The sequence below is a fragment of the Microtus oregoni genome, unplaced genomic scaffold (assembly GCF_018167655.1).
Source record: "Microtus oregoni isolate MIOR12 unplaced genomic scaffold, Mior012 000018F_ref0000195, whole genome shotgun sequence".
NCBI lineage: Eukaryota > Metazoa > Chordata > Mammalia > Rodentia > Cricetidae > Microtus > Microtus oregoni.
The window spans coordinates 2,929,990-3,000,716 of NW_024543077.1; the positions used below are offsets into that span (position 1 = coordinate 2,929,990).

General features: G+C 49.2%; 2 protein-coding genes across 5 annotated transcripts; one reads left to right on the forward strand and one right to left on the reverse strand.

The window, feature by feature from the left end:
• Window positions 1-4,857: 4,857 nt before the first annotated feature.
• Window positions 4,858-46,385, reverse strand: LOC121459098 (solute carrier organic anion transporter family member 2B1). 4 transcript variants are annotated; one of them, XM_041668616.1, is made up of 14 exons: window positions 46,294-46,385; window positions 33,665-33,801; window positions 32,390-32,527; window positions 30,840-30,996; window positions 27,342-27,575; window positions 26,906-27,004; window positions 24,125-24,315; window positions 17,065-17,158; window positions 12,646-13,003; window positions 10,607-10,772; window positions 9,529-9,692; window positions 7,857-7,921; window positions 7,444-7,564; window positions 4,858-6,598 (listed from the first exon to the last, which is right to left on the reverse strand). In XM_041668616.1, the coding sequence occupies exons 1-14, from the start codon at window positions 46,307-46,309 to the stop codon at window positions 6,463-6,465; spliced, it is 2,076 nt and encodes a 691-aa protein (XP_041524550.1). In that variant the 5' UTR covers window positions 46,310-46,385; the 3' UTR covers window positions 4,858-6,462. The 4 variants fall into 4 exon arrangements, with proteins under 4 accessions (XP_041524550.1, XP_041524552.1, XP_041524551.1 ...); XM_041668618.1 differs by lacking the exon at window positions 46,294-46,385 and adding an exon at window positions 45,228-45,246; XM_041668617.1 differs by lacking the exon at window positions 46,294-46,385 and adding an exon at window positions 44,306-44,325.
• A 22,211-nt stretch (window positions 46,386-68,596) lies between these two features.
• On the forward strand, window positions 68,597-69,547 carry LOC121458645 (olfactory receptor 2AT4). Its single transcript, XM_041667949.1, has one exon. It carries the CDS (start codon window positions 68,597-68,599, stop codon window positions 69,545-69,547), a length of 951 nt encoding a protein of 316 aa, XP_041523883.1.
• Window positions 69,548-70,727: the final 1,180 nt, after the last annotated feature.

The window sequence follows — 70,727 nt, forward strand, 5'->3', positions numbered from 1 at the left end:
TAAATGACCCGGGACAAACCTCTGCACTTCTTTTCTTTAAAATCTTTTTCTTTTATTTTTATTGATGTATATGTGTATTGTGTGTACAAGTGTGTGCAAGTGCCTGAGGAGACCACAAGAGGGTGTCAGATTCCCTGAAGCTGGACTTACAGGCAGTCCTGAGCCACCAAATGTGGGTGCTGGGCACAGAACTTGTGTCCTCTGGGAGAGCAGCAAGCATTCTTAACAACTGCTGATCCATCTTTTCAGCTCTCTCTCTCTGTCTCCCTCTCTGTCTCTCTGTCTCTCTCTCTCTCTCTGTGTGTGTGTGTGTGTATGTGTGTCTGTCTCTGTCTCTTTCTCCGTCCCTTCTCCCCCTACCTCAGTTTTTCTTTGCTGCATACTTGGAGAGAGGGTCTCCATTCAGCTCAGGCTGGCTTCATACTTGAACTTCTGACCCTCCTGCCTTCACCTTCCAAATGCGGGGATAAACAGGTGTGTGTCCTGATGTTCCACTTAACAAATCTCTGCCCTCTAGGGCCCTCAGCTGCTTTATCTTTTCCACGGGAAGAACGACACGTGTCTGCCTTCCTTTCTATAGGACAGTTGCAGAGTTGTGGATAGGGAAGGTTTGTTTTTAAGAAAGGAGCACCTTGACCTGGAGCTCAGAGCCCAGCCCAGCTGCCTCCAGGTCCTCCTACTTCCGCCTGAGTCCAGGTTCAGGGGACAGAGGGCTTGAGCAAAAGCTGAGGCCCCTGACCCATTTCTTCTGCCTCTGCCCCTCGCTGCCCTTTTAGGTCACGCTGAGCCATTCAGAATGAGTGGAAATTTCCTCAGCCTGCCAGGAGCTTTCTGCCTGCCTTTCCCTTATCTCCACAGCTCTTCCGCCCGCCCGGCACCCTTCCCCAGTACCCTGCTCATCTTTCAAAACCCAGCCTGGCTGTTCCACTTCTAGGGTGCCGCTTCTGACGTGGCTCGAGGCCCTTCTCCTGATTACTGCTCTAGCCTCTTGCCTAAGCGCCAAATCTTCAGCTTCCCTCTCCCACCCGGAGCCCCCACAGTGCAGTCCGTGGCCCTTTCTAAAATACATCTTGTTATTCCCTGCTTAAAATAACCAGTCAATGGAATAATCCATCAATCAATGTTTCAAGGGCTCCTCCTTGCCCTCCAGGAAGGCATCCAAAGCCTTCTGATTGTCCTGCACCCACGCACCCTCAGCTTTCCTAAGAGCAGCCTATGTCGGACACGTAACCGTGTCCCTAGATGCACGTGGGATGTATTGGTTGAGTGGGTTGCTGATTGACTAAGTGATTGGAGCTGAAGCCATGCTTGAGCCACCACACGTCTCTGCTGACCCCAGAACTGTTAGGTCCCTCAGTAGACCCATTTTATAGCCAAAGGGGAGGCAGAAGGGAAGTGAGCCTTGGAGGGAGAAAACAAAAATCAATAAAAATGTAAATCTGGAGGTTAAAAGCTGTCCCAGGCTAGCTGTGGGGAGAGATAAGACTGGGCCAGCTGAACTCGCACTGACAGTGGAGAAGAGATTAGGGAGGGAGCAAGGGAGCTGCAGCCAGGGCAGAGCATAGGGGGTGAGCCTCCTGTCTCCTCCACCTTCCTCGCTCTGCACCAGGTGCTATTAAATCCTCTCAGAGGCAGGAAAAGAGAAGGGAACACTTCAGATTATCAGGTGCTGAGCTCAGGATGGTACCTTACCTGTCTGCCATCATGGGGAATGGATCTGCCCGCCTTATGGGTATGGAGCTGGGTGTGGAGGGATGTGGTCAGTTGTTCAGGGTCCCCCTATGACTACATGGTCTGAGATGAAGTCTGATGTCTCTGCAGCTCCAATATGAAGGGCTTTGGCCTGAGAAGCTGGCCTCTAGGAAGACTGTACAGGACTCCAGAGGGCTCCCCGCACCTCTGAAGCTGAACACAGCTGTCATCTTTGTGTGGGGGGAGAGGAGCGGTGATGAATTTTATTTATTTATTTTGGGCTTTTAGACAAGGTTTCACCTTGTAGCCCAGGCTTCCCTCAAACTCACCATCCTCTTGCCTCTGTCTCCTGAGTGATTGATAGGATTACAGCCATGCACCCTACACCTGGCTTGGTTTATAATTTTAGTTTTTAAAATGTCATTTGCATCTTTAATAAGGCTAGTTCCCCTACTTACCCCTTTATCTCCACGCCCTACGGCCTCCCTGGAGGTAGAGGCTTTTGAACTGGGCCTTGATAGAGGATAGGACTTCATGAAGAGAGGTGGAGAGAGGGACAGAGAGGGCAGCTGGTGTATCAAGGGGAAATGTTCAACACGTGCAGGTAATGAATGGTGAGGGTGTAGTGAGCCAACCATGGCTCCTGGAGCCGGATCCCCAGAGGCATCTGCCTGTCCTGGAGCTTCCCAGCTTCTCTAAGCAGAAGGAACTGGAAGTTAGGCACTGAGATGCTATTTCTAGTGTCTGTCCCATCTGCTCCTGGGCCTTCACCAGCAGTGAAGCAGGGTAGGGCCTGGTGCAGGGCAGAGAGAAGCACAGATACAGATGCTCACGGCTCTTTGTTGATGGGAGACTGAGTGTGTGTTTATGTGTTTGTTGGACTTTGTGGACATCATGAGTTTGTAGGCGTCCATGTATGTATATGTGTACGGATTTGTATGTGTGCCTGTGTGTATATATATGACTATGTCTGTGTGTGTATATATGATCATGTGAATGTGTGAGTGTGCATTTTTGTGTATGTTTGTTGTGCATAGTCTGCATGTGTGCATGAATATGCATTTCACTCTAAGTGTGAGTTGATGAGTGAATGAGTGTGTGCATGTGATTATGTCTGTCTGTATGTGTGAGGTTGTGTGTCTGCAAGTGTGCATGCGAGTGTATGGAATATGTGTGGGCATGTGTATATATGCACACATGTGTGTGAGAATGTGTAGTTTCTGTGTCTGTTCATGTTTGTGTTTTGTGAGTATATGCACGTGTGTGAGGATCTGTGTCTGTGTGTCACCACGTAGGTGAATGTACATGTATATGTGCACATGATCATGTAAATTATTATGTGTGTGTAAGTGGATACAAATTATTACGAGTGTACAAAGGTGCTTGCATGAGTTTTTATGTTTCTGTGTATGCAGACATGTTTGCATGTATGTGCTTTTGGCTGTATGTATGTGTGCATGTGTGTTAGGAGGATATGCCTATGTATGTGTATGTCTGTGCCATGTGCATGCGCTTATACTTGTGTGTGTGTGTATGCATTTTCTTTCACAGTTTGGACAAGCCTCTTTTGTCTTACTAGCTTTACTCTTGGCACATGGCTGCTCATCTCTCCTGACGGGATGCCTAAGCCTTCTCACCTGACCAGCAGAAGAATTTAAACTCATGGACAACGGTGTGGTTCCCAGCTCTCAGCTTCCCCAAGGGCCAAGTCCTAGTGGGATGAAGCTTAATTTCCATCCCTCAGGTCCCCCAGAGGCCAGCTTCCAGGGAGGTGAATGTTTGGTGGGCATCTGGACTGCTCCTCAGACCCATGAGGCATGCAAGAAATGCAGCTTTTTCTCAGTGTGGGAAATGTTCAAAGGGAAGACACTTGAACCACTTCTTCCCGCTCCAGCCTCCCTGTGGTTCAGCAAGTGGCTTCTGGCTGCTAAGACCTGGGCAAGGAGGAGATGGGGGTCCCCAAGATGTATGTATGTCCACCCCAGTTACTGCTATGCCTAGGGAAGTCACGGCAGCCATCTCTGCAGAGAGTGACTTCTGGGGAACTCCCCAGCCACAGCCCACCCCACTCGGCATTATGACGTTGAAGAGGCAAACACTGAGGGCGTGGCTTCTGTTTGTGGCTTGTGGCCCTGGAAACATAAAAGGAGTGGAGGAGGAAATGGAGAAATATGAATGTGTATGAAGCCCGAAGCCAGTCTGTGGAGAATCCTAACCATGAAGGTGTGTTCGGATGGATTACAGGCATGCAGGGGGATTATTTGATTAAAAAAAATATGCTGTTTTTCTGGATGGAGTGGGTTTTTTTCCCCATGCTGGGTACATGTTTACTTTCATATCTAATTTTGTAAAGGCTGACTTCCCAACATGAAACCCACCATCTGAAAGGCTCTAACACCCAAACTTCCTGAGTGCTAATGTAACTGCACGCATAGAACATTTCAGACCCGATTTCAGGGTCTTCATCACACACGGGAGCTCTAAATGTATTGCATAAAATGACTTTCAGGCTGTGTGCACGAAACCAAGATGAATTTGTGTTTAGATTAGGGTCCTCATTCCTGAGAGATTTTATGATAATGGTGCAAATATTTCAAAATATGGAAATATCTCAAATCCAAAATACTCTGGTCTCAGGCATTTTAAGGAGACACAGCCTACATGGTTAAGTTGCATTCATTATTTTCTTCCTTCCTTCCTTTCTTTCTCCCTTTCTTTCTTTTTGTCTTTTATAAAGAGAACTCTTGAGTTGTGTTAGCTTCGGTTTCCACAAATATGGATCCAGCTCTGGCCCCACCCTTATTTATGTATGTGTATATGTATGTGCATATGTATCTAATCATATAATTATATATGTATTATCATGGCCCCAAGCAAATCGCTTAGCCTTTCTGAGGTGATTTCTCTTCTGTAAAATGTGAGTGATGACGAAGACAGGTGAGGACTAGGACAGCCTCATGATCGTATCCCATTTTTGAAACCATTACTGGAGGAAATAAACCAGCCAAAGGGAAAATCAGGCCAGAATATAAAGAGAGAAAACAATGCAAGATGCCAGAGAGAATAAACTCCATGAGGCTGAACTCTAAATAACTGGAAGAGGCATGGCTAACGCCAACCTCTAATGCAGTTTAGAAGGATAAATTCTTGTCTTGGAAGAGGCACTCTGCGAAGACAAATTTAATAATAAGCTGTATGTATATGGCCAGATTATTCCTGTACGACCCGGGGAGCAGGAGAAACAACAGAATGAAAACCTGCTAACAGACTTGTCTTGGTGGAAGAGACTTCAAAATCCTTGGCACTGATTAGTGTAGGCTCAGATACTGGTTAAACACTCAACTGTAGGATAAAATAGCGACTAGGCTCTTCATCTTTCTCTTCTCCTCCTCCCTTTTCTCTTCTTTCTTCTCCTCTTCTCGTCTCTTCTTCTCTTTATTCCTTTTGGATTTTTTTGAGACATTCTCATGTAGCCCAGGTTAGACTCAAACTCACTATGTAGCTGAGAATGGCCTTGAACTCCTGATCTTCTTGTCTCCCAATGCTTGGTCACAGATGTGTGGCAGGCATGAGGGCTTCTATAGTCCCTTCTGCACAGGAGACAAGTACCTTGACCTATAGCTAAGAGCTAGGCACAAGGATAGGGGCTACTGCTAGCTCCTTCTCCCCTCTCTTCATGGCCACATGGTGGGGGCAGTGTGGTGTCAATAAACTGGCTGGGAGCAGATCAGTCCTTGCCCTCCTGCTGCCTGGAAGCAGCTAGGCCAGATAAGACTGGTCAGAAAGTCAGACCAAGCCTAACTTGGAAAAGAATTGGGGATTCCAGGGATTCTGACTCTAGAATGCTGCACTATAGCTCACTGTGCAGAGTTGGGCTTTGTCCTTCTCTGCCCCTAGACCTTGCACTGATCTCAGAGAACAAGAGGTCAACCCGACTTGGCTATCACAGAATCAGGTATTAGCTACAAAGCCCCAGGGATATGGTCTAGGATTCTATTCCCCAAAGCCACAGTGACTTTGGTAGCCCCTGGTCAGTGTGTGAGATCCTGACAATGCCCATTCAGTAGGAGCAACTCTGAATACAAACTGGTCTCTGAAGTTACAAGACCTCTAAAGGAAAGGATGGAGTTTCTTCCTTTCACCAACTGTGGCTCCTTAAAGACAAAAGCTGCAAAATCTGAATGAAAGAGCTCTTCTCCCACCCCAGCTAAGGTTCTTGCCTACATGCTTCATCAAATGTGTTATGTATCCTTCTCCTTGTTCTTGGGCTCTTCTTAATCTCGTCTCTGGAATCTGCCTCCAGGGGGCGCCAAATAGACACTTCTTGAAAGCAGCCTGGGCTTGGGGAGGAGGCCTTTACCGATGTGCACAGCTGGAGCCCGAGAGCCTGAATCCTCTCCCACTTAAGCTTGGAGAGGGTCTTCATGGGTGGCAAAGCTGGGGCACCTCCCTATCTTAGAATGGGGATGGGGGGATGCCGTACCGTTCCTTCTCACCAACAAGGCTTGGTTCCCAGTTGGTCATCTGGCTGGGGGAGCAATGACTAACACAACACAACTCTTTGGTTCCAAAGAGCAAGCAAAGTTAGAAGCTTGTTCAAAGTCACTTCACAGTTTAGTGGAGGAACCAGCATTGGAACATGGCACTTCTGACGCTCCATCTTGGGCAAAGGGCTCAGACGATGCATGGCTGAGCCTGTCATGCCTGGCCAGGGTGGGGTTGGGACTGTTGACCTCCTGGATCCTTGGGTTTCTGCTCTGGTTCAGATGCTTACAGTTGCTGTAGGTCAATGCTCTTCACAGTGGCCTTGACGCTGGTCTCTTTGTTCTGCTGCCTCAATATGGCCACGACTAAGGCAAAGCACACCAGGAGTCCACTTTTGAAGAAGAACTGGAGGCCGATGAACCTGGGGGAAGAATGAGGAAACTTGAACTCAGGAGCCCACTCTTCAGGGACTGGTTTTAGCTTCAGGGTGGGGATGGTGGGGTTAGTAGACATGGTACAATTAGAGACACTGAGATCTGGGGGGTCAAGGGAAGTTCTGCAGGGATCCTGGGTGTGTGGGAGAGACTAAATATTCCTCTTACTCTGTCACTGACAGATGTATGACTTGGGCTAGGCCTCTCCTACTTAACTCTTGAAGGCCCCTGGTTGGCAAAGCCTCCCTAGACTGTCATCCCAACCTGCAGGAACTGTGTCCCATAGCTCAGAGCTACAGGTGACCACCCCCCTTGTTGCAAGTTCTCCCAGCCTATGATACCCATACCTTTGGGATACCTCTGAGCTCTCCATTATATAGATAAAAAGACTGAGTCCCCAGGGAGAGAACAGGGCTCTCTCCCCTAGGTTCCCACAGTGACTCTGTTGTCTGATGGCTTAGAGGTGGCTCTGTCATAAGAGCCTGGGCCCTCTTACTTTAGCTCTCATAAGAGGAGCTATCCAGGTGCAGTAGCTCATATGAGAAATACCAGCATTTGAAATGTCGAGTCAGGAGGTTTGTCACAAGTTCAAGGCCAATCTGGCTGACTTAGTGAGTTCAAGAACAGCCTAGGCATAGCAATAGGTCTTGACTCAAAACAAAACAACCCAGGATTTAGTGGCACATGCCTGTGATCTCAGCCCTTGGGAGGCAGAGTCAGGAAGATTAGGGACTGAGAGTTCCAGACCAGGTGCATGAGATCTCTCTTGGAGGTAGCCTGGGGTTTGCAGGGTGGGTGTGCACCGACACAGACCATCCAACCTCATACTTACCGGGTTCGTAGCAGGTCATGGTCATAGTAGCGGCAGACGGCTCGTCGCCCACAGCTCAGGGCCCAGTGCACACAGGTGGTATCGATGGCACTACCATGGATCACAGGGCTGGGCATCCAGGCTAGGGAAGGAGAGGCTCAGGAGGCAGCAGAGGGTCACCATGCCCCGGTTCCCCACCCTTAGCTTGTGTAAGCCACAAGAGTGCTGGGTCTCTTGGCTCAGGAGTCTTTCTTTGGCCTCCAGCATGTATCTGGAGGGAGCCTCCATCAGACTTGGTGTGGCCAAAGCACAACACCCCCAAACAAATGGTCAGATCTTCTTACCCCATGCAACCCTGCATTTCCCGGGCCTGGCACACAGAAGACACCTGGATGCCCATTACCACCACCAGGGTTCCCGGGCAAGCTCTTTACCCAGTACTCTCAGGAGCATGAACTGCATCCCCACTGCCAGGATCTTATCTTCCGTCTTCACTCCTCTACCAAGAAAGACAAGGTTGTGTGAGGGTAGACTGAGACTCAGACCAGCACCGTGCAGCAGGAGGTTTCCATCCTCCATGCCACTCTTCCCCCAGGCTGAAGGTCGGGGAGGTGAGGCAGGCTCAGAGTCTATACCTGTCACCCCTCAACCTACAGAGTCGAGTCTCCTGCATCCTAGGCACATATACCAACTGTCTGGCTCACAGACACCACTGTAGTCACCCCCCGTTCCACAGTCCCACAGGAATCGCCACTAAGAGACCTGGGACAGCCATGCAGCAGGTCCAGTTCTCCCAGCACTGTAACCCTGTGGCCTGGGATAGCCAGCACCTGGTACTTAGGAAGTGCTCCCTATAACTCAGGAGCCCTGCGATCAGATCACTTCATCCCTGGGAGGTGGGCATGACACCAGGCCTATTCTGTAAGTAAGGGGGTTGCCAGCTATTGGGGTTAGAGCCAGGAATCAAGTCACCGCGGCTGCATTCACGGCTCTCCTCAGGCATCTGCTCCTTATACATTCTCCCTCATGCCAGCCTACTTTTTTGGACCCTCCACCTTTTTTCTTTTTCTCTTTCTCTATTTCTCTCTCTCTCTCCCTCCCTTCCTTCCTTCTTTCCTTCCTGTTTTTTTTTTTTTGAGACAGAATTTCTCCGTATCTGTTGTATCTGTAGCTTTGGAGCCTGTCCTGAAACTCACTTTGTAGACCAGGCTGATCTTGAACTCACTGAGCTCTGCCTGTCTCTGCCTCCTGAGTGCTGGGATTAAAGGTGTGTGCCACCACCGACCCGCTAACCCTCCATCTTCTAACATCCTTTCTTTCTTCTTTCCTCTTTCTTTTTCTTGAGACAAGGTCTTTCGATGCAGTTCTGGCTACCTTGGAACTCACTATATAGACCAGTCAGACCTTGAACTCACAGAGATGACCTGCCCTTGACTCCTGAGTGGTGGGATTGAAGGCGCATGACATCACACTCAGCACCTGATATTCCTTTCTAATTTGCTCGACTGTTGATAGCAAGCAGAGAAGTCCCAGCAGAGTGACAAAAGAATTAACTTGCTCTCAGATTTCCTTGTCCGAGTCCCTACCCCAGGACTACCATAGATGATAATTTGCTAGACCCATGGGCACTCTTAGGACAAGGATAGGAAGATCTTAGAAGCAGCACCCTGAAGATCCCAGGACCGCAGCAGGTCTTTATTCTATTCTCACAGCCTTGAGGGGTGCGCACGACCAGCCCACAGGGATTTTGTTGGTTTCCTAAACATCCCACTGTGGCCCATCCATTGCAAGAGGTTAGATCCACCTCTTCTTCCCCATAGGGTGTCCCCCATCAGGGAGGCCAGGTCAGTGACACACCTCTCCTACTCTGGGGCAAGGAAGCATCTAGGCTTTAAAAGGAGCCCCAGATTCTGAACTTCTCTGAGCCCAGTCTCCTTGTCTACATGATGGGAGAGAAAGCTTCATGTCCTCAGGCTGCTGGAGAATGAAGACAGGACAGGAGCTAGGACGCTCAAGTGGCCTCATTCTTTCAACTCTTCCCCCCACTGTCCCATGCTGGCTGTGGTGAAAGCATCCTGATCCCCACCCTGCCAGCCCTGCCGTCACCTTAGAATGAGCATGAAGGAAGGTGTGTGGGTGACGCTGGCCACCATCACTCCCAGACTGATCAGGAGAATGAAGGGCAGCAGCAGGTTGCTGCAGGCTGACTCGCAGGAACCTGCAGGCACGGAGCCACCTCCTGCCACACAGCTGCAGTTGGTGTAGAAAACCTGGAGGGAGGAGAATGAGGAGACGGACCTTCAGGAGCCTCCAAGGACAGCAGCTGGCCAAGGGCCTGGGGCCTGGGATGCCCCCGAGTGTCTACAGCCGGCAGGGCAGAGCTGGCTGGAGTCCCTGACTGATGATTGGTTGATCTGTGATCACTTGAGTCAAGCAAGGTGCCTGGAGGCAGATGGACTGTGTTTAGCCTGGGCCACAGCTGCGATGCAGAGAGACTATCCCTAGGTGAGCCCTGCGGCAGCCTGCAAAACTTCCAATGGTAGAAATACTAGGAAGTGGTTTGGCCACCAGTGACACTTTGGTGCCTGTAAGGAGCAAGGCTGGAGCTTCTTTTTTTTTTTTTTCCTATTGGTCAGAGGGTCTATGTGTTCATTTGTGTGTGTGTGGGTTTGTGTGTGTGTGTGTGTGTGTGTGTGTGTGTGTGTGTGTGTGTGGTTAAGCCTTTCGTGCAGGGCCTGGGGTCCAGGAAGCTCATACACAGTGTGTGTTCTTTAAATCTCTTCTTATGCTATTGTTCCTGCCTAGAAAGTCCTCCCATCCCAAGTCCTTGCTTGCCTAATGACCTTGGAAGATCTGCTATACATTCTGCTTCTTTGGGGGCTCTCTGGGACCCTCCTAAGTGGTCTGTGTCCCCTCTACTCTTGTATGTGCCGGTAGGGACAACGTCTGCCCTCCTGCAGCCTGAAGTCCACGTGGGTCATTTCTTTGAGCAGACACACAGCTGGGAGTCAGCTGTGGCTCCCCTCCCTGGGCTCTGGCTGGCAATGACACTTACTGAGAGAATAATGTTCTGCACCAGCCAAAGCAGAGGAACAAGGCAGTGACAGAGGGCAGAGTGATAGGCAGCACAGAATAGGAGGGGAAGGGGCCTGGAGGCAGAGGTTGTGTGGGAGGTTGGCCTCACCTGGCTTTTGCCCAGAGCCTCCTGGACCACATGACCCGTGCAGCCCGCATGGCAGGGTGTGATGTATTCCACGTGGGCACTGGTGTCGCAAACAGGGTTAAAGTCATCCGATTGGCAGGAACAGGGTTTTGCACAGCCAGGAAACAGGCTTGTCTCTATCTGGGCACTAGACAGAGAGAAGGCAAATGTGTTTGGCTGGGCTCTCTTCTCTCAGGGCCCTCTCTGCAGCCTGGCTCCTACTCTGAGAGCAGTGGCCAGCAATTTCAGCTGCAGCTTTTCCCTGAGGGAGAAACACTGAAATTCGGGGGACTTTCTAATCGGGGGAGTGAAAAGTCTGGGCCAGAGTCTGCAGTGCATCCTTCCAACCCTGGATTCTACATGTCTGGAAGCTCTGGCCAGTATCCCTGTGCTTGGATGGAACACAACAGAAATTCCTCCCAGAAGTGAGTGTCTCTACGAGCTGAATCACTGCCTCGTACAGCAAGGTACAGCTATGACGGGGCTCCGGCAAGCAGACCGCCCAGCTGTGGGGCCTCCAACCTGTGCCTGGCTTCCTCTGGTACCTTAATTTCTCTAATAGCTGGGCTGGGGTTCTCTTCTCACTGACACCCTCCTGAATTCTCACAACCTCTGTGTTCATTCTCCTGTCCCGCTCCCTGTGTCAAGTGTCCCCACCGGAAGATCTACTCCAAGGCACTAGAGATGCTCTCTCCCTAGCAGGAGAAATGGGAGAGTGAGCAGGAGCAGGAGCCCAAAGAGAGGCTGAGTTGGAGGGGGTGATCACCCTGAGGTGGGGGCAAGAGGATGGCTTTGGGGTCTAGCTGATCTGGCATCATGCTAGAAGGAAACACAGCACCCTTGCCAGGTGACGCTGTTTCATCTGTGAAGTGGGTATAATGATGGAACCCATGATAGAGATCACATGGGGACTCAATGGAACATAAGACGGAAACTCGATTGGCCTCCAAGAGCTTCAGTGAATTAGAACCCAGAACCATGAATTAACTTGTAAGAACTTTGGTGAGAATAGGAGTGAGATGCCATGGCAGAGCTGAGGAAGAGGAGGAGGAGGAGGAGGAGGAGGAGGAGGAGGAGGAGGAGGAGGAAGGAAACGCAGGCAGGCAGCACGGTCTGAGACCAATTGAGTGAGCTAGTTCCTGAACAACTAGCACCATGGACATCTGCCCAGAGCCAAGGTTTCTTACACACCCAGCAGGCTCAAGGCTTCCCTTGTATGTTTCATTGGGTCCCCATGAGCTCTCTATCATGAGTTCTATCCTTGTGCTATTGCATTCCCCGATGAATCGTAAGAAATGATGGTAAAATATCCGTTCACTTTTCACTTGAAACGTCATTGGGAGAACCTGGTCCTTGCTAGACTTGGGGCTTCCTGAGTGCCCGGCTGCAGGGCCTAGGGTGCGCTGTACATATGGAAGGTCCTACTCCAGACAGCCTGGCTGTTTGGGGAAAGGAGAAGGGAAGAAGGAAGGAAGGGGGCCAAGCGATAAGGGTGGAGCCCAGGTGAGGGAACCTGGCTCTTGAGTAAAGGAGGTTGTGCCAAGAAGGACTGGGGAATTTTAGCTGGGTGCTGGGCTTCCAGGGAAAATGAGATCACTGTAGGAAAAGACAGAGTTTCTTGACCTCTTCTGCCTCCTTGGGAAGGACTGCCCAGCTCCCTGCTCACCCCCTTTCTCCAAGTCATAGGGCATGTCATTTTGGGGCAGCTCGACTTCCCTCAGGCTATGCTGGGTCCTGCCTCCTGCGTGTGGTTTCTGTCAGCCTCCCTGGAAATACCATCCCATAGGTGGCTGCACCCTGCCTCAACCTCAGCCCTTCTCAGGCCTCGGTTGTCTTGCCCCCAATGTTCTATCCATCCATGCCTCTTCTATGGCATTAGGTGCCATCCGGTGACCACTGCTTGCTCGTACCTGAGACTAAGGAGAGACATGCATAGAGATTTGTAGGCACTGGGAGGAGACAGGCCCCAGGGGAGGCTCACTGACCTACCCGTTCCATGCGCCTTGAATACTCCTACTCACCCCAAGTCCTGGGTGATGCCTGCAATCTGATGAGTAGAGCAGCCGATGAAGAAGAGTGGCAAGCTGAGTACCATGCACAACAGCGACCCCAGCAGGCAGAGGACGCTGCACTGCATGGGGCTCAGATGGAGCCGCTTGACTAAGACACCTCCCAGCACGATGCCCACAATGGCCAAGGGGATAATGAAGGCGCCAAGAAGCAGGTTGGCAAAGGAGGCTGTGATGGAAAACTGGCGCTCCAGGAACTTAGGTAGGAAGGTGGCCATGCCTGCCACCATGGATGAGGTGCACACCTGGGACAGGACGACCAGCAAGAAGATGGGGTGGCGCAGCATCCTCAGCAGCACCCTGGGGAAGGCTGTTGGGACAAGCGGGAAGGAGGTGAGCATGCGCAGTCGGCCACGCCACCGACGTCTGCTCACCCCGACCCTACCGTTCCTATTCATCCCTTCCATTTCTGACTAGTGCGTCCCAGCCTATCCTGTTACATGTGATTCCCTTCCATCCCGCTTCCTGCTTTGGAATTCTCCTCGTGTCTTCCAGTTCATTGAGTTACGTGGGAATTTATTTAACGCGCTTATTTCTGCTCACTTCCGTCGGGGTTCGATACAGTTCTATCTCATTCCTTCTCATTTGAGTCCAGTTCATGCACACCCGTCTCGTTGCAGATTCTTTTCCGTCTCTATGGAATTATTCTCCCCCACAATCCATCTTGTCCTGCTCATTCTATGACAACCTGGGCTCGAGTCCTCCCTTCTTGGTCCTCAACCCAGGGGCCACTGCTGCCCTGATACCCCACAGCTTGTGCGTTTCCCAAGAGCACTGAACGAGTTACACACTTCACCCATTTAGCTGCTTCATTGCCACCTCGTCCCCATTTTATTTCAGAGCAGTAATTTTAATGGTATCAACTGCTTTATCTCTAGAGCCAGGACACACTAGCCATTTTATAAATATTGTTTAATGAGTGAGGACCAGATCAAATGTCCAAATGCCTAAGGCAGAATCTCAGGTCTCTAGAGAAAATGAATCCTGGGCAGCCTTGGGCCAGGAGGCTTCCTGAATGTAGAACAGAGAGTTAGATAGTGATATTTCATTTGTATTTTAATAAATAAATCTTGCCTGAAGATCAGAGAGTAAAACAGCCCCACTGGTCAGCCTTACAGACCAGGAAGTGGTGACACACACCTTTAATCCCAGTAGCCACACTAGTTTGCTGTAGAAATTTGTCAGTGCATGCCTTTAATCCCAGTGGTGCATGCTTTTGATCCCAGCCCTAGAGAGGAATATAAGATGGGAGGAGACAGCCCATAGATACAGTCTCATTCTGAGATACCTGGAAGCAGGATTGTCATTTCTGACTGAAGCAGAGGTAAGAGTTGGTGGCTAGCTGCTTTGCTTTTCTGACCTTCAGACTGAACCCCAATCTCTGTCTCTGGTTTTTTATTAATCATGCTAAGAGTTAGGACCTAGAGAATGAGGGGACTTGAAGAGGAATGTCCAGTAGGGGCATGGCCAGGACTCCAGCCTGAAGACAGGCAGTGGGGACCTCCCCAGGCTCTGGGCAGCTCCTGCTTCCTGCCTCGTTGCCTCATTCAGCTGCCCTCCCTGAAAGAGCTAAACCTTCGAGTTCAGAATGGCAGGTAGGTCCTGTCCCTCCTGGGTTCAGTGTCCTGGTGAGTAGGGGTTCTCAGAGATGTCCAAGGACACTTTCTGTTCCGACGCATAGGGTCTCCACTATTAAACATAAGGTATGGGGAAGAGGGGAAGAGAAACCAGGGTGTGCTGGTGAGGAGAGACAAAGCCATAGAGGTCATTCTACTCCTGTCCAACCAGAACCTTTGTCTCTGTGTTATAGGAGGCATGTTCTATCCTCCTATGTATCTGTCCTCAGAGCATAGTCAAAGTAGCTTGGTCCCTATCCTCATGGCCTGGGCCTATTTCCTTCAGAGCCAGAAAATAAAGTCCAGCCAGGAGGTTTGAACAGGAGCTAACACTGTGGAATGCGTCCAGTTCAAGTCCCTAGTCTCCTGCCTCCAAATGGTGTGTTCAGCTAGCATTTAGAGTGGGGTAGGCGGGTAGGCGATCTCACTCCAGGTAGCTGCTGCAGCCCCTTCCCCCTGTCCCTCCCCTCTTCTCTCTCTCTCTCTCTCTCCTCCTGCTTTTCCCCATCCCTCCACGAGTTGCCCAGAGCATCTGAAGTTTCCTGTGAACTGAGAGAGGTTTATATCAATTGCCTTCCCTGCAAGGTGGGCCCCAGAGAGAGGCAGGGACACACTCAGCTCATCCAGAGATGCCAGGGCACCGGCTCTCTTCACTTCTAGCACAGACCCGCTCTCCCTTCTGCCCCTCCCGCTCTGTTCCTGTCCTTCCTGTCAGCCTGGCTCCGGAGGACTCCTCCATCCTGCTCATTCCTCTGTACTCATCAATGCAGCGGACTATACACCCATCCCCCACCTCTCCACAGCACACAGCCTTCTCCACAAGGAATGGAAAATTCCTGGAGGGCAGGGCCATGCCTTTTCCTTAGCTACCTGAAGGGGAATTCCAGAGCCTGTCATCTGCTCAGATGCTCCTCTTAAGACAGGGCTTCCCCCAGCACAAGGTCTCCACAACAGACATGATAGGACCTCCCTCATCTCAGGGACCGTCTTGTCTCCCTCATTAGCCTTGCCCAGCTCAGAGGCGAGGCACTGGCCTTAAACAGAATGAGTGTGCCTTCACGTTAGTACTGTTTCCTCCCTCAAGCCAAAAACCCCCTCTAACTCCTGGACCATGTGGCTCCCATCAGACAAAGCCCTCCTCTGGCATCCTGGCCAGGTCTCTTCCATCAGACAGCTTTCCCCTCCATGTGCAGACTGTAAGAGAACGCGTCTCTCCCATCAGGTATCTTCCCTAGCCAGGGACTGTCTCCTCTAAGAGTTTCTTCTTCTCCTGCCGCCTTCCTGATTGCAGGTAGTCAAAGCCAGGCCCCTGGAGTCAGAATGGCCTTTGTAGATCTTTGCTGTCCAGAGGCCAAGTTGGCTAACTAGCCACAGGGTCTATGGATAGCTCCGTCTCTAGTTCCTCTAGGCTCCTCTAGAAGCTGAACAGTCTAGAGATGAACTGGTCCAGATCTCTCGCTCTAGGATTTAATTGCACAACCAGCTCCAACTGCTCTCTGGGCAGGAGGCGGAGCAGTGATTAACATAGTCTTCCATGGTATAGTGTGCTGAGCCTTCCAGAGTTGGGGGTGACTGAGATCTGCAGTGCAGGCCGCTGCCTCTAGGCCCAGCCCCATGGAATTCAGACATTCCCTTCTCCAACAACCCAACATCAAATCTTAGAAAACTGGCAAAGAATTGGATTCAAATTCTTTCCTACTTCAAATGTCTTTGGGGAAGGGTGAAGGATCTCTTTGGATAAATAATACCTTCCTAATAATAGATCCACTTTCTGTTCAGGCATGGATAAGATCAGGAAAGTAGGTGTGCTCATGGACAGACCATACCTTACACAGGCAGGTTTTTTTTTTTTGTTTGTTTTTTGTTTTTTTAAATAGTAGACAGTGCTGTCTGCCCAGGCCTCCACCTACTTGACGGTCACACCAATCCTTTAGGAAAGGTAAAGCAAATATGTCCAACCCAATCTTTATGTGAAGAAACTCAGATCAGAGACAGGAAAAAAAAAAACCTTCAGGAAACTCTCCACTGACCAGTGCCTCTTGACTTGCCTGGCACACAGCAGGCACTCAATCAACGTCCACAGGATTGAGTTCTTTAGCAAATGCTGCCTGGCCCCACTGTGGGCTCTGGTAACTGAGTGATTGATTTTCTTGTGTCAGGATCAGGGTAGCATGAAGTTCCTGTCAGCGAGTCTATTTCCTACTGTACTGAGAGATTGTCCTGGGAGACAGAAGCCCACAGAGAAGCAAGGACAAAGAATCAAGAAAGCAGGTCCCCAGCTTTCTACCCATGCTGAAGTCTGGAGATTTAATGAGCATTTACTCAAGGCTTCCTGCTTGCAGGCTCAGAGGAAAGTAGGGGAAGGACACAAGCTTTGACCTTCAGGAGTCCACTGCTTATGGCAGAGGATGGGCAAAGACAAGGTAGAACGGAGTCAGAAGCCCCAAGGATGCTGAAAGACCAGAGGATGGAGGCTTGTAGCCCCATTCCTGGGGGTGGGGGCAGGCATATCCAGAGGGCAGAAGGGCTCTTGAACATGACCTACAGGGACAAGAAAGACTGTAATGGACATTAGTAAGAAAAGATGTTCCTAGCAGAGAGGAGTGTATGACCAACCTTACCAGGAGTGTCTGGACTCATGAGATACCCATAGATGCAAATTAACTAATAAAGAAAAGCACTAAGGGACTGTGTTTAGTATAATCTCAAAGGCACCTCTGCTTTTCTCCCTCTATTTTTGCTTGGGCTCACTTACCTTTGATAAATTGGACCACAGTCAAGTCCGGGGCAATCTGGGGCAATCCAGTCTCTTTCTTTAAGGGCTCATGTTGAGAGGTGAGCTCCTCACCCTGGGAAGACACATAGCCAAGAGATTCTGTTCAGGGATGGCAGGGGCATAGGTGAGGGAGCTGTGGTGACTCCCCAGGGGCACAGGCTACCACTATTCCGTTGGTTCTTGGCCCTCTAGGTATTCAACAAGAAGACTTGAAAGGCTGAATGAAACTGTTGTGGTTAAATTGTAACAACACCTTAAATTAAACAATTTAAATTAAAAACGACGCTGGTGACTATCATTACCACAGGCACATACTATCATCAATATATATATTTGCATTTTCAAGATACAGGAATGAACTCTTTCTATTATCATACGCCCAAACTGGAATATTTTAGGTCTAGTGGAATGTGTGTTTGTATGAATTTTTATTTTTTGAGACAGGTCTCACGTGGTCCCGGTTGACTGAAGGAGACCTTGAACTCCTTTAAAAACAGAATCTCACTGTGTAGCTCAGGCTGGCTTAGAGCTTACCATGTCTTAAACTCTTGGTTATCCTCCTGCCTAAACTGCCAGAGTGCTGGGATGACAGCCATGAGCTATCACATACGGTTGACTTCAAAGTCCTGATCCTCCTGCCTCTGCATCTCAACTGCTGGGATTACAAGTCTGTAATGTCATGCCCGGTTTAAATTATCGTCACGTTGACTCTTGAATGTAGTTGCCAGAGACTTTGTCACCAGTCACACAAGTCTACTCATTGATAACCTCTTTTGGACACACTGCCTTAGATAGTAGCCCTGGTCACATCCTGGAAGAATGGTGTGGCTCGAAGAGCTGAGGGAAAGATGCCAGGAGTGAAAGGAAGTAGAAGAAGCTACATGGCACAGACCGAACTTACTCACGTTTCTTGCCAGGGAGGAATAGGCAATCTTGTGAGCTTTGTGCCCAGGTCACAGTGTGAGCTGGCCCTTATGTGTGCACGCCTGCCAGGTTGGCTGCACTCAAATCTGCCCCGTCATTTCAGTTCAGGTGCTGTCCGTTTGTCTTATTGCACTTGTTTGGTGAAGGGCAATGCAGTGTAGGGAATGCTACCAAGGAGATATGGAAGAGCGGGCCCGGTTGTGACAAAGGAGATGGGTTTGGGGACAGGAAAGGAGAGACAGATATGCAGGGGCTCAGGGGCTGTCAGAAGAGGTGTGGCTGAGGGAGAGGTGACAGAGCAGGGCACAGTATGACCCGAGGCATGGAGGTGGATGGAGCCTGGATTGGGGCAGACTGTGGGCACTACTACTCCAAATTTAACTACAGCCAACACTCCCCAGGCCAGCACCTGGAGACAGGTGATAGACTAGGGCCAGACCTGGGGGGTCTACAGCCGGATGAAGGGATGGGGACCTTATTCTGGGGTGTCAGGCAGGAGCCCCAATGCCCCAGATTCACACGCCCTATGCTTCCATTTGTTTCTACCTTTCAAACAGCATCTGTTTCGAGGAGCGCTGACTAATTGTGGGTTCTTCAGACAGGAAGCACTGTGTTGTCATCCAGCAGGGCTTGGGGTGGCCCATCTGGCCTGTGGTTTGCCCAGGTCAGCAAGCCTGATAGAACTTCCTCTCTTGGGACTTGGTGCTGACAGCAGCAAGCCTACAGGACACACAGGCTGTGAATAGGACTTGATGTGGGCTTCTAGCCACCTTGAAGCTATCTCTGAGGACAGCTAAGGTCCTAGAAGGCTTCATCCTGGGGCTGGGTCCCAGTCCTATGGAGCCAGAGCTGGGGTGCTGGCTCTCAGTGCCTACCTGGTGCCGTCACAGAAAGAGGGCACAAGCACCAGTTCCCTGAGAGCTGATGACCCTCTAAGGGGACGGGGTAGAGGATTGGAGCAGAACACCACTAAGTGGCTCACTTGCCCTCCCCAGGTTGACCTCTCCGCGCGTGTTAGCATGCTACTCTCTCCTTCTGTGAATCCTTTGCTTGTATTTGTTTTCCGGAACTGAACCTCAGTAGCATTTATAAGTCATGCGACTGCGCTGTTTACTTTTTGCAGGTCAAGTCCCCCAGGGGTAAAAAGAATATCCATACTGTATCTGCTGCGTGTGTGGCAGTAGATTCAATGAGATAAGACACACCTGGAACCCAGGAGCGCGCAGGAGGAACAGAATAAATGCAAGCTTAATTCCTACTCTTTTACCTAGCGCAGACCTGGGTTTGGTGGGAGCTGTCTCAAACTCTCTCTCGGATATAATGGAAAGACGATTCCGAAAAGCAGATAAACAGTGGTCAATCACCTTACTCCAGTCAGAGTGGCCGGCAAAAAGAAGACAAAAGGCAGCTAGCCCTAGTGAGGCTGTGGAAGGGGAACCCTTGCACACCGCTGGTGGAAATGGGAATGAGTATAAGCCAAAAGTGTGAAAGTGCCTCCCAAAAACTAAAAACGGGGCTGGGGATGTGTAGCTCAGTTAGTACAGAGGTCCTGGGTTCAAATCCCACTCTCACATAAACTAGGTGTGGTGGCCCCTGCCGGTATTCCCGACACACAGCAAGTGGAGGTAGGAGGATCGGGAGTTCACGGTCCTCTTTGGCTATATAATGAGCCTGGAATACACAGAGCCTTGTCTCAAAAAGGAAAAAAAAATGGTGAGATTAGGGCTGGGGATTTGGCTGAGTGGCAGACTTGCTTGCAGAGAGAGCGTGCATACAGTCTTAAGCTTGTAATAACCTAAGTCCTAACGTAAATAGGCAGGTGAACCAGCAACGTCTAGTGTTAGAGAGAGCCACATGCCCACGTTCACGGCAGTACCCGTCACAATGACTGAGATTCACAGTCAGCCTAAGTGCATTAGCAACAGTCTCTTAGCAAGTGAGCGGATGAAGACCATGTGAGAACTGTTCTTAACACGGAACAGAGTTCCTTCATTTGTCAGGATGCGGAGTGCATTACGTTAAAGTGTAAGCAGCCAGATGCAACAGATATTTGTAGGTGGAGTCTAAGGAACTGGAACTCAGGGCAGGGAGTTTGCAGCGGTGGCTCCCAGGGGCTGTCAGGGAGGACTAGGGAGCTGCGGGGGGGGGGGGGGCATGCAAACAGGAGGTACAGGTTCAAGAGGACTCTACTGCAATCGTGATGATGATGATGACGACGGAGACCCAGCATAGTGTTGGAAACCTTAGAATCGCTGAAAGAGTTGATCTTTAAGTGCCCACAGCAGACAACCACGGGAGGTAGTCTGCTGGACAGTTTGAGGTAGCCGTGGCCTCCTGAATACACAGATCAAAACATTTGGTACACCAGACACAGGCACGTGTTCTACTTGCTTGTTAAAAGAAGATTTGAAAAAAACAAACAACTAATGCTTCTTTAACTAGAAAAAAAATTAAGCATGTAAGAACATTGGCGGGGGGAGGGGAAGGTAGTTTTCTGTTTTGTTTTGTATTTCTTCTCTCCCTTAAAATCTGGCCTGATAGAGAAAGGAAATAAGTCCCTTACACCCTGAGCCTGTGCCAGGCGCTAGACCATCTATCCCCAGACTTTGCCTCCTTCATTCTTATGTAATTTTAAAATGTAGATGTGTTGTAGATTCCAGGGTTAGTAAGTAGCTGAGCTGGGTCAGGGGGCACAGGCATCATAAGAATCCCCCACCCAGCTTTTCTCCCCCCTACTCAGATGCCAGGACGACTTTCATTGGGATTCTTTAGCCAAAGCACAGTGGTAAGAATTAATGATATCTTGAAATTTGCAGGCAAATAGATGGATCTAGAAAAAGCCATATTGAGTGAGGTAACCCAAATCCAGAAAGACAAAGACAATATATACTCACTCATAAGTGAGTGACTTCTAGACATAAAGCAAAGAAATACCAACCTACAGTCCACAACCCCAGACAACCTAGACAGCAAAAAGGACCCTAAGAGAGACATACTTGGATCTGCACAGGAAGGAGAAAAAGACAAGATATCCTGAGTTAATTGGGAGTGTGGGGGTCATGGAAGATGGTAGAAGGGGAGAAGAGTGGAAAAAAATGTATAGCTCAACAAAAACAATAAAAAAAAAAATAAGACCCCCAACCAGTCAACAACAAACACAAAGCCCCGAACACTAAGCCTATACCTTTGGGATTCTAAACTCAGAATTATTATAGGAATAATATACACACACAGCTATCTTGGACAAAGGACCCAGTAGAAGGTCATGACACCCAGTGGGTACTTGGAGTCTGGCTATGGCCAGGATCCTTGATACAAGAAGCAAGAGACCTGCCAAGCAGGAAAGCAGGCAGTCAGGCCCTTCCCAGTGCCTGGCTCAGCCCCAGAGCAAATTCTCTGAGAGACCTATGAAGAGGGACACCGCTACCCAGGGGGAAATGCATCCAGAAATCTGTCAGGGAGCCCTCAAGAGGCCATTTTTGCTCTGCCGAACCCTCATCCCTGAGCTACCACCTAGGTACCGATCCCTGCACCTGGCCTTCCTCCACTCCTCAGGGCAGGTATATGGGTGTCTCCTTTAACTTCCCTGTAAAAACAACCCAGCGACAGGGAGCTGGTTAGAGGACATAGCCTTAGTCTGTAGATCTGTGGCCACCCATTAGGCACAGGCTAGACCCTCTCATGATAAGACAAGCCTTAGATTATGTATCAGAGCCATTTGGATACCTTTAATGGCTGCATTTACCTTTAGGGTACTTAGGGGGCTCCTGGGCACTAACTAAGTCTAGGAGAAGACGTTTGAAAAGATTTTCCAAACAGTCTAGCTTTGACTTCTTTCTTCTTACCCATCCCCCCTCCCTGCTGGAGAGACACATGCAGGGTCTAGCAGCCAATCTCACCCTCCGGGACCCCTTCTTCTCCTCGCTCTTCACTAGGGACCCTCATGGGCCAGGCTAGCCAAACCTTATTGCAAGCAGCCTGGCCAGCCCTGGCAGCCTCAAGGAGAAGGAGGTAGAGAATCAATCCCTCCCACATCAATATTTATTGCTCAAGAGCTGTTGGAAGCAGATCTCTGTGTTCTCAGCCCTTCAATCTTTTCTTAAGAACCTCTCGGCTTCTTGCCTCCCAGAACCCAGTGAGCTGACAGGGTGGTTCCAGTCAGCCAGCCAGACATACGATCAGGACTGGTGTCCCAAGGCTTCATGGCACACTCTAAGCTGACTCCAGGGGCCGCAGCAGCCGGGACTGTACATTCTCAGAACCCGAGGCGGCTGGGTGGTGCTCCAGCAACCTGACCTCTGCGCCTGTGCACACCACAGACGGCGGTGAGCACAGGGAAGTGACTGACCTGTGACCCAGCCCAGCAGACAGTCACCCACTCCTATTGTTCCGTGTCTAAAAATAGGGCCCAACTCAGAGTATCTGTCACCAGCCACACAGTCTCTTGTCCTCCTAAGTGACACTCCTAATTCCAAGGACTCCTCTCCAGATTCTGGGAATTTGAATTATGGCCTGAGCTAGCTAGAACTGAGATTTCAAACTCTCGTTTTCTGCTGAAATGGCCTCCCCTTGACTCTGAGCCAGCATGGCCCTGTCAGCCCAGCATCGTTTCTGGGCAAGTCCTGTCCTGGAGCAGCAGATTCCGTGTCCATCCTCTCGCCTGCCCGTAGGTGCTCCGCTGCCAGCTCCCATTATAGCCTCAGAGTCTCAGTGGCCTCTCTCGAATCCTCCTGGCCTTCTGTCATCTTTATGCACACAGTACCTGGTAAAGCAGCTAGGGAGTCCTTGCTTCTTGTCCCTCGAGGGATGCTTAGGGGTCTTGAAACCAGCAAAGGTCGTGCGATTCTGGCCGCTGCTGGGTGTCCTAACCTGAGCTGTGTGGTCCTGGGGTGAGGTGGTTGGCGAGGCTCAGAAGGACAGATGGACCTGCACGTAGTCAGACTCAAACTCATGTTCTAATGGGAGTTTAATTTTTAAAAAAATGACAAAAAAAAAGAAATGGCCTTTTTCAGGTCCCCTTCCTAGGCCAAACTCTCTTGTTCTAAGAGGGAGGCCCCCCTCCCACACGGCAGTGGACACTCTCAGAAGCAAAGCTTGTGGCCACCACAGAAAGCAGAATTCCTTTCACTGAGCAACATCTGGCAGGATTAGTATGAATTGTCCTTTCGCAATTAGAATGGTTTATTAGCAAGCACCTTAATTTATACATTTGCGGTTTTAACAAGTATCTCACACGCTTGGGAAGGAGAAAACACAACGTGCAAAGCTTCTCAATATATAGTCAAGTCTGTATGTATTAAAATGTTAATGAGATTGAAATTACGTCGTAAACTTTTAAAGCTTGCTTCCACGGCCAGTTATGCATAACTTAGCGGTAGAGTCCCCGCCCTACTTGTGTAAGGTCTGAAAGGGTCAGACCCCAGCATGGGGCAGAGTAAGTTGTGTTTTGTCATTTTTTTCTTTCATTTGACATCAGCTTATTGTCTTTAAGGCCTCATATTTTTGTGAATTCCTGGAAAATTGGGAGTCCTTGGCTTAGAATCGCCTCTCCTGCCCTGTGGTTCACAGTTACTGGTCTCTCTTTCAGCAGTGTGACTTTAGACAAGGCTGTGACTCCCCCCAGCCTGGCCCAGCCTGTTCTATGTGTATTTTAGTCCTATCATGCGCCTGAAGTGGCCAGGTTCATGTTTGCTGTGGAATCCTTTGCCAAGGCTGTGTGCACCCAGCATCCCTCAGCTCACCCCTCTGTTCCTGCCTGTGTATCCAGCTCAAACCCCTCCTCCCTCAGGAATTCTTAGACCCAAGCTCAACAACAACCTCCACCTTCAGCATCTCCCAGCATGGTCAGAATCTCCAGAATTTCTAAGTGGCCAATGCAGGAGTGCACGAGCTCCCGCAAGTCTGTGCTTTCCCTGCAGGAATCCATGGCTTGCTCACTGAGCATGCTCATTTCATCCTACCTCTGGCCCCACATCTCCTGGGTCATGGAAGGGACCCACGATGGTCACTGGGCAGGCCTGTTGGGAGGGGGCACTGGAGCTTGCTCAGGAAGGATGAAGCCTCTGTTAGGAAGCATTATGGTGGGTTCTGTGGCCCGTACGTGGAGGATGCTTACCTTGCTGACTCTGGAGGCTGCACCAGTCAAGACCTTGCGCCTTAAGTGAAGCTCATGTTTCTCCTTGGGCATTTCCCTGGGGAAGAAGAAGTAGGGGATGGCAGCCAGTACCACCAATCCAGCAGAGATGAGGAAGCCCAGCCACCAGGCGCCTACCCATCGGGGGTCTTTGGGGGTCAAGTTGATACCTCCTGGAATAGAAAACCGTGACAGTGTTAACATCACAGCTGGTTGGTTACTACCTCTGAGGACCCTCAACTTCTAAGCCAATGGAGTACTGTAATAACACACACGTCAGTGCCTCAGTTTCTCCCACTGTGGCGTACAGGTATCAACAGCATTAGGAGATGAGGTTTCTACATCATAGAGTTGTTGGGAAAATTACAGAAACTAATATATATATATATAATATTATATATATACACACACACACACATATATAGAGAGAGAGAGCAAGTAAATGTAATTAAAAATTTAAAATCTAAACTGGGCGCTCAGGAAGTGGAAGCAGTACAATCAAAAATCTCAAGGTCACTCTTGACTAAGCATTGACTTTAAAACCAGTCCGGTCTATATGAGATCCTGTCTCAAAATCCATGAAAGACAGACAAGGAAAGCACTTGGAGGGATGTGGGTTTTATAGCCACTTGCTCCTCCTCTCCTGCTTCTTATTCCCATTGCAATTTCCACTATTAGACAACGTGCTGTTACTGAACCGAATGAGGGTGGGATTGCTTTTGTTTTCAGATCTGCACGTTTAAAATAACTGGGACTGTTTAGCAGACATATTTGGTGATATTGAAGATCTGCTTCAAATGACCACAGGCTTGGGGGGAAGGTGGCTAACGAATGTGTTCCTTTAACAAGCCCCGTCCCCATGGTTTTGGTATCTTGCCTGTTTTATTTAGAACATGATGCATAACTGCCCTTAAAACTTATAAAGCAGAAAGGCTGAAGAGGGGCATCTTCTGTTTTCTCTGAAGGGAGGATTGTAAGACTCAGGAGGCTGAGAAAATTACCAGCTCCACAAGCTCCTCTGACGGTTATAAAAGCAGGAAGCAATTTCTGAGCAGGACAAGCCTCTCTGGTGGGACATCTGCAAGTTGTGTGGGGGACTCCAGGGATACAGCTTCTGTGTGTGGTCACCCAAGATGTAGTAGCCTCTCAGGGATGCCCTTGTGTCCTCCACGCTCCTCTAAGTAACTCTAACAAACGCACTGGCGTACCAGGCTCGCCTAAAATGCAGTTGTTTCTTTGGTCTGCCATCATTGCCCTATCTGGGGTGAAAACACGCTTGCTCACTTCTCTCCAGGAAAAGTTACACAACACCCAGGCTCACAGGTACTGTATAAAAATACAAGTCCCTGGTAGCACCAATCAGCAGCTCACACAGCCTGTTCTCCAGGTGCTGGATCCTGAGCCCGTCTCTGGGAAGGGACGAAGGAACACAGCTGGTAATTAGCAAATGGAGTTCCAGAGCCAGGATAGGTGTGGCTTCTCCACTCAATGCTTTCCCTGTTTCTTGTCTGCCTTGGTCCCGTGTCAGACTAGAGAGAGCCTGACTCCTCTTCATGCATGTGCTAGCCTGTGCCTGCAGCAGGCAGGAACCGCCCACCCTTCCAATCCTCCATGAAGAAAGGACCTAGGAGATGGCTCAAAGGCAACATCCACCCTGTGGGTCAAGACGATATTAACGGTGACAGGAAACACACACTCTCTACCAAGTGGAGGTGGCTGGGAAGCCTAAGTCACCCCAAATCCCAGAACCTCTCTCTCAGGCTATCAAGGGGCTGGCTTGTAACAGAGCTCAGGTCTGGTATTGGGGTCCAGTGTTCTAGAAAGGAAGAGATATAGGCAGAATTGTTACTCATGATGGTTGTGCATAACAGCCCAGACCTGTCCTGACTGGAGGAACCCATGCGGAAAAGCTAGAGAATGCTCCCCGCCCCCCAGTCACGTATGTGTTATGGTGGCTTTGTAAGTGAGGAACAGAACTTCCGAGCCGTAGGAGGCAGAAGGGGCACCTGGTACTCACACGCTGGTGTGACAACCGGGCAGCTAAGAAGCCACAGTGACCTGCTCTAATAGAACACCTCACCCCTCTGAACCCCATCCACTGGAACACACAGGGATCCAGGGCCCTGGAACCCCTACACACCTCTTCCTGGCCACCTTCAAACCAAGCTCTAACCAGACTCCTTGGCCCATTCTGACCTCTGGCTGATCTGAGGGTAGTTTCCCAAATGATGCCTCTGGAAGTTTCTCAGAATCTGAGGTAGTCCATTGTCTAAAAGGGGCTTTGAGGTGCCCTAGTCTGTGTCTCAGCTGGGAGAGGCCCAAGAGAACACAGGAGTCATTGAACTCCACTCTCCATTCTCAGTATGGTTTGGCCCTGGCCTTAGGAAGCTTTCCCCCACTAAGACGGTGTTCCCTATAAGCTTAGAGGGTCTGTTTTATTACCTGTCAACAGTATGCCTGTGCCTAGGGGAGGGAGGGTGGTGACAGAGGAGGGTACAGCTCCTCAGAAGATGGCACTCTACAGTTTATCATCTCTGACACTTCACTAGATTCTGGTGACAGTCTTGGGAGACAGGAGGATAGAGATTATCTCAAGAATGAGGAAACAGGCCCAGAGAGTGAAAGGAAAAGGCTTGTCCATGGTCAGTGTTGCTGCTGGGGCTCCCAAATGGGTTCCTGGTTTTGTGCCTCCTGTAAGACCGGCAGTCAGCTACAGTGCATGTGTGCACCCTGGAGAGTACATGTATACCCCCCCAGGCTCACCTTCTGGCATCCGGTCAATGTCCACATAAAGGCGCAGCATGAGGCTGCCCAGCCCATAGGCCATGCCGGGCCCAATTGTGGTCGCTGCAAACAGGATCCCTGCAATACAAGTCTTGGTGAGGATCCTGCGGCCCTGTCTGCCGTCAACATCTCTCTGACTATCACCAGTAGGTCCCCCCATACCTCCGTGGGTCCCTGCCTATCCATAGTGGGTCCCTACCTACACTCAGAGGGTCTCTAACCACCCGCAGTGGGTGTCTCTGCCTGCCTCAAGTGCCTCTTTGCCTGCTCAGTCTTCCAAGAGCGATCCTGACTCCTGGTCACGTGGTTGGGGAGCTCTCTAGGACTTCACCAGAATTTTCTTGGCCCATCTGCATGCTTGGCCTCTCTCACTCCTGCCCCCTTCTCAGAGCTTAAGGGAAGAGACCATCCTTACCAAGGTAGAGAGGTGAGTTGCTGTGGTGAGCAAAGTCATCAATGTAGGAGATACCAAAGGGCTGTATGGGCACACCACCTATGCCGAGCAGGGTCTGCGCTGTGAACATGATCCCCACCATAGTAAGATGCTTGGCTTCTGTGTGGCTGGAACAACTGTCGTTGGAGGGGGTAGAGGCTGGAGCCACAGTTGCGGATAGGCATAGGGAAGCTTCCGTGTCCTGCGATTTATAATCTGAGAGAAGACAATAAGAATACGACCATAGCTAAGATGAGCAATATCAGAGGTAAGGAGCTGTCCTGAGTGCTTGGGTATAAGTCACTCGATCCCCCAAAACTTAAGGGGATCTAGGTCTGTGAGGCAGAAACATGTCAATCATCTGGGCTCCTTAGTTTGACTTCCCATTCCTGGTCTTAATTTATTACAGGTCACCTTTCCAAGTAGGGACATTCAGAAGGGTCAGGAAAGTGGTGGCTCTTGGGTGGAGGGACAGGAGTTACTAAAAAAGGTAGAGTATGAACTGGGTGGAGAAAGACAAATAAAGAAGTTTTCAAGAAAGGCGGAGGGAAGGGATATTCCTAGGAGAGTCCACAGTAGGGCAAACCCGGGGCCTCAAAAGCACACAGTGTTGGAATGAGAAGTTCCGAACAACAAGTCACGGAGTAGGGTCAAGCCAGGGCTACAGGCAGGGCTGGGCAAGAGCAGGAAGCCACCAGACCATGGTGGGCTCTGATGTCCTTGGAATTCACTTTGGGGAGGGAGTTCATTCATTTTGAGTTCAGGACATGGACACAAAGTGCAGGAAAGGACATTTTCTTAATTTAGCACCAGACATTTATTCCTTGACCAATATTTGGTGAGCAAACTTGAGGAGACCCTCATTCTATTATGGTCCCCACTGTGCTGAAGTGGCCCTCCTTCTGTGACAGCAGGGTCAGGGTGTCAAGCTAACCCGGAGAGTCACATCTGGTACTGGGAAGAACCATGTAGCCAAAGTCATTAGTGGCTCTCCCACCGTGCGACCCTTGCCTCTCTAGTCCTCATCCCTTAAGTGAGTCTCCCAGAACTGACGTTCTCTCAACATTAGGAGTTGAAAAGCAGAATAGTTCTGGGTGGTGCCCAGGTGTGGGCCTGGCCTTGCATCTCCCTCTTTGGCCTTGAGGCCCCGAAGCAATAGTGGAAACCTCTGCCCCATGGGGACACTGGTGGGGTAGTGAGCAGTGGCCCTGTCTAGTTCCCAGAGGGCATTGCAGACATCAGTCACCCCTGGGGTTCACATTTGCTATTAGCATCCCTGGGTGTCTCCAGGGTCTTTCAGACAGCCTGGCCTGTTACACAAACATGACTACCGCAGAGAGGATAAACTGTACAAAGGGCTGTGCATGTCAGAGCCGGGAGAGGGTTTGGAGCTTAGAGTCATTGAAACCTTTGAGCTGATTTTGTGAACACTGAGGTTCAGACAAGAAGAGCTCGGAGCTGGCAGGGAGAACACAGTGTGACCTTGCACAGAAAACTATCTGCTAAAGTAGAAGTTCTGGGCAAAGAAACATGAGGAAGTCTTACTTTTTCAGCATCCCGAGATGCCCTGTCGACAACTGTCCTCTCTGCTCTAGAATCCCACTCAGCAATTTTTTAAAATATGAGACAAGAGGTCACAATGTAGCCCGAGCAGCCTGGAACTCACTCTGTGCCCCAGGGTGACCTCAAACTTGTGGCAATCCACCTGCCTCTGGCTTCTGAGGGCTAGGATGACAGGAATGAGCCACCAAGCTTGGTTCTCTGCTTTCTTCATGGTTTTCTGCACTTTTTTCATTTTGGGGGACCCTGTTTGTGCCAAACCCCACACCCCGTAATGTTCACCTTTCCTCCTATGCTGCTTCCTCTTGCCCTTGGTAGTTCCCTCCAGCCACCAGTATTCTTCCCCTACCCAGGGCCCCAAGGGCTCACTCTCCCTGCCTCCTAAGCAGCCAGGTGCTATGCAGAACCGCCCATTCCACCCCCATAATTTCCAGGATATGTCTGCTTTGTGGTCCCACCTCCAGGTCCTAACACTTTCGAGGTGAAACTGGCATGCTGGGTTTTCTGTCTGTTGTTCTCCTCTCCTAGTCTGGAAGCCTCCTGGAGAGAAGTCTGAAGGCCCTGAAGGGTTGAGTACAGAGGGCAGTAGGATAGGCTTGTTACGTGAACTATTAGATGGATAAATTAGAGATGGATGGATGAGTGGATAGATGGATAGATGGAAGAGGAGAGGAAAATGAGTACTCAGGCTGGTTGCTCTGAGGGACATCTTTTTTTCAATTAGATTCTCAACAAAATCCTGTTATCATTTAATTAACTAATTAATTTTACTATATTCATCCACACATTCAAGCATTGTTGTATTCTGAATGCAATTGGCCCCCATAAACTCATTGGCAAAGGCACTATTAAGAGGTATGGCTTTGCTGGAGTGAGAAAGTGTGTCACTGTGGGGGCAGACTTTGAGGTCTCTTATATGCTCAAGTCATGCCCAGGGACTCAGACCACTTCTTGTTGCCTGTGGGTCAAGATGTCGTAACTCTCAGCTCCTTCTCCAGCACCATGTCTGCCTGCGTACCTTCGTGTCCCGCCATGGTTATAATGGACTGAACCTCTGAAACTAAGCCACTCAGTTACAGGCTTTCTTTTAGAAGGGTTGCTGTGGTCATGGTGTCTCTTCACAGCAACAGAAACTCTAACAAAACAAACATTGATTTTTTTTTTCTTCTTTTTGAGACAGGGTCTTGGTCAGATGATGCCTTTAATCTCAGCACTCTGGAGACAGAGGCAGGTGGATCTCTGTGAGTATGAGGTCAGCCAGTGCAAGTTCTAGGACAGCCACGGCTACCTACACACAGAGAAACCCTGTCTAGAAAAAACGAAAAACAAAACAAAACAAAATAAAAAAAACCAACCAAACAAACAAACAAAAACCCAGCCAACCAAACAGAACAAAAACAACAACAAAAATGAGGCAGGATCTTATGAATCTCAGGCTAGCCCTTGGCTCAATATATAGCCAAAGATAGCCCAGGACTCCCAATCTTCCTGTTTCTACCTCCCAAGTGCTAGGGTATTCCACATCTGTCTTGGATGCTTGTGAAAATTAAATGGACAAATACAAAGGAAATGCCTTAAATCATATGTGGCATCCAAGAAACATCATATGATACTGTTATTTTATTCTACAGACTTTTCCTAAGGGGTTTCTGCACAGCAGACCCTGAAGCAGGCTGTATTAAAAGTTTTCTCTTACCTCAAAACCCCACAGAGATGCACGATCAGGTCCTTGCTCAAAGGGGACTAGAACATTTTACCTCTGCCCTGTGGCTACCCTTCCTAATATGAACTGGGATCAGAAAGACTGGGGACGGGGTAGGGAGGGCTATCAGGTACACTAGAGTGATGAATGCAGGCTTGGGGAAAGGATCCCACACTCAGGACTGAAGTCCCCCCATCATCACTTGCCTAGTCTCTTACCAGAGTTGTCATAGTGGTATGGTTCAGAGAGGAAGTGCGGGAGTGCCATGAGCAGGCCTGCCAGGGCCACCAGGATAGCCCCACAGCCAATCATCCGGGGCCTGTGAACTCGGCTGCCAAAGTAACTCACGAACAAGATCAAGGATACGCTCCCTACCTGCAAAGGGATGGAATAACAATTAAAGTGTGGCAAAGTTCATCCTTCCTGTGGCTACCTCCGGTGTCCCCATCTGTGCATTGGACTGGCTAGTTTGAAAACGAACCCTCTGGGTATGTGTGGGATGGAGTTTCTGAGCCAGGCATGATGGCTGATGCCTGCCGTCCCAGTAGAGAGCAAGTGAGGCGGTAAGATGGTTTGGAGTTCAAGGCCAGCCTGGGCTATGAAGTGAGACCCCATCTCAATAACAAACACAATGCAAAACTGATGATAACACGCAGATTTTGAGTCTTCCTAGGAAAGGGAAGGGTCTCATTGCCTCTTTAGAGGAGAAAAATGAGGACAAAGCTGGCTGATTGAGTTCACCTTGGAGGAGAGCAAGCAGTTGAGGGAAAAGATTTGGAGCCTCAGGGGCCTCAAGAATGAGAGGGGGAAAAATAAAAAAATAAAAAAATAAATCTGAAACCAGGAGGTCGAGGCTTGGAATTTCAACTCTTAGCCTCATCATCCCAGGGATCTAGGAGTTGGGTGGTGGAGCTCCAGGGTCCTGAAAGGGAATGAGCCGCATCAACAGGGGCTGTTGAGTACCAACTGTGGGGTAAAGGGACAATTCCCGTTTACCAAATGGATGGACTTTCCCTTCCCACACTTGAGATCTCAGAGTAACATCATGCTGAGATCCATGGGGGATGGGATGGCTGTGCAGCTGGTGGGCCAGGCCTTGGGGCTAGAGGAATGTGGCTTATTCTCCAGGGAAGAGAATTTCACTGACTGGGACTGAGGAGAACAGACTTTTCTTCCCAGAGAGTGACAGCATCTGGGAGGGATGGCTGAGGCCCAGCAGAATCGATTTCCACTGAATTCACATGGAGCAGCTAAGCCTCTCCCTGCCTGGCTGAGGGCCACAGGCAGGGGCCTGTGGATCCAGGGCATCCTGGGGCCAGACCTTCCCTGCAGGGCTACCCCTCCCTTTTGTCACCCCAAGGTTAGTCAGAGGGTGTCTTGGAGGTAACTCAAGCCTCTCTCTGGGACAGTCAAAATGGCTTTCTGTGATTTCTTCCTGGGATAGCCAATAGCTACAGGACCCATGATACAAAGGATCCACATGGAGGGTGGGTGTCTCCCCAACACTGGCAAGCTAGCAAATATCTCATGTCCCCTAGCAAAAAGCTCCTAAGGACATGATGGCTGGGTCCAGGGCAGGAGGAGGCTTTTCTGGGCTTCAACCTGGGCCAGCATGCTGTGAGAGGAGAGCTATGAAAATCTGGGGGAGTAGACAGTATTGGGGGTTTCATGAGGGGAGGAAATGTCTATGGGTGTAAGAAAGGAGGCTAGCAGAGGTGGGAGTAGAGGGCTTCCTCAGCCTTCACTCCTGAGAGGGGGACAACAGTACCTCGTTGAAGGCAGCTAGCAGCCCTGAGGTCTGACTGGACAGTCCAAAGCGCTTTTCCACGGTGGAGATGGAACTTTTGAGGTAACCAGAGATCATGAGCTGTGCCAGCTGCAGTATACTGTGACACAGGACAAAGAACTGTGGAAGCAATGATGGTGGCAGGTGGATGGACACCATCAGAAGTCAGGGAAATAGAGACAGAGTTTGGGTCAGAGGGAGTGTGAAGTTGGGTAAACAAAGTCAGGAGGGGCAGATATAAGGGAGGAGGAAAAAAGAGGGAGGGAAGTGAAGTGGCAAGAAAGAAAGGGAAGGAGGGAGGGAGATGGGAGAGAGAGAGAGAGAGAGAGAGAGAGAGAGAGAGAGAGAGAGTCAATTGGAGTAACCCATGGAGCCTAATTCAGGCTGACAAGTTAAGGTAGGACTTAGGAACATGGGAGCTACCAGAGACACCCTTAACTAAAAATAGACACATCAGAGCCCTTCTGACCCTCTGATCTCCATGGGCATTGGGCTGGACCTTCCTCCCGGCTCAACACAACACCCTCTTCCCCAGAAGGTTCTCCTAGATCTCCCAGCTCCATCTCCACCCCATTCCCACCCCTTTCTCACAGGGCTGCAGTGGAAACACTCCTTCTTCTGACTTTCCCAAGCTTTCCCACCCCACCTCACCCCAAACAACCCAGCCTGCCCAGAAAAAGCTGGCAGAATTCCTAGAGGAAGAAAACTTTGCTTCAAAGAACCAAAATCTAAGAGCATTTAGGCTAGAGCTTAAGGCATTGCTCAAAACTTTGGAGACTCTTCATTAGGGCAAGGGCTCCACCTCCTAGGATTATGGAGGAACTCAGATCTTCAGGGTGGGGCTCAGCCACAGAACACTGGCCTAGCAAGGGCACGGTTTAGATTTTCATCCTTGTCATTAAAACAACAACAGAAAAGATCAAGTATGTGGCACTCTGCACAGGATCTGACACCTACTGGGTGAGTCTTTAAGTTCTTGTGGAGCCAGAACTCCAGTGTTCACACAAGTTTAGGACTGCAGAGCATGTCTCCAAGCGAACAAGAAGCAAGGGTATCATCCTCCATCATCTACAGACTAACACGGATCAGCTGCTGCAAGGAGAACCTGCTCGTCTTCATTGTGCCCAGAACCAATCTAAGAGCTTCCCTGAATCAGCCCAAAAACCCATCCTCCAGGCAGGGAAGTGAGAAGAAAGGCGGTTGGTGCTAACTGCTGGACCTGGTGGCCCCTTCCCTGCTTTGTCCGACAGTGCGCACCTTGATACTATGGAAGAGTCGTGGAGGCTGTGCATCCTGAAGTGCGTCCTGAGACTCCATGCTGACTTTGCTTTCGTGCATGTCTTCTGTGCCCATCGCGGTCTTGTTGTCTCTGTCTGGCATATGGGGCCCCTCACCTGTGGGCCCAATGGGACATCCAAGCAGCTGATGAGATAAAAATCCCACATAATAGCCCTTGACCCAGGTAGACATCAGGAGCAAACTGTTTCTGGAAAACATGACCTTGGCGGTTGTGAGGGTCTGACCGTTGGTCTCAACAGCCTTTCTGATTCTGAGACCCCTGGGAGGAACTTTCTTGAGAGGCCATGGGTCCCATGTGTTCCCCTTTACTCCATTCAGGCACACATCTCCTAAAGAGAAGCCGACTCCTTTCCCCACAGCAAGCTAGGGAGCAACCACTCTCACATTAAGTATGAACTGTGTAGTCTTTCAGTAGGCTTTAGAACAGGGGTGTGGTCAAGGTTGGGTCCAGAGCCAAGGGACAAAAGCTTTTCCTTTATAAGACAGAGACCCCTTGTTGTCATAGGACACCATCACAGATGTATCCACAGAGCCAAACAGTCAAGACTGCAAGTTACACATCAAAGCACACAACTATTCAGAATGTGTGTTATGGAACCTTCTCCTGGACAAACAGACCAGAGGCAGAGTTGTATGGGACCCCCTGATCTCATTGCCATGATGGCCTTCTCACACAGTAACTATGGAAACACGTCCGTTACTCTCTCCTGCTTCTGGATCTCAGTGGAAACCCCACAAGACCCGCATCCTTTCACCTGGAGACCAGAGCTTCCCCACACCCCCCTCCATTTCCTGTGGATGGCCTCCTCCATTGTTCCATGTCCTGCACACCCCCCTCCCCCTGCCCAGGATAAAGTTTCCTTCCATTTCACATGGTCTGCTGGAGACCGGAGAATACTTCTTACTCCATGGAGTTCATTTCCATCCCTAGAAGAAAACTCAAAAAGGGCTCTTGAGACCCTAAACCTCCACAGGCCAAGGTTTTGTGCTCCTCACACAAGGTATCTTGGAGCCAGTGGACTGTTTTTAAAGTGGACGTGTAGGTATATGTGCATATGTCCACAGAGGTCAGAGACATGGGACTCCCTGGAGCTAGAGTTCCAAACATTTGTGAGCTTCCTGATGTTGGTGTTTGGAATGGAACTGAAGTCTTCTACAAGACCAGTGCACTTTCTTAACCACTAAGCTATCCTCCCAGCCCTGAGAACACAGCCCATGCCATGGTTAATTGTGATTGTTAACTTAATGGGATTTATAATCATCCAGGAGACACATCTTTGGGCATGTCTGTGAGAGATTTAACTGAGGAGGATTCACTTGGAGTGAGGCGGCCCATCCTGTGGGCTGTGGTTTCTGACTGAATACAACAGAGGGAAGTACCAGCGGACCAGCATTCATCCTTCTCCTGGCTGTAGAACAATGTAACCTTACCTGTCTTGCTCCCACTGAATACAACAGAGTGAGGTATGTACCAGCAGACAAACATTCATTTGTCTCCTGGTTGTAGATACAATGTAACCTGACCTGTCTCATTCCCACTGAATACAACAGAGAGAAGTACTGGAGGACCAGCATACATCGCCTCCTGTCTGTAGATACAATGTAACTGACCTGTCTAGCTCCCACTGAATACAACAGAGTGAGGGAAGAACCAGCTGACTAGTATCCATCAGTCTCCTGGCTGTAGATACAATGTAATCTGACGGGTCTCTCTCCTGCAGCTGAGCCTTCTGTAGCCATACACTGCACCCTCACACTATGAATCCAAACCAACCTTTCCTTAAGTTGTTCTACAACCAGGTATTTGTGATTCCAACTAGCAAATGACTGATACGATATATACAATTTACATATCACAAAACTCTGGCTCGCAACCCATGGATTTTAGTTCGTTTATGAAATTGTACAGCAGCCACCACCGTACAGTCCCCAAACTCTTCCTTGCTGCAGCAGAAAGCCCAGCATCATCTAGCAGTCACTTCCCATCCCTTCTTACCAGAGTTCCAGAAACCCTAATCTACTGCCTGCTTGTGGGTTTCCTATTCTGGACATTTCACATAGAAGAAAGAATCTAATACGTGGTTACCTGTAACTAGTTTTTAAAATCCCATATTTCCAAGGGTGCTCAACACTGTAGCATCTGTCAGTGCTTCCTTTCTTTCTGTGGATGAATAGCTCTCCTCTGTATAGGTAGACTGCATTTTGTTCATATACTCATCAACTAATAAACTTGGGTGACTTGGGGTATTATGAACTGTCATTCCAGTGTTTTATGTGGCATGCATCTTCAGTCTCCTTGGGTATACATCTGTGGGTGAAATTGCTGGGTCCTGTGACAGTTCTATGTTTGACTATTTGAGGAAGAAGCCACTGAATTGTTTGCTATAGCCCTTCCAGTCTGAGTCCCAGTCCTGTTGTCTAGTTGGCCTGGTCCCAGCACATGCTGGCGCTGCTGCGGGGTAACTTGGCTAGGTTTGAGTTGGCCCAAATGAAGAAAAGCACTGTATTCCCCCTCCCCCCCACCTTCAGACCTGTTCAAGGGGCATGGGGTCACGTTCCACTCTACAAGCCCACTAGCCACGCTCCAGCCTTGCTTCGTTCTGGTCTGTCTTTTCAGTGATGGCCACCCAGGCAGATGTGATGGGATGTGTATGGTTTGATGATGACGCAGGCATCTTTTTATGTTCATAGTTGCCCTTTTTATAACTCTCCGGAGAAATGCCTAGACGGTACTGGAAGAATTTGAGGAAATGGAAGGGAGCAGTTCCTTTGGGGCACAAACATCCAGAGGAAACAAAGGAAAGCAACACTTAGCAGGGGGAGGTGGTGGGGTACCATTGAGGAAGGGAAAGAGGAGGAGACTGTAGAGGTCACCTAAAGAAGAGGGTGTATAGGCCTGCAGATGTCCACAGAGTCACTGAGGGGACTGAACCTCAGCTCCTGCCAGCAGCAGAGGTCTGTCACACGCTGACATCTAGGGCTTTACGTGTATCCACAGCACCCGAATGCTCTCCAGAGCTCCGTGTCCTATGAACTGTATGTCTCTTCTGAGGACTTCCAGCAGCTCAGTCCAGATGATGAACCCATGCATCTGCCATGCTTCTTGAACAGGTCTGAACAGGGGGAGGAAGCCCTGTGCCCTTCTCTGTCTCGGTCCACTCTAACCTAGCCAGGTCACCTTGGCTGCAGTGCCAGCACTCCTCAAAGCCTGGTTAGCCAGACAGCAGGCCCGAGCTGAGGTTGGAAGGTCTGACATCGTTGACATGATGCCCCGGCTCAGAAAGAAATGCAAGGAATAGATGAGGGGGAGCATGCATCCTCCGGTCCAAGACCAGACCTGGACTCCCAGTCTGGGCTCCTGAGACACTGGGGACGATCCTCCTTATATGCCAGTCACATCCCGCTTCTCTCTGCCCTGTCATTTGCTCCTTCCTAGAGTGCTGTACCCCTGCCTTGGGTAAGTAAGCAAGCTCCTACTTGTAACCTCACTCAGGGTCTTCCAGAAGCTTCCACGTCAGCCTCCTCCCGCCAAAGCCAAAGCTCAAGGTCTCCCTGGTTTGTTTTATCCGTTAGTGAAATGACAGTTTCTGGTGCCCAAAGTCCAAAGCTCTCCTCTCTGGGTTGGGGAGGAAGTCAGCAATATGCTTTCAGCTCTGAGAGCGGTCATCTACCAGAACATTTGCCAGTCAGAACGCCTGCTTCCCGGGAGCTGGTCAGTGCAAGCCTCTGGTGCAAGGCTGCTCCTCAGGATCAGGAGATGGCGGCCCTCAATCTAGCTGCAGCCAAATGGCAAGGGGCAATACTTTGGGGTCTAGCCTTCTCCTTCCCTCTCTGCTCATTCTTTCCCAGGAAGACCCAGGCCCAATGCATTGTACTTTCCTCAAGGAAAACAGAACTGAGTACAGGCTTTCTCGAGCTTGAGTTGGACTCCCAACTCCCAGCAAGCCTCCAAGGTGACCCAGAACATGTTTCTTGATCTTTCTGCGTTCCAGTTTTCCTCTGCTTCTAGCTTTGGATGACAGCATCTACAGACAGGACCCAAGACATGCTGCTCCCAAATATGGCATGCGGACAATGCAGAAAACAGCAGAAGTCAGCTGTCCCTCCCCATTCTCCCTTGCTGCAGGTCAGCGACCTTGGCAAGTACTAGCTGACCTTCTCCCCTCCCCTCCCATTTGAAACATTTCAAAACAGGCTTGGCGACACCCCCTGAAGTTTATTACCACAGGCCATACCCCATTTGTCCAGTTGTGCCTCTACAACCAGGAATTTCATCAGACCTAGCATAAACACACACTTATCCATTTCTTCACGTCTTCTACAGAAGACTCCCATATCTTATGAACTTTAGACTAAATAATTCTGTGTGCTTCTTATCTTCCTCATCTTTTGTCAGAGAACCTCAGGCACACAGCCAGGATCTGGGAAGGAAAGAAAAATCTCCCCTCTACTGCCTCAGGTCCACGAGGCAGGCCTCTATCAGGACTGACCTTCTGATGGACTCTCACTAGCAACCATTTTCCACTAATTCCAGATAAATCTTCCAAAATGCTCTAGACAATACACCTCAGCTGGAGCTGCCTCCTCTCCCAAGTTCTCTTCTTCGTTCTAGCAGACCCGTTGTCCACCTCTAGACTGACTCTCTTTCATCTAGTTAACCCTCTTTCATCTAGTTAACCACAAAATCCAGATAACCACACTCTTCTCACCGAGTACACTCAACGGCCCTAGGTTTGGAGTGTAAGCTACATGCAGGGCAGGGACAGCAGCCCCTCCTATCTGTCTCCTTGCACATCAAACCTCACACTAGAACCTCTAGACTCTGCCTGTCCCTGGTGACACAGCACTGATCTGTGGTCTTCATAGGCAGCTTTTTATCTTCCTAGTTTTTCCATTCATGCAAATGGTTAAACTGTTCAGTGTGGGATTCTGTTAATCTGATCCATTCTTCAAGGGGAGCTATCAACATCCCTCCATATTATCCCCCATCCCAGTCCCCCCTTTCTTCTTCCCTCCTCCCCTTCTCCCTCTCTTCCTTCCTTCCCTCTTGTTTCCTTCTATTTTCTCTCTCCTTCCCCTCTCTTCTCCTCCCCTCTCCTTCCCTTCCCTTTTCTTTTCTTTTCTATCTATCAACAGGGTCTCACTATGTAGTCCAAGACAACCTCAAATTCATAAGCCTCCTGCTTCAGCCCGTGGAGTGCTGGAATTACCTGCATGCATGGTCTGTCACATCTAGCTTCTTCAGAGTCTTTGACCCCTCTGGCCCCAAGTCCACAACTTTCTTTAGTTTCCACCAATCCTGAACTGCCACGTTATGACTCTTATCTCAGCCTTCCCAGGTCTCTGACCACCCTTCCCCCACTACACTAAAAGGTTTCAAATAAATATGTTCTAGGTTTTCAGCCCAGCTGGGACATAGACAAAGTACAGAGCAGCACTGCACGGCTTAGCTGCGGCTTGCAATAAGCTTTACCTCATTGGGAAGTCACGTTGGTCACGTTTGGGGTTGACACGATCTGTGGTGTGTGATCTGTACTCAATAAATGGCTCTCTTCCCTGTCAGGGGATCCATCCTGCTATCAGCTGTCTGTCTTGCCACAAAGCACCACCGGCTTTTTACTGATCCCTGCTTCCATGAAGCACATATAGAACCAGAGAGCTGGGCTGAAGCTCACTGCTGTGGGCAGTGGTAAGGCTTCATTAGGACAGTGCTCTCTAGACGCTTGCATCTTTCTCCCTCCCTCCCTCCCTCCCTCCCTCCCTTCCTCCCTCCCTCCCTCTCTCTTTCTTCCCTCCCCCTTTCCCTTTCTCTCTCTCTCTCTCCCTCTCTCTCTTCTTTATTTTGTGACAGTCTGTCACTGTATAGACCTGACTGGCCTCACTATGTAGACCAGACTAGTCACAAGCTCATAGAGATTTACTGCCCCTGCTTCCTGAGTGCTGGGATTAAAGACATGTATCACTATGCCTAGCTAGTGTGTGCCATCTTGATCTCAGGGGAACAGGGGCTACCGCAGAATGACCATCACCAGATGCAAGACTACGTTGGGCATGTGTGTATCCTCACACTCTCAGAGCATGCTACCAGGGGTTGGGACGCCTGGGAGCAAACAGGCTTGGAGAAGCAGCAGCATCCAGCATCCTAGAACCGGTGAATGGTGATTTGGATGTGAGCCCAGATCTGTCTGACTCCTGGGCTCCTGATGTCAGCCATCAACTCTGCCCTGATGACCTTGGAACAAATACAATGACAGTCCCTGGGTGGTCACTTCTTATTCTGGCCCAGCCTCCCGTCTGTGAGTTGTCAAAGGTAGCTGTATTGCCATCTGTCACCCTAACAGTCCATTCTGCAGCTTGTTGGTCAGTTCACTGGTCAGTCAAGATATTCTTTCTGTGGCCTGAAAAGGCTAAGAAAGGAAAAGTTGGGAGAAAGTCGAGAGAACCCAATCCAGGGATCGACAACCAGGCTTGGGTTGGAACCTTCTGGAGAACTACAGCGCCAGTTGCCAAGAAATGCCAAGGCAAAATCTGAGAGCGCCAAGGCATGATACTCTCTATAGCATGTTCTAGGACCATGGGGATCTGGGTACTTCGCGGTTGGCAGTCAGTAAGATAAGAACAATGAGGGCTGGAGAGATGGCTCAGAGGTTAAGAACACCGATTGTTCTTCCAGAGGACCTGAGTTCAATTCCCGGCAACCACATGGTGGCTCACAACCATCTGTAAAGAAATCTGGTACCCTCTTCTGGCCTGTAGGCACTCATGCAGACAGAATGGTGTAAACAAAATAAATAAATAAATAAATCTTAAAAAAAAAAAAGATAAGAACAATGAGCTTCGTTTCCAGCCTGCCCCCTGGGTGACTGCTTGGGATAAGGTGCTTGGTCAACTTCAAAATGACTCACTGAAGCCAGGTTTGACAGACTTGGCCCCAAACTCAACAGTTTGTTTTCAAGTCTGGCCACCAGGCCCTAGAACAGCTTGTTTTTCTGGAAAGCTCTGCTTACTCCCTCCCTCCTGACCCGGGAAGATGAACCACTGGAATGGAAGCGTCCTCACCCACCCCAGCTCCTTGTCCCTCCCCACTATCCAGTCTCCACAATGCCTCTGCCTCAAACTCCTGCACTCTTCAGCCGTATTCCAGGGTTTATTTGTGCCCCCCCCCTTTAACTTTGGTGTGCAAGAAGAAACACCACACCCATCCCTTATCCTCTCCACACACACTGTGCCACCCACACATACACAATGCCAGGTCATCAAAGGGACCTACACAACACACAGACAATAAAGCAGGGGTTTTGGCTGGGAATCCCTGGCCCAAGGCCTCCTCTCAGCCTTGTCCCTTGAGGCGGATGGCATCCTCTGGACTTGTCCTGCCTGGAGGCTTCTTTAGGCCCAGGGGACTTGTTTTGAAGCTAGCAAATGCTGGCTTGCTGAATGTTTTTAAATTCATTGCCAGCATTAAAAGAAAAAAATCAGGAAATTTCTCCTCAAACTGCAGATTTTTGTTATTTTCCTGAAAGATCAGCTGATCTGTCATGCAGAGCCTCTTTGAGGACTCGGAGGTCCATGGTTCTGTGCCTGCTCAGAGAAGCTGGCCCTACTGAAGCCTTGGTGGGGGTGGCCGTGTACCATCTTCTGGGCCCCTTTCCCCCTGCCTGTGGCTTCGCTGTCTTCCCTCTTCAGCCACACTGGGCTTGGGAGCTACCTGGACATGGTTCCTGGGTTAGGTAAACCACTTTGGAGGTGGAGAAACAGGCCAAAGGAGCCCAGAACTTATCAGATTCACCGTGGCAGGCACAGAGGGGGAACTCTGCTGATTCTAGAAGTGAGAGTAAAGATTTGGGAGAGGCGCTTGCCTTTCCACCCCCAGAATCCACATGTTGGGAGGAGAAAACAGACTCTTGCAAATTGTCCTCCGACCTTCACGAGTGTACCGTCAAGTGTGCTGTGGTATGTGTGCACACACACACATACTATATCTAGCTCCCAGGACTAAGGGCACAGTATCTGAGCCTGGGAAGGGTGGTTGAGTCATCCTGGTCCCAAGTTCAAGGCCCTCAAGAGCCTCAGGCTTCATCTACCCATTCCTATAGAATGTGATCCTCTAGCCCCAATAGACTCTTGCCATTCCCTGAATTAATCAGATGTTGGCCCCGGCCTTTATATATGCCATACCCTTGACTGACGGGCTTCCCCCCGAGCCTATCGCATCTCATCTCTCAACCCCACCTAGCTGCAGAGCAAGCTTGCTGAGTTGAGCTTACCCGAATGAGACAGCTGACAAGACTGGAACCTGGGCTAGAGGTGGGGGAAGCCACGGTGACACGGGGTGACTGTGGGGCCTGAAGCCTCCAGTTCCAGTGTGGCCCAGCCCAGCACTGTGAAGGAGAAAGTCAAAGACAGAAAACAGGGAGGGAGTCTCCAGACAGTAATTGGGTTTGGTTGTCATTTTTGGGAAATTCCTTCTGGAAGGACCCTTGGGTGGCCTGTCAGCATGGAAAGGATCTTGTCAGGACTGGGGTAGGGTGGGGAGGAGGGGCAAGCATTCTGGTGGTTTCCGAGTTGGGTCAGGGACCCTGTGCTGGGACTTTCTGTTCCCAGTTCTGGGCCCTGACTAGCCCATCTAAACCCATGATGACCTTTAGACACTAGGAGAGCTTGGGGAGGGGGGTTCTGAATGCACGGGGAAGCAGGGCAGTGTCCTTAGATCTAAACAAGAAGCCATTGGCCCTGGGCCATGCTTCCTCTCCCTTCACACGGAGCCCATCAGCCTCTCTTAGCGCTTGAGCTGACCTCCCAAGTGATCCACTCAATCATTCTTGCATCACAGCTGAGTCTGAGCGCCTGGGACAGGCTCAGCTGCTACACAGCACCAGGCAGAGCCTTGGGAGCCTTCGGCGTGTTTCTGAAGAAGACAAAGGAAAGCCCCTGAGAGCTGAGACTCCAGAGGGCTCACGGGTGTCACTGGCTCTACCTCTGACCCCATGTGTGACCTGAGGCAGGTCACTGGCTCCTCCCAGCCTTGCTTTCCTCATTTGTCTGACTTGGACTCACAAAACTGAGACACACGTAGGGCTGTGGTGAGCATCCCCAGGTCACAGATAGCTGAAGGAAGGCCACTTGTCTCCTCACCTCCTCTCTCACTCCGGGGGCCTCGAAGCTAGTGTCTATGACAATTCTCGTATGAGTCCTTGTGTCAGAGCTCTTGTCAGCTTCGGCTTAATTTTCTGAGATACCTCCCAGTGTCCTCTTTCCTTATGGTGGCTCACTGAGCTCACAAACATGCCGAGTCCATTTTCCCTTCTAGAACGGGCTCTTCAAGCCTTGCTAGTACTCCCTTTGCCCCGAATCCCACGCTCCACCCACTCTGAGAGTGGATTACTCTTCCCAGGCTGCTGACCGACTGTTTGTGCCTATTTCAAACTCTCACTTCTTTTCTTCTTCTTTTCAGTATTATTTTTGACCTTTTTTTTTGTAACGGGATTACAAATAAAAGCATCAGTTAGATTAAAACGGTCACTCAGATACTTGCCCAGTCCCAAACTGTAGAGCTCAGTGAACTTCTACATGGTTTGAAGGAAGTCATAGCTTCGTTCAGGGTTCTACACTTTCACTATCAGTTACTTTTTTAATGCACTTATCCACCACAAAAAGAAAAATAAAACAGTTGACATTAGAAAAACAATTAGATTTATATCCTCTTCTATGAGGCGATATTTCAGGTTGATCTCTCTCTCTCTCTTTCTCTGGTGTTCTTTTCTTTCTTCATCTTTTCTGTGATCCTGGGCATTGAACTTAGGGTCTTGTGCTCACTAGGCACACGCTCTCCCACTGATAGAGTTCAATAGGCTGACCCTGAACTTTCAACCATCCTGACTCCGCCTCTGGGTAGCTAGAATCAAAAGCCTATACCATGGGCATTGAAAGTGTTGGCCTTTTTATTCTTGCAGTTCCTGTTTCTGACTCCATAGATGGACATCGCAGAGCTGGGACCTGTCGTCCCAGCTCTGTCCAGTCCAGGTTGGGTCCAAGGCCTCAGGGATGGATGGAATCAAGCTTCACACCCCAGTTTTCCCACCCCCTCGAGTGGGTTCCGTCCCTAACACCCCAGAGCAATTGCTAGGCCTTGGCTACAACCCATGGGGGTGCAACACCATTCTCATGGCTCCCCCATGCTTCAATCATCTACACTGATGTTAAGGCCCAGTCAGCCTCTGCTCGGCTGCCCCCTCCATAGACCAAACTTCTACACACACCAGGGACCCAGGGACTATCCCTTCTACCTACTATGAATGCAGAAACAGTCCCTGAAAGGAACAGGCAGACTGGGCACTGACTGGCTACATGGCACCCTATGTTAAGGCCAAGTCAGCTCACCACCTGGTACTCTCTAGACCAGTCATGGGAGAAGTAACACACATACCCCCACGTTTGCTCCCTAGCCAGTGGCACCTGGAAAATAATTTGCTTTGTGAGGAGCCAGTGGAGTAGAATACACAGACTGGAGTTCACCAGTATGGAGTAAAGAAGACAGAGAAAGCCCCAGGCAAGTGATAGAGGAGAGAGTCTTAATATTAGAAAGATCAGTGTTCTGACCTCTGCTCTGCTGGTTAGCTGCTGGGTGATCTTGGGACAGTCACTTGCCCTCTCTGAGTGTCTACTTCCTCATCCATTAAAACAGAAGGGAGATTTCTTTGAGGTCTCACACCGTCCATGGACAGAGCTGGATTTGAACGTGCGGCTCATGGTTCTTTCCCTCAACTCCCATATCTGCCCTGGGAAGACCTCATTTGCACACGGAGGGCCAGAGAGAGCAAGCAACACACACACCTAGAGTGAGGAAAGATGAACTGGGTGTATGTGTGTCTGTTGTTCAGCGGGGATAACAGAGGCTTCCTCTAGCTTGGAGGGAGGACCCAGGGTACGCTTCATTTGGAGGTGCAGGGAGTGTCAAATTTCCCAAGGAAATGCTGTGTGTGGGTAGGGACTCTCTGAGCAAGGGGGCTGATGCCAGAGAGTGGCTTCCCTGGATCTCACCATGGAAAGTGTGGGGATATTAGTTTCCTCGCTACACAGACAGGAGAACTCTGCCTGCTGCCTAAGGGTACGTGTAAATTGGCATGTTATCTCTGTGGGAGATACATATGTCTGTCCCTATGGGAACAGCTCGCCCTGGACGCTTTGAAGACCGTCGTCTGCCTCCCTTCTTCCCTCTGCCTGCTATATTAAGCCTGGCCGTAGCCCAGATGGACACTGAGGAAGCACAGAGATGACTTCTGTTGACTCAGTGGGAGGACTTGGGGCAACTTCCTGTTACATTTGTGTCAGGGATCAGTTAGAGGACCACAGCCTAGCCTTTATGGGGAGGAGAGGCAGGTGTAGAATTGAGGGTGCTAGTTTTTCCCATGCCTCCAATCCCCCTATTCATACTGAGAATGGGAATGGGTTTTTTTTTTTTTGTCAATGGCCCATAAACTCATTGAAACCATCCCACTATGTCAGGATCGGTGGCACCCACCTGTGATCCTTGCACACTGCAGGCAGAGGCCAGAGGATGACATGTTGGAGATGAGCCTGGGCCACAACCAAAATCCTGTGTCACCAAAACCAAAACTGGCCCCACCTCCTCAAACCCGACCTCTTCCTCCTCTCTCCCGTGAGGCTTCCTGAGAGGAAGCATCCATCCTCACCCTTCCTGGTGCACTAGAGTCCCCAAGCTGTGTCTGTCACACTGCAGAGTCTGTTTGGCCTGAAGCCTTCCTTGTGGCCACCTGGGAGCAAGCCTGGCCTTGCCCGAATGGGTGTGAGTTCAATGGTGCAGTGGACAGGCAGCAGCAGGGAGCCCATCCAGCCCAGCCACCTTGTTGTAAAGATCCTTCGTTCGACCGCTGTCACGGGTGGTCTCTCTCTCTGCTCTGGCCGCTTGGTGCTTTCCTTATGCCATTCCAAGCCTGGTTTGTGGAAGATTCTGGATGTTTGCCTCCAGCCTCCTCTTAGCCCACTGCCATCTAGCCACAGGTGAGTGTACGTAGGCCTCTCTCTGAGTCTCCTGTACTCTGTGAGGCTCCTGGGATTATGCCTAAAGTCCGTCAGTCCCCTTGGTCATCTGTCCCTATGGAAGGACTGCTCTCTGCTCTTCTGACTCACACTTGTCTCCTGTCTGTCCCTCTGGGTCTTCCTGGTCACCTTCCTTTAGGGCCAATCTCTGTCAACGCCTGAGTTCTGCTGACACCTGTCGGTCACATGCTCTCTCCCCACGGCCTCTCTCAGCTCCTTCTCGGTGGTTCCCTACCTTGTCCATTCGTCTCTACACTGCCTCTGTCTTCCTGGGGGATCCGATGTTGGTGGCTGGGCAGGACTCAGGTCTCAGGATCACCAAGGTGGTTTGGCTGGGCTCCCTGCCTCCAGCTTCCCTTCCTGCCCCTCTCTCGTTCACTCTTAGACCCTCCCTGTGTTCCACAGACCCTGCGAACTGAGCCTGTCTCCCCAGTACAGCACTGAGGTGCTGTAGCTCACCCTTTGATGTGGTTGATGAGGCTCCCAGGCTCCTTCCCAATTCCCTCCCTTTCTTCACCTGCACTTACCTATTCTGGGCCCCATGGCTGGGGGAATGCAGAGAGCTGTGGCCTCTCCTTCAACCTGGAGCTCACCATAGAGGAAATGAGCTTGTTAGTGGTCCCCTGGAGACAGCTTCTGAGAGCATCAACACAGGACTGTCTCTCACTAGGCTATTTTCTTTGACCTCCTGGACAGCCACTGCCCTCAAGGCAGAGGTGGTAGGGACCCTGCTCAATGAGAGCCCTTCTTGAGGGCTCCAGGCACTTGCTCCTTTGTCTGGTTCCTAGCCACGACCCTTGTAGTGTCTTCTTCTCCAGCTCCATGAATTCGTCTGATCCCCAGCCGGGACAGCCCAGGGCCAGAGTTGTAAAAGGAGGCGGGTTTGTTTACGTCCAGCCCCTGTGCGGGCGGGAAGCTGCCTCCGCCCTGAGGCTTTTCTGGGTTACTTCCTAGCTCTTGCTCTTTGGATAGTTTCCTTGGTTAACGGCAGAAGCAAGAGTGAGAAGCCATGGATGGTTCTTAAGTTCAGGGCCATTCAGGAGACAAATATTCTAGAACATTCAGTCTCTTTGCTGCAGCCTGTAGGGCTGCTGTCTCCCTGGCCCTCTGTGAGCTCTGAAGCAAGCCCTAGCTTTCCTTCTGAGCCTTGGTCCTCCTTTACTACACTTCTGTCTCCTGTCCCCTCCCATCCCTCACTAGCAGCTGCCCCTTCCCATCTGTCCCAAGGATTCAGATTAACAAACAACTTCTCCCCCAAAACATCATGGGCCCCCAACACTCCATCAAGCAGTGATCTAGATGTAGGGAGGAAGGAAGCAAGGGAAAAAGGAAGCAAGGCAAAGGGTAAATGTGAAATTCTTAGAAATGTCTGGACTCTAGAGGCCTTGCAGACAGCTGGAAGAATGGTCCCATCCTAGTGCTGGCACTAGCCAAGGGATGAAGAGTCATGAGCAAGTCCCTGTACCTCTCTGAGTGCCAGTAACTTTATCCGTTGGAGACAGAAATTCTCCATCGCTGGGCTGACATGAATTGTGAAGCAATAAATGCACAAAGAAGCCAACCTTGAGGGAGTGGCAGGAGGTGGGGCTTTCACCAGGCTGGGGAGAAACTAGTTGGTTTGCATAGCAGAGCCTGAACATGAGGCTCCCTAGGATCCCTTTCATCCAGTGAGGGCTGGGGGTCCCTCACTTCACAGATGAGAGTCTCAGTCACTTGCCACAGAGCATCCCACGAGTTGGGGCAGCACCCCCACCCTGCCCCCTTCAACCCAGGCTGTCCTCTCTGGAGAAGAGTCTGCCCAGATTTGAGGTATAGAAATAAGCCCAAGGCCATCTCCAGAAGAGGACCTTTGCAGACAGTGGGGATGTGGGTTAAAGTCTAGCTTCCTCTGGGATGATAGAGGAACTTCCTTTAGCCCACTTGGCCATAGAGAGCAGGGACATGTGAAATACAGATCTGCCTGGCACTTAGTAGCACTCAGACGGACGCCTAACACCTTTTGGTGTGAAGGTGTCGTTGAAGGACAAACTGTGTGAGCACATGACAGTGGAGGAAGGCCTGGCAGTCATCCTGGACTGTTAGAAAGAACGAACTCCAGTTCTGCTTTGGAAGCCACATTAGATCTGGGCTCTCAATCTTTCAATCCATAGTCAGCACCGAGTCTTCCTAGAGACTGGCAAAGGGGGAACCCGGACCCCCAGATTTCAAATCATAGGTACATAGTTTCAAGAAGGAAGTTCCCTTTAGACTTCTAAAGCCTCTCTTATCAGTTTAGCCTCAGAGGTTCATTACAAGGGAACCAGAATATTCCTGAATTCAGGCGTGTTTAGCTGGAGCAAAGGTCAGGGACCTACACGGGCTTACGAAACTTGAGATAACAGGCCTTCAAACCAGCTCCTGAACTAACAGTTCAGTAGGGTCTATCTACAGGAGTTCTAAGGTTTGTGACACTACCTTGCTCCCTAGCTTAGTGTACTTGAGAGCTCTGGTGTTTGTTGCAACCTGTGCTTCTTGCACAGCCCCGCTGGGTGTGCGGATCCCAACACCATCTGCAGCATCCCATTGTTTGCGAAAGTTGATGCCGTTTTTAGTGTCTCCTGCTGCTGGCATGGTTTGCCAAACTCTGCAGCTCCCAGGGTCCTCGATGTTCTCACAGCCCCATGGTTCATGCCAAGCTTGATGCTGTTGTAAACCCTAAGCTGTTGGCAGAACCTGAGCCCTTCTCTCTGAGTAGCCCACATAGAGACGGGTCTTTCTGTAAACCCAACACAACAGGAGACTTCATCTGTGGAGCCATCTGCTTTGGGATACGTGAGAAGGATGCAGGGAACGAGATTACAGAGCTATGTTCTGGACCCAGCTCTGTCGCAACCCTGCTGCGGGATATTGGGCAGATTCTCTGCTCCTTGGGACCCAGTCTTACCATCTGGTAAGTAGTTATGGCCTCAAACCACCAACCTCCAGGAAGGTCCTGCTGGCTACTGTGACCTTGCTCAGAGGATAAAGGAGGCAATGGATAGTTTAGAGGCACCTTCCCCCAAAATCATCCAAACTGCGCCCTCAGCACCTCTGTTCTCACTTCCCTCTAGACTTCCAGTCAAGGCGGATATCTATAAATGAGCTCTAGGCTAGCTGGGTGTAAATGGGAGTCTTCAGTGAGCTTAGCCTGGGCTTTCCCTCAGATCTGAGCTGCCTTGTGCTCAGATCCCTGTGATGGAGATCTGCTTCACCTGGGGCTCATTAGCTCTGCCCAGGGAAGGCAATGTTATGCTTGCCTCTCCTAAGAGGGCAGGCATGACGTGCCGGTCAGAGAGGTCACTTTCTCAGAGCCGTGAGCAGAGAAACAGCCTCCATCCGGCTTAGAGTCAGGGCCTCCCCTTTTCTGGTCCTCTCCATCCTGATGCAGCTCACTCCCAGCACACCATGGTCTGCAGGCCAGCTGGATGAAGGGGGCCCTGGGAGGGGCTGTGCCGTGAACTCCCACCCTTGGCTCAGCCCAGCCCCTGGTACTTCCAACCTGCTCCGCCACGGGTGCTTGCTGAGGCTGCTGAACTCACCTGAACACTGCTCTCCGCCTCCTAGACTATGGGGGTGTCACTCACCCTAAGCTCTGTGTCTCAGCAGCCTTCCCCTGGGTCCCACTGCCTCCATGCTGGGCTAGAAACTGCATCCTCCTCTAGAACTGCCAGGCCCGTTTCCCAGAGAGCAGGAGTTTAATCACCTGATACTTTTAAGGCACTGGATGCTCCCATCTTGACCCAGCAAGAATTCTTTGAGGGTCAGTGTCATCCTCTACAATAAAAAAGATAAGGAACCTCCTGGCAGAACCACACAGAATATCATCTTTGTGCCCCATCTCCCTGGAGAGTGGGCAGCTTCTCTCCAAGGAAGCAGGATTCTCCCTCCAGAGAGGCCTTCTCTGGGCGACTTGGAGCCTGCTGATTGCCCTCTCTGATCCTGTGTGCCCTTGTCTGTGAAATGCCTCCCGAGAGCTGTCAAGGCTGGGATGAGCTGATGGATGGATTAGTGCTCGCTACGTTCTGAGAGAGCAGACGTAGGCTCATTATTAATATGGCAGCCATGACGACAGTGATGACTTGAGATTCTGGAGGCAGAGGAAGGGGAGGAAGTCAATCCCAGCAGGTGCTCATCAGGTCGGCCCCAAGGCAACAGATCACTGGAAGGAAGCCCCCAACCTCCCAGCTCAAGGGCAAACTGGAAACGTAGCAGGCTGGCTGGGGGCCGTCAGTGTTAACAACTGGGGCTCTGTGGGTGCTTTAGGGGGTCCAGCTGAGTACCGGGTAGCCTGGACCCCCCAGTTTTTACTCTGCCAACTCTATGCTGGCATTAGTCAGGTCCTGCCTCTGCCTGGTTGTCAGTCTCCTTGTTATAAAATGGGGAGATGGCTTGGAAGGGGTCCCATTCTTCTCTGACTTTGGAAGGATGACGTAAATTGATGTGTTCAAAAAGAGTCAAGTATGGGGTTACAGTTATTGGTAATTTGTGTCCTTGGGGAGACAGCACTGGTGGGGACACAAGGTGGGAGCGAGGGTGCAGAGAGAGTGGGGTAGAGAGAGGGAACCAGAGTGGGCCACGAAGAAAGAGTTCATTCGGAGGAAAAGCCTGGCTCCCCCAAAGAGGTTTTGCAACATTGCCCTCTGGAGGCAGAGAGGAAGTCTGCACCCTGACCTTTCCTCCCCGATTCCAGTAACAGAAGTGGCCTTTGGAGGGATCAGCATCAGAGATAAACAAGGAGGCTTTGCTCGTGTGAGTTCTGGCTTCTCCGTTTGTCAGCTGTTTTACTTCACTTTTATAGCGGTGAAGCAAGCACAAGATTTACCACTGCATTCTTTAAATTTTTTTTTAATTTTAATCTTTTTGAGACAGTCTCATTTTATATCCCTGGCTGGCCTGGAACTTACGTCCAATCTCCTGTGTCCACCTCCGGAGGGATGGGAGTACAGGTGTAAACTAACACACCCAGGTTGCCCTGCTTCCTCCTCTCCACCTATTGTTGTCATTATTGTTCATTTGAATCAGGGTCTCCTGTAGCCCAGGCTGGCCTTGGGCTCACTATGTAGGTAAGAACAAACTCCTGATTCTGTCCCTTAACTGGGATGACAGGTGCATACCACTGTGATGGTCTTCTCTGGCCCATTTTTGTAGGTGGAGAGCTTGTTGACACTGATTACGTGGGCTGTGTGTGGAACTAACAGGTGGCCATCCGACGCTACCATTGCTTTCCTTTCTAAAAGCAAGCGGTGATGTCTAGAGACCCATGGCCAGGGTGCTTCAGCATTCCTTACTGAACTCTTAGAGGTTACGACAGCTGCTGGGAAGTAAACCAGCTTCATCCAGGAAGATGATTCACTTCCTCCCTGGTGGCCTGTGAGCCCGCGAATCTCAGGCCGGAAAGCAAAAATATTAGCGGTCCACAGCTGCAGTGACTTCTGGGCTGCTCACTCAGAGAGCTTGAGTCACATAGCAATTCCAGAAGGGCTGGCCTGGCATGGGGGCCAAGGCTGGGCTGGGCAGGGTACCTGTTTGCTGCTGCCAATCTTACGGGGCAAGGGAGGACAGTACCGGGGTCACCGTCCTTGTCTTCGTCACGGCCGTTCATGCAGTTTTGTCAGCTTGCCTCTGGAGATTGCCTTATTCCTATTACCCCAGCACACATCCCCCAAGGTCACACGAGGTCGCTTTAGGTTCTAGAACACACGTGTTCTAGGTAAGGCTGGCCTTATCAAAATGCTGTTCTCACTTGACTACTTAGGGGGAGCAGACCCTTACATGGGAAGAAACCAAGTCTCAGGTCTTTCAGTGGCCTCCCCAAGGCAAGGGCAGGGAATTCCCCCAGAAAGCGGGATTTATGGGAGTGTTTAGTGTTTGGAATGAGATCTGGGCCCAGAACTATTGGGGAGTAGTGGGCCTTAGAATCATGCCTTTGAGGTTAGGTCTCCACCTTCTTCCGTCTTTGAGATGGTGTCTCTTGCTCACAACAGCACATGCAAGGACACCTGGCCGGAGAGCTTCCAGAAATCCCCTGTAACCCAGGAGTGCTGGGATTGCAAGTGTGCCCTATTGTGCCAAGCTTTACATGGGCTCAAGAGTGTCTTACCCAGGGCATCCTACACACCTTCCCAAGGATCCCCAAGACCCCGACTTCCTGTGCCCAGCTTCCTCCGTGGAGCAAAGCTTGCTCTTTAACACAACACCCAATGCTTATCCTCCAAGGCATAAGCTCTTTCCTAGCCTCACTGATGCTCCATGCACCCCTGTCTTCTTCCAGCCTCACTGATGCTCCGTGCACCCCATCTTCTTCCAGCCTCACTGATGCTCCGTGTACCCCGTCTTCTTCCAGCCTCACTGATGCTCCGTGTACCCGGTCCCCATGCTTGAGCGTCTCCATGTACCCTGTCTTCACACCTGAGATGTTCCGTGCACCCCGGGTCTCCATACCCTAGCCTGAGCCGCTCCTCTGATCAAACGCCCATCCCGAATCCTTCCTGGGGCACCCACGCTCCCAGATGACTAATGTTTCTTGAGCTTCTAGAAGAACATGGGTGCGGTCAGGCTCACCTACTCTTGGTCCTTGGCTAAGGAGCACCCAGTAGTCTGGCGCCATCACAACGCCTCCTCTTCCCCATCTACGACCTTAGGCTAAGGATGGAGGTCCCCTGGGGTCACTTCTCACAGAGCAGCACAACCCTAAAGAAAAGCAGGTGGGGCATCTCAGCTTTTTCAGCACAAAGCCCAAGGGGGAGGAGCGTACGTGTGTGGGAGTTGGCATGTATGTGCATGTGTGTTTTCTCCCTGTGGCAGTCATGTGAGGGCTGCACAGATGGCTGTTCAGCTATCTACTCACGCAAAAGTATCCTCACTAAGTTTTCACAGCATCGGTTGTCTGATCACCCTCGTTTATACAAAGGTAAACAAAGGCACAGAGGAGGGTAGCCATTTGCTCAGGATGCACGGCTGCTTGGTGGTGTTCAGATTCCAACCCGGGTGCATTTAATTTGGGAGACAAATGGACTTCTGCTCTGGTCACACTGCTTCTTGGGGAAAATGAGGATGACGAGGACAGCCACACTAGAGGCCCTGACGGGGGTGCTCAATTTGATCTGCTCCACAGAACGCTGTGGACCTCCTGCCCATGGCTGGAAAGGAACCCAGGCTCTCCTGAGATGTATTTTTAACTCCCCTTCTTCCTTGTCACCTTCCTTTCCCAGCCTGTCATGTCTGTCAGAACCTCACACCTCTAAGGGGGTGGAGGTGATGAGGAGGAGCAGTGGGAATGAGAAAGAGAGAGACAGCACAGCGTGTCACCATTCTCAAGTTTTTCCAGCACAGAGTGGTGTCCAGTCAGGGCACAGGGAGCTGGCCAGCTGGTCTCTGTTTGAGCTGAGAGCTTCTCTCTCTCTCTCTCTCTCTCTCTCTCTCTCTCTCTCTCTCTCTCTCTCCTCTCTCTCTTCCCCTCCCTCTCTCCCTCCCTTCTTCACTTGTGTGTGTGTGTGTGTGTGTGTGTGTGTGTGTGTGTGTGTGTACATTCATATGGAAGAAAAACTCAGGAGATTTGGTTCTTTTCCTTCACCACATAGGTTCCAGGGATTGAACTCAGGTCACAGGCCCAGCAGCAGGTGCTCACAGGCTGTGGTCCAGCAAGTCTGACGATGGCTGGATAACAACAGAAGGTCCAAGAATCCAGTAGTCATTCAGCCCACGACTGAAAAGACGCGTCAGGAGCTAGGACTTGTCACTCTGCAGAGAACCCAGGTCCAGCTGTACGGCACCTGTATGGTGGCTTACAACCAACCATAATTCTGGTTCCAGGGAATCTGACGGCTTCTTCTTGTCTTCCTGGGTCCCAGGCATCCATGTGGTGTGTGTACATATGTGTAGGCAAAAGACATACACATAAAATAAAACAAACACCTCCAGAACCAGGTATAGCCCAAGGAGGGGTCCGTCTCTGGGAGGACATGTTTGTTGAGACAGACAGTGAGGGACCTGGGTAGTCTCAGATGAGGGAGTTGGTTTCTCTCTCCTGCTCTGATTAATTCTGGGTGCCTGGCTCTGCTCTGAAGTTGCCCATCACGGGTCTTACACTGCGTCATAGCTGTTTCTGGGCCTCTCCAACCCACTGGCAACAAAAAGAGAACTGGACCAGAGGCTCTCTGCAGTTTAGTGGCTGACAATTCTATGGCAGAACTTTCCACACAGCCCTAAAATCATCAGGACAGCAGTACCCAATCTCTGCCTGTGGGACGTCGGGGGTCAGGGTACTACTTGCAGGCTGGCTTTACTGGAGAGTGGTCCAGGACCTCCAAGAATGATGAGAAGATGGATGCATAGCTGGAAGCAGTCTTCAGATATGTGGGCTTTGGTGTTTCTTCCACAGTGGACCCCTGTGGAAGAGGCTGGGTAGGCATAAGGTATGCAGGTTCTGGTTTTTGTACCACCAACTCCCTGTGTGACTTCAACCAAGACACTCCCTACTCTGGGCTATTCTTATGTGGGGGCAGGGAGCTAGGCGTAGGGAAAATGCCAGTTGTAGATTGTACAAAACTGTTTGCTTAAACAACAAAACAAAAACCCCGACTCAGCTGTTCCAGAAGCTCCCGGAAAACGTGGCACATGGTCCCAGTCGGCCGGCAGGAACCACTTCTCAGAACTGTTGTTTTGGAGAAGGTACCTGTTTGTGTTTACTGGGATGAGAAAAGCAAGGAAAATTTACAAAGATGCAACAGGTCTTGACTGATCTATTGGGGGAAGCTTAGACATTTTATCAATTAACTCACCAAACAAAAATATTGCTGCAGGTTCATGGTGATCCGGGCTACGGGTACCAGGCATTTACCCTCTAGGTGTGAAGTATCTGCTGGGACTTTTCAGGAAAATGTGACTAGTCTCTTTCTTCCTAGAGTCACATTTGAGAAGTTTTTTTTTCTATTTTTTTCTATTTAGAGCTCCTCTTTATCACCCAGGCCATCTGAACCTGTTTTAAATTCTCTCAGAGCAAAACTGAAATTTATACCTGTCTCGGATACCAGCCTGAGAAACCAAGAAGAAAATAAAACTGTTGGCCTCATTTCTCTCAGGGTAGAATCCAGAGAGACTGTAGACGTTGCCCAGACAGACTGACTTGCTGGAGGAGTGAACGCCGTGACCGGGAAGTCTGGTTACTAGACAAGATCTGACACTGACTCTCCTCTGACCGGGAGGCGACCCATCTGTGCTACCCTGTCACGGCCTGATTTCTCCCGTCATGAGAAAGGCCACAGGCACAATTCTCTGCAGGGCCATTTCCACTCCTACACAGGAAAGAAAGACTTCATCAGACGGGAGAAAGCTGAAGGTGGTGCCGGAAAACCCAAGTGGAACTGTCCAAACATCTCAGGAGAGGAAGTAGCGGGTGATTCTGATGTCAATAGGATCTGCCCTGGACAGCTGCCCAAGGAACAAGTTCACATAAAGGCTGAGTCAGCACCTCCCACCCAGAGGGAGGGAGAGGAAAGTCAGGTTAGAAGACAAACTGAATCCATTGCGGAATAGAGGGGAGTGTGTCAGCCATCCCCTATGCCTCCTGAGCTCAGTCCTCACCTAGGCTATTGCCACCCCTTTGGGCTCATAGGTGCAGTTAGGAGGACCTCAGAGTTAACTGCATCACTCCCCCACCCCACCCCACTGCCTGCACACCCAGGGCTTTTCACTCACTCTTACCTAGTGAGTCTGTTACCTTCAAAGGGCCCCAGTGTGAAGACTCCTCTTCAGGAACTGTGGAGATGTTTACTGGGTGGATTTGTATCAAAGGAGGGGGGCCCACATATCCACACCAGAATGTTTCTCCCTCCATGGCAGCAGGAACTGGCCTTGGCCATGTCTTTAAAGAAGCAACTTGATATTCTGATAGGCATCTGAGCAATTGAATGGGTTCTTCTCCTCCTTCTCTTTCCTTCTCCTCCTCCTTCCTCCTCCCTATCTCTCTCCTCTTTTTCCTTCTCCTTCTTCCTCCTCCTTCTCTTTCCATCTCCTTCCTATCTTTCCTTTCAGGTGAGTGGTGTCTACTCTCTGATCTTGCCGTCTTGATTTGGTTCTTGATTGTGACTTTTCTTTCTGTAGACATAAAAGGATCTAAGGTTAAAAAGCTGCCCTGAAGTCTTTAGTCTAGCTCCTAAGTGTTAAGTCTGCTTGCCATCCCATCCAAAAAGACTGTAGAATGACACACATATTATTGCAAATGGAGTAACTAATTTTCAAGCCTACCTTCTGTAGGATGAGATAGGCTGACTGTAGAATTTTCTCCCTCAGTGGAACTGAATTGCCGGCTCCTGATGTTGCTGCCAATGAGTCCAAATCTTTGAAATGTTCTTTTCCACCAAATGGAACCAGTATTTTCAGCATTGCTCTTAGATTTTCCATTATTCTGAGCATCTTCATTATGTAATAGCATTTCTCGGTGGCTCAGCTGGTGAAGTGTTTGCCGTGTAAACATGAGGAGCTGAGTTTAGGCCCCCAGCACCCGTGTGGAAAGTCATGCAGTGCATGCGCCTGTTACCCCAGCATGGTGGAGGTGGGGCCAGAAGGGTCCCTGGAACTTGCTGGCCAGCCACCGCTGACACCACTGAGACCTTTGGCCCTAACAAAGACTCCTTTGAGTTGTTTTGTGGTCATAGGGATAAGAACTCACTCAACAGCAGATTTGGGGAATGCTTGATCTTGCAGACAGAGCCTAGTCTGTAAACCCACTGTGTTGGCTGGTCTTATGTCAATTTGACACACAAGCTGGAGTTGTTTGAAAGGAGAAAACCTCAGTGGAGAAGATGCCCCCTAAGATCCAGCTGTAAGGCATTTTCTTAATTAGTGATTGATGCGGGGGGGGGGGCAGCCTATGGTGGGTGGGGCCATCCCTGGGCTGGTGGTCCTGGGTTCTATCAGAAAGTAGACTGAACAAGCCAAGAGGAGCAAGCCAGTAAGCAGCACCCCTCCATGACTTCAGCCTCTGCTCCTGCTTCCTCCAGGTTCCTGCCCTGTTTGGGTGGCTGTCCTGACTTCCTTCAATAATGAATAGCGTTATGGAAGTGCAGGTCCAATAAACCCTTTTCTATACAACTTAAATCCACATAATTCTTTATCATCAGCTTCTCGGAGGTAGGCGTTCTCTCTGCGAAAATCACCCTCTAAAGACGGTGGGCCTTGCTTGGGTTTCCCTTCCTCTGCTTGCACAGCTGCAGATGTCCGTACTCCAGTTTCTCCTGACTTTCTCCTGGTGGCCATGACCCATGGCTGCTCTGTGGGTCACATGATCCAACAGACCAGCACTGCACTGGGAGCCATGCCTGCATCACCGTCCTCCTCTTGTACTTTCTGGAACTGGAATTGGTACAGACTTCCCAGACAGTATGGACAATGTTGCCTACATATACCATTTAGTCCTGGCCCAGGACCGTGTATTAGTCAGGGTTCTAAAGGAACAGAACTGATAGAATGAACATTATGTGCATACATGTGTGTGTGTATGTGTGTGTGTGTGTATATGTATGTGTGTATGTGTGTGTGTATGTGTGTGTGCATGTGTGTATGTGTGTGTGTGTGTATGTGTGTGTGTGTGTGTACGTGTGTGTGTATGTATGTGTGTGTGGCTGTGGTCCAGGTATTCCGACAATGGCTATCTGACATCACTGACTACACTCAGTCTATGTTCTACATTCCATCTCTGTGATAAATGCCTACAGGAAACAGTTAAAAGGAGGGGAGATCTATTTCGACCCACAGTTTCAGACATTCATTGTCATCTGGCTCCACTGTACTGAGACTATGGTGGGGTGGAGGATCATGGTTGCAAGCAGACATGCTGAAGCACAGATGCTCATCCAACAGAAGCCAGGAATCAGAGGGTGACCGAGAAAGACTGACGGTTTGCCCCTTATAGTCATGCCCTCTGAACCACTGATTCCAGCCAGTTCTCACCTCCTGGTGTCCATGACATCCCAGTAATGCCTCTGAAATCGTTAGCCAAGAATAGACTTTTCTTCTTACGAATTGATTAGCGTGGGTGTTTTGCCACAGTAAAGGAAATCTGTTATACTCATTCAGTCATGATATTTATAGGGAGGCCATTTCTTCAGTGTACGTTCTTGGTAGCAAACAAAATACTAATTTCAAACTCTTACTTTGTGTTTTCTCTTGGGTTTCACATAGTATGATTCACTTTAATTTTCACTCTCTCCTTTGTTTTCTCAAAATACACCCCCAGATTTGTTTCTACTAAAATCTTGCTTCTCCTTTGAAAACTCCATTTCTTCAAATACTTTTTTATTTGTTTTAAGAAACATATATTTTTCAGGCAGTGTTGATGCATGCTGTTAATCCCAGCACTCAAGAAGCAGAAGCAGGCAGATCTCTGTGAGTCTGAGGCCAACCTGGACTACAGAGTGAGTTCCAGGACAAGCTCCAAAGCTACACAGGGAAACCCTGCCTTGAAAAACCAAGAAAAAAAGTAAAGAAAAAGAAAAAAAAAGAAGAGAAAAGAAACATATGTTTTAAATAACTTGTTCAGTATTTCTGATTCTTTTTTTGAGATGAAGACTCTCTGGTTAGTCTTGAACTCATAATCTTCCTGGCTCAGCTCATAAGTAGCTGTGTACCATTGGGCTTAGGCTTGTATGTTATCTTTAAAGCAATAAAAACCTCAATTATTAAATGCTATACCTTCAGATGTGGGTATTGGACAATACAGTGGACAGATCAAAGGAGAGATCACAAAGAGAAATGAAAATGGGAACAGTCTGCCAAAACTTATGGGATACAGCGCATGTCATGCTTACTTTAAAAAAAAAATAAAACCACGTAACTTTTAACTATAAGAAATTAGAAAGGTGAAGCAAACAGAAACTCAAATACACAATAATCAAAACATCATAAAATGAGGACAGGAATACTTGAAAAAGAATTAAAATAGAACAGAAAACAGAGCCTGTGATAGCTATTTGGGTACACCAACATTTAGATAGACTAACCAAGATGAAAGGAGACTCTATTGCAATAAAAAGTGAGACGAAGGGACATTATTATTGAGTATACAGGAATAAATAAAAAATGTGTACCATTATTCAGCATCTAAAGTACAATTGGATTTATCACTATCTGTGATCGTTAGTTCTAAGGTCAACTTGCTACAGTCTAGACTCTCCTAGGGAAAGTGTCTCACTGGGAGATCTTGTAGATCAGTTTGGCCTGTGGGCAAACCTGTGGGGGATGATCTTTATTATGTTAATTGATGTAGGAAGAGCCAGCCCACTGTGGGTGGTTCCATCCCCCGAGTTTGGGTCTTGGACTGAGTAAGGGTAGAGAAAGTGAGCTGAGTAGAATATGACTCTCTCTGATCTCAACTGAACATGAATAGGTGTTTAAAGTTCCAGACAATTTGATTTCCCGAAAACAATGTCCCGAAGCCTGGAGCTGTGTGTTCACACAAGCCCCATCTCCCATAAGTCGCTTTTTGTCAGTGTCTTTTATCACAGGACCAGGAAGTGGATCGTGGACAGAAGTTTACACATGGGGAAGCTATACCGTATGGCTCAGTCTGCTCCTGAGCCCCACCGGCAACCATTGCACAGGGCTGTGGGTGCATTAGTTACCTTTCCCATGGTGATGACAGAAATACCCGGCAGAAACAATTTAAGGGATAAATAATTTATTTTGATTCACACTTTCAGAGGGTTTGGTTCATGGTTGATTAGCTCTATATGCTTAAACAGAGCATTATGGGAAAATGTAGATAGAGAGGGGAGAAAGAGAGACAGAAACAGAGAGAGAGAGAGAGAGAGAGAGAGAGAGAGAGAGAGAGAGAGAGAGGGGAGGGAGGGAGAGAGGGAGAGGGAGAGGGAGAAAGAAGAGAATTACGAGAACTGGACAAGGTAAGCCACAAGAATAGCTCTACCTTCTTAAGATAGACACCACTTCTTATTCAATGCCATCTCTCAAAAGGAACTAATCCACAGATTAGGTTAAGGTCATAAGAATCTAGTTACTTCCCCAAACTCCATCAGTTGGCAACCAGGTTCACAGAACATGAGACTATGTTGAAAGTTTCATATTTAGACCAGGGGTTGGTCTTCCAGGTTGAGTCTTTAAGAGGCTGGTTTACCTCGAACTGCAGAAGTGTTTACTGCAGTTTTAATGGTTTGCACAAACAGCTTTCAGAGTTTGCATACTTGCATGGAACCATTAGTGAATAACTCAAAAAGTTTCAAACAAGCTCTGATGTTTGCAGTCACTTTCTAGAAACATGAGAGCAGTTTTATTCTTTGAAGGAATAGAACAAATCCTATTTCAACTCATAATGTTAAAATAATATTTAGAATAAACTGTGAACAAACTCTTCCAGACCTTGACCAAGCTCCTATGTTGAAACTCCAGCACCTTCTCCATCCCTCCCCTTGCCAAACTCAGTTTCCCACTATGACCTGCATCCGGATAGCTGGGGTGAGACAGTTTCTAAGGAGAAAACAGCCTTGTCTGGACAAACGATTCCAGAACGGAAAAACCATAGACTGTCACACAGTTCCCTGAAGCTGCATTGACTTCCCGTTCTGCAAAGCTCCTATATAAACCCTGAGTGTATTTCCTGCCTTTTGGCAGACATCCCTCTCCCACTGTGTCTGCCCCCTCTGTTTGAAATAAACAGCGCAGTCTGCCGAGGTCAGTCTCTAGACGATTCTGCCTTCTGTCTCTTTGAGCTGCTTCAGAACTAGTAACTGTAAGTCTTAGACTGTTGGCTTTTTACAATGAAATTGGTGCCAATGCTTTTTTTCCTATCTTATGAAAAACAGAATAAAATAAGAAACTTTTTAAGATGAAACCTAAAGCTTCGTTTTGTTTATTTGTTTCCTACTTACTACAGTTCTGTCGACTGCTACCTCCTTGTGGGTTCTTCTAGCCCATGCCTCTTTCCCGGTTTCAGTGACACATTCCAAAAAACCTCCGGGCATGTTTGTGCTGCCAAACAGTGGCTTTCCACTGCTGACTAGGGATCCCTGTTGTAGTGGCTGAGAAACAAGAAACAAGGCAAGAGAATCATCAGTCTGTTAAATCTGCGGAATTATCTTCAAGAGCAATTAGAACTCTCCTGAAATAAGTTCAGTATTTACCTTTGTGATACCAAAACAAATATATATACACACACACAAAGTTATATCTAACCCAAAAGTGTTCACAAAAGAGTGAGTAGCTATGGACAGAATAAGGCAATGTGTGTGAAATATGCAAATGCACAGGAGTGTTTGCCTGTGCATGCAGAAGAGCCAATGCCCTTTTCTGGTCTATACTGGTACCAGGTATGCATGCAATATACATACATATATGCAGACAAAACTCTAATGTGTGTAAAATAAAATAAATGTTTTTTTAAAATAAATAATTTTTTAAAAGTATGGCATAGGAGAAAAAGTCTAAATCAATAGAGCACAGGCTTAATACAAGCAGAGAAGAAAAGAATAAACAATATTCTAATCATACAAGGAAATGAAATGACCAACAGAACTACAGGAATCGGCAAATCCCTCTCAACAATAATGTAAAATGCAAACAATCTTAATGCCGAGGTTGGAAAATGTAGACTGGATTAAGAAGAAAAGGCCTGGGCATTATCTAGAAGAAATATCCCTCACTAGTAAAGGCTCAAAGACAGAAAGAGAGGATAGACAGCAACAAAGCAAACAAATCTGCTTTTCCACAAGAGGGCCAGAAACACACGTTGGAGCCAATGGTGGTGGGAAAACATAGACCCCTACTTCTCACCTTATACAAAACTCAACTCTAAATGAGGCAAAGATTTCAATGGAAGATTTGAGATCCTGAACCCATTGAAAGAAAACACAGGGGAAAGCTTCAAGGCACAGGAATAAGCAAAGACTTCTAGTAGGATTCTAATACCCAGAAGTAATAACAAGAATTGGCAAGTGAGATTACATGAAATACCACAGAAAAGGAAACTGTTAATAGAGCAAAGATGTTACAGAATGGGAGAGATAGTCTGCCTGCTGTTCTATAAATGATTTAAAAATCAAATATCCCAACCAAATAAGTCAATAAAAAATGAACAATAAAAAATAACAATAACAAAAATAACAAAAAATAACAATAACAAAAATAACAATAAATAAATAATAAAAAATGAACAATAAAAAATGAAAAATAAAAAATGAACAGACAGTTCTAAAAGCGGTAATACCCATGAAATATATTCAGCATTCTAGCCATCAGGGAAAAGCAAATCAAAATGGCACCAAGAGCCCATCTTACCTGTCAGAACACTTAACTATCAGGAAGCCAACAAGATGGCTGATCCTGTAAAGTGCTTGCCATACAAGCCTGACCACCCATGTTCAATTCCTGAATTCTGTGGGAGAAGGAGAGGGCCAACTCCAGCACACACACCGTACTCATGCCCTCCCCCAAACTCACACACACACACACACACACACACACACACACACACTCTCATACATACACACAGAGATAATAAATTACAATTAGAAACAAATCAAACAACAAAAAGTACTGGTAAGGACACAGGGAAAGAAACACCTGTACACTGCTTGGAGGAATTAAAATTAGTGAAGCGAATGAGGTAATTAGTGAGGAGGTTCCTGAAAAAAAAAAAGAACTAAAAATAGAGCCTCTATCTGGTACATACCCAAAATAATCTAAATCCACACTCCACGGAGATGACCCTGTGCCCACACTTATTGAAGCACTGTTTGTAGAAGCCCAAAACTGGGCACAAGCAGCCAAAAGATGCCTATGAGCAAATGAGAAAATGGGGCATACATACACCAAGGTTTTGTTGGGCAATAAATCATGAATGAAATCACACCACAGGGAAAATGGATGAAGCTTGTATGGTGGTGTACGCTTTTATAAAGTCAGCACTTGTGGGGGGAGGGCAGAGACAAGCAGATTCTGAGTTCGAGGCCAGCCTGGTCTGCAAAGTGAGTTCCAGTACAGCCAGAGTGGTTATGCAGAGAAACCCTGTCCCAAAACTACTGCTAATAGCAATAAACTTAAATAACCATGTATATTTAAATAACATAAAAGTAAGAAGAGGACTGGTTGGGTGAAGGAGGAGGACTCAGTGACTGGGAACAAAAGTGTTGGCAGAGGCTGTTCATTCCTTTCCTGGCTGTCCAGACCCAAAATAATCACTCATAAATATTAATTAAATCACTGCTTGGCCAATCACTTAAGCATATAGCACTTGCATCTTAAACTAGCCCATTTCTATTCATCTGTGCATCACCACAAAGTCATGGTTTAACCCTAACCCAGGCAAAGCTCTGGTGTCTGTCTCCTCCAGCAGCTACATGGCGTCTCTCTGACTCCGCCTACTCTCTCCTCCTCTATCTGCTTGGAATTCCCACCTTTCCCTATTCTGCACTGCAATAGGTCCAAAGCGGATTCTTTATTAACCAAGGGTATCCACAGCATGCAGAGGGGACTCCCACATCACAAAAGGAAGACATAGCTCACGTTTTCAATGTTCGTGTTCTCTTCCACGTAGAGCCAGATTTAACCCCATCCGTATCTGTCACGGAAGCAGAGAAGGGACAGAACAAAGGGCCACAGGGACGACCGTGAGCAAAGGCTAATGGCACACGTGTGAAACTTCACAATGGAACTCATTACTTTGTAAGATAACTAAAGAGAACTCATAGAAACTTAGGAATTTTTTTTTAAAGGTTCCAAGCCTCGGTCCAAACCCTGACTCTGGCACTCCGCTCTCCTGTGAGCTTGCACACATTCCTCCACTCCTCCAGTTCTGCTGTCCATCTTTAGGGGCTTGGGCCATGAGCCATCCACCCTCAACGCCTTCCTTTGGCCTCAGACATTAAAAGAATGGGACAGGCAGCCTTGACGTCTTCCCTGATGGCTGCGAAATTAAGATGGGAAATTAAGAGCAGCACTGTTTCGGGCGATGGATTCTGGATCCCACGAGACTTGTCAATGATGTCACTTCCATTATCAGCAAACCCCAGAGCCACCACTCCTACTGTCTCCCATCTCCCAGCTCTATGGTCCCAAAGGGGAGCCATCTTGAAGAGACTCCAGGGAGGGGATGAGGGTTTAATGAGTCACGGCTCAGCTCCTCTCCAGCTCTTTCCACCAAGCCCAGGTGTGACAACTGCACAGAAGATCACTGGGTAGACCAGATTTGGCAGGTGAGTTGGCTGAGGATGGAGGACCCAGAGACAGGTAAGGGCTGAGGGTGGAGGAGAAAGTCAAGGACTCTGGGAACGTTTAGGGTCATAGTGCAGTCCGGAGACCCTCACTTAATTGTGTGGATATCCCAGTCTCAGGAGGCACCACCTGGTCTGCATGACCCTGGGTCAGACACTGTGACGATTCCGTCAGAGATGCGCATCTGTAGGTGCATCTGGGAGGAGGGGCTTGGCAGGAGGCGAAGCCCATGACTGCAGAGACCTGGAGGTGCTTAATGAATTACAGCAGAGGGACTTCAGGTCAGAGAGGCAACGGGGAAACCAGGTCTAAGTCAGAAGCCAATCAACTTACGTTCTGTGCTTCACACACACCTCCTTTTCCATGGCAACAGTATAACCAGAGCCTGTGAGAGCATGTGTGGACTGTCAGGGTGTAGTGAAATGCAATGACCCCATGACTGATGACTCAAGCTGGCAGCTGGGGCTTTAAAACAGAGCTTGGCTTGTGGGGTGGGGGCTGGCTCTGTCAGTAAAATGTTTACAATACCAGCGTGAGGACCTGAGTTCAGATCCCCAGCGCTCCCATGCTGGTATGGTAGCACCCAGCTATAACCCCAGCGCCAGGGGAAGGGAAGGACAGATAGACGACTGTCAGTGCAGCTGAATCAGAGAGCTCCAGATCTGGTGAGAGACCCTTTCTCAGAAAAGCAAGGAGAGGGGCTGAAGACAGCACTCCACGTTGGCCTCTGGCTTCCACAAGTCCTTGCACATTGCACACACACACACACACACACACACACACACACACGCACGCAATTAGTGGAGTTCTTCAGGGGCCTGGGCCGTGGGATAGCCACCTGTAAACCCTTTTTTAGCCAGATGCACAGGGGACCTCAAAAACGTTTATTGAACTGGAGGAGGTCTTCTCTAAATGCTCATTTTACAGATGTGGAGACTGAGCTCAGCGGCCCAAAGACAGCAATCGAGGTAGAAGGCTGCTGACCCAGCAGCCAGGACTCTTGGTTACCAGGTGGGAACAGATCTTTGTGGCTGGCTAAAGAAACAACCTCTCTGGGTGTGGCCTTGGATGAGGGTCTGACCTCTCCTAAAATCCTCAGTTTCTTCATTTTCTGGGGAAGCATAAGCACGTCCCAGCAGGACTGTGTGTTAGGGATGCTGTCTGTGGAGTGTGGCCTCAGCCTGGGTATTTGGATGATTGCTTCCTCTCTTCCTCTCTCTCACTCACTAATGGCCTCTTAGAGAATTCCAGCAGGGAAAACCCTACCAGAGAGATGGCCTCTTCATAGCTTTAGTAGCCTGAAGCACCCAAAATACCTTTGGAATGTGTAATTCAGAATAAAATTACTCCGAGCTACAGAATAACGGTAGAAAGGAATCTATGCCGATGCTTTCTAAAACACAGTAGCAAATGTCAAATTCTTCCGGCAGCCTTTTCAGGGCTCCCAGACCTTGTGAGCTCCAGCACGGTCCACTGGAACAGCATCTTAGGGGAGCAAATACTTCCAGTGCTTTTGGTGTGAGTACAAAAGCCTCAGCGTGTTAGGCTCCTCAGTGGTCCAGGTCCATAGGGCTGCTAGACTCACTGCAGACTTATCCCTGGCCCGAGGGGGAGGGGCAGCTGATCCTGATACCGACAGTCCAATTCCCCTGTGATCTTGGGACAATCGCAGTCCATTTCTGGGGCCCATTCTCTGTCCCTTTCCGTATAACGAAAGGGTTGGGTTAAAGCAATTTCATTGATTTTATTACTAATGGCTTCTTCCTCGCTGCTATATGATCCCCATCAAAATGAGACAAGCTGAAGGAGCCACACGGTGGCTCCCGCCTGCAGTAACAGCTCCTGGGAAGAGCCGGGGGCGCCTTGGTCAGTAGAAACACTCAGGGTCCATTGCCACCCCGAACGTGCTCCCGACTGGGGCAGCCAGAGTCACTGGTGATGAAGGGACGCGCAGGGACTTTGTGAGCCCCTGAGCCAAACAGAATCGGGAAAGCTTCTTGGAGGAGGTGACATCTGAGACAGTGTCGTAGAAGTACAGGACGAGAGGAAGGGTTTGTGGGTGCCAAAGTATTGAGCTGGGAACATTTGGCGGTCAAGCCCCGCCTCTGCAAGGAGTTTGCTGGTTTCTCTATTTCCTCGACACCGACCTCCCCCACTGTTTAGTAGATGGAGCAGAGGGGGAAAGAGGATGTAGTTGGATTCGACGGTTTTGAGCGTCTGTCCTTTGAGACCCAACTTAACCCAAGACTGTAATTCCATATACTGTTGACTTCTCTGTCTTTTCAAGGCATCCGGGGGAATGCGGTTTTTATCTCTTCGGCATTAGGGAACCAGGTGGCAGGCACCTGCAGGCTGGGTCTCGGTCGTTGTGAGTTAATTCTCTGCCGTTTTGCTTCCCGACCCAGACTATGGAGGTGACTCCCAGACACTTTCAAAGGGTCAGAAAAACACGTCACCATGCTTCTTTGTTAATGGAAATGCAGACTTCACTTCACACTTGAAGAGACTCACAGGTGTCCTCTGAGAAAGATGATCCACCAATGAAATGACACTGTTGGCTGGAGGAGCAGAGGAATGAAGGAACTCCGTACCTCCTCTCCTGACACCCTGGCTTCCAGGCTCCCTGAGCAGAGAAGTCAAAACACAGGGTCAATGGAGAGAAGTCCAGGCTCAGTCCTAGCTGTGGCCAAAGTCAGTGTTAACTTGAACCAGACCTGGACCTATTCATCAAGTTCTTAATTTCAAATATTGGAAACTTTAGTTCTGGGATATTTCTCAATAGATTCCAACTTTCTGTGGAAATTCTCTATGTTTTTTAGTCATTTTACAAACATTTTCTTCCATACAATTTAAGTATTCATACTAATGTCCTTGTTTACTCATTTAGGTATCTAGACTTTTAAAATCAATTTATTTTTACATTTTACTTTTTTATTTTGCAATACTGGGAACTGAACCCAGGGCCTTGTACATGCTAGGTAAATGCTCTACCGTGGGGCTTGTTCACCCTGTCTTAGATTGTTTGTATGTATAGTGTATTTTCCTCTTGGTCATATTTTCCTGACTTTTCCTGCCTGATAATATTGTGGGCTGAATGTTAATAACGACAGATGTACCCGACGCTTCGGATGACAGGCGTGCCTCACCTGCCACACCTCCTGTTTCTCTCTTAGGCAGGCAGTCAGGTGCTGAGCACTTTGGGGTAATTGGTGCTTGAATTGGTTTTCCGGTTGCTTCAGTCCCAGGAGAGTGACCTTTCCTGGGGTGTGATTCTCTGTCTCCTCAAAGATGCCCATGAGAGAGGTGCTTCATTCTGGAGGGTACCAGTAAGCGCCTTAGCTGCCCTTCCCACGCCTCCTCACCCTGCCTTCCCACATCCGCACAGCTTCAGATACTTGGGAAATTTGAGAGAAGAGCAGAGTATATGTGAAGGACACGTCCTCCCCTCTGGCCTTTTAAGTCTCAGTGGCTTCTGAGGAGATCTTAGTCTTTTAGAAGAACCGTAAAACCTAGTCCTCCAGTTCCTTCTGAACAGTCCCAGAATTCATATTACTTTAAGACTAGTCCTACATTCCGGGTGCTTTAATCCACTTTGTAAGCCTCTTTTGATTGACAGAAGCTTGCTGGTTTCTCTCATATACCCAAGTTCCCATGCCTAGTTCCAGTCATTCCCATGATGTCCATCAAATCAAATACTCTCTGAGGGGAGAAAATGATTGTATATTTGCTATGGAAGGTCCCCAAGCCTGTGAAAGTCTAATCGTTCCATCTTATTGAATCTGTGCCTCTTCAGTTTGATTTTTAGAATGTGGTGGTACAAACCTGTAATCCCAGCCCTTGGTAGGCTGAGGCAGGAGGCTCAGGAGTTTAAAATCAGCCTTAGGTACATGGTGAAGCAAAGCCAAGCTACAAGAGATCTTATCTCAGCAAAATGACTTACGTCTTTTATCCAGGTTTTCCTAGTTGTTACACTGGCGTGCCCGCTGCCATGGCCGACCACACCTTGTTAGAAAGCAGAGGTCTGGATACCCAGTTCCCATGTGGTCAGAAGAGTCTCAGGTCCAGGAGCACAAGCGAGGAGGTGGCCTGGTGAATGTCTGAACTGCAGTGTGCTACTGAGAACCTCGGACAAAGCTGTCTCTCTGAAGCCACGCACTGGAACTGTGAGTGAGTGGCACAGTCAAGCATGGGTTGAAGACCTTGGTGTCAGAGTTACAGCAACCTAAGTCGTGTAGTGTGGAGTCTGAGATAAGCCCCAGAGGGAGTCTTCCCAAAGTACTTTAGTGACGGTGACAATGACCAACCAACTTTTTACCTTGACTTTCTCACAGGAAAGTTGAGGTTTGGCCATTGTCACCTAAGCCAGGAATAACAACTTCTGTTTGGTAGACTGCTAATTGGTATTCGGCAGATTTGGGGCTCAGATGGTAGAAGTCAATCCACAGCCCACCACCAGTCCTCTGGAGTTGGTTATAAATAACTGTGCTCAGGCTAATGAGGGATAAACCTTATGGAATCACTACAATGGAATCCTTTCCCTGTATTTCAGATGTCCCAGCCACCCATGACCCAGATCGCCAGTTCTATTCCACTATGGAGGCTACAACCTGCAACGGATCAGTAGATGGCTCCACCATCTTCTACCTGGTGGGCATCCCCTCTCTACCAGAGCCCTTCTACCTCCCCGTCTTCTTCCTCTTCCTCCTCTTCTACCTGCTCATCCTGGCGGGGAACACCCTGATCCTGGTGGCCGTGGTGACAGATCCCAGCCTCCACAAGCCCATGTACTTCTTCCTAGTCAACCTCTCGGCCCTGGACATCCTTTTCACCACAACCACGGTCCCTAAGATGCTGTCCCTCTTCCTGTTAGGAGACCACTTCCTCACCTTCCCTTCCTGCTTACTGCAGATGTACCTCTTCCAAAGCTTCACCTGCTCAGAAGCCTTCATCCTGGTGGTCATGGCCTATGACCGCTATGTGGCTATCTGCCACCCTCTGCACTATCCTGTCCACATGACCCCACAGACAAACGCTGCCCTGGCAGCCAGTGCCTGGATCACCGCCCTCCTCCTGCCTGTCCTAGCAGTAGTGAAGACATCTCAGATGGCATATAATAGCATTGCCTACATCTACCACTGCTTCTGCGACCACCTGGCTCTGGTCCAGTCCTCTTGTTCTGACACCAACCCCCAGACCCTCATGGGCTTCTGCATCGCCATGGTGGTGTCCTTCCTCCCTCTCCTCCTGGTGCTTCTCTCCTATGCCTGCATCATGGCCTCAGTGCTTCGTATCAATTCCAGGGAAGGGCGTTCCAAAGCCTTCTCCACCTGCAGCTCCCATCTCCTGGTGGTGGGCACCTACTACTCCTCCATTGCCATAGCCTATGTGGCCTACAGGGCCGACCTGCCCCAGGACTTCCACATCATGGGCAATGTAGCCTATGCTATCCTCACACCAATCCTCAACCCTCTCATCTACACTCTGAGGAACAAGGATGTCAAATCAGCCATTACAAAAATTGTTTATCTCAAAAGCGTGACATGAATGTTTTCCCTCTTAATGCAGCTAACTCTATCCCTAGGACTCAAACCAGCAATGTTTAGCTCAGAGAAGAAACTCAATAAATACTACAGAATGGCCAAATTAATGAATGTAATGTTGTACAATAAAAATTCACTCAAGCAAATAGCCCTAATTTCAGTCTTCACAGCTTGGTTCATGGTTGTTTCTTCTGTGCAACGAAATAATGTTAACCTTTCTTTTTATAAGAATCTGAGGTTATATAAAAGTTTCACTACTTAATAGTTAAAAACCATTTGCTAAAGTAAAAAAAAATCTGCACAGCAAGAAAAAATTCTGTACATACAAAGTGTATTTTAAAAATTGGAAGCTAAAATTCTGGAAACAATCTAGATGCCCCTCAACCAAAGAATGGATAAAGAAAATGTGGCACATTTACACAATGGAGCATAACTCAGCTGTAAAAAACAATGACATCATGAAATTTGCAGGCAAATGGATGGAATTAGAAAAAAGATCATCCTGAGTGAGGTAACCCAGGCCCAGAAAGACAAACATGGCATGTTCTCACTCATAAGTGGATATTAGATTTAAAGTAAAGAATACCCAGGCTACAGCCCACAGCTCCAGGGAGGCTAGGTAACAAGGAGGGTCCAAAGAGGGACTCATGGATTTACCTAGAAGGGGAAATAGAAGAGATCTCCTGGGTAGACTGGGGCATGGGGTGGAGGGGACATGAAGGATAGAGTGGGGCAGGTTGGGGCTGGTTGGAGGGGGAGAGTAATGAAAGAGATGTCTTGATGGGGGTGGGGTGATATTTTGTCTGTGTTATAATAAAGTTTTCCTGAAGAGCTAAGCCACTAGTAAGCCATAGAGGCCAGGCAGTAGTAGCACACACCTTTAATCCCAGCACTCAGGAGGCAGAGGCAGGTGGATATCTGTGAGTTCAAGGCCACCTTGGGCTACATGAGATTGATCCACGATGTGGGATTCCCCTCTGTATGCTGTGAATACCATTGGTTAATAAAGAAACTGTCTTAGGCCTGTGATAGGGTAGAGTAGAGCTAGGTAGGGAAAACTAAACTGAATGCAGGGAGAAAGGAGGCAGAGTCAAGGAGAAGCCATGGAGCTGCCAGAAATAGACATGCTAGAACCTTGCCGGTAGGCCACAAGCTTCATGGTAAAATAGAAAATAATGGAAATG

Coding starts and splice junctions, on each gene's coding strand:
- LOC121459098 (XM_041668616.1), bottom strand. Junction 30,997..32,389: donor TGCTAGCTGCCTTCAACGAG/GTACTGTTGTCC, acceptor ATCCCTTTGCAG/GTAGGGAGCGTATCCTTGAT. Junction 7,565..7,856: donor CATGCTCCTGAGAGTACTGG/GTAAAGAGCTTG, acceptor CTCCTTCCCTAG/CCTGGATGCCCAGCCCTGTG.
- LOC121458645 (XM_041667949.1), top strand. CDS start 68,597: ATGGAGGCTACAACCTGCAACGGATCAGTAGATGGCTCCACCATCTTC.